We start from the raw sequence: 71,422 nt of genomic DNA on the forward strand, positions 1-71,422 counted from the left end.
AGTTTACATGTATTCACACCACCAAACAGCCCCCTCTGAAAGTATGCTTTGACAGAACACTTCCTCTGAGGATGTTACATTGTCGTAGTGCACAGTCACTTACATACTTATTGTGGTGGGCAGACCAATGGCTCCTCAAAAACATTTACCCTCTAACCTTTACAATTTGTGACTATGTGACCTTACATGGCAAAAGGACTTTGCGGAGGTGATTAAGGATCTTGAGATGGAGAGATGATTCTGGATTACCTGGGTGGGCCCCATGTGATCACAAGGGAAAAGAGAGGGAAGCAGGAGGGTGTCAGGGAAGGACATGGACAAGGGAAGCAGAGGTTGGAGAAACAGGATTGCTGGCCTGGAAGATGGAAGGGATCCATGAGCCAAGGAATACGGACAGACGCTAGAAGTTAGAACAGGCAAGAAAACAGATTTTCTTCTATAATCTCCATAAGGAACACAACTCCATTCAAACTTTGACTTTAGGCCTTCTGACCTCCAGAACTGTAAGACCATAAATTCTGTTGCTTTAAACCACTAGGTTTGTGGTGATTTGTTACTGCAGCCATAGGAAACAAACATACCTGTGGACATTTGCATTGTCTGCCCTAATATTTTACCTTTTGTGATTTGACTTTATTCTTCATAGAGTTAGGGTGGGGTCTATTTTCCTACCTTTGATTCTGGGTTGGCCATATGATTTGCTTTGGCCAAAAGAATGAGCTAGAAGTGATGATGTGCCAGTTCTGGGTGTAGGCCTGACGAAACTTTGTGTGTCTGCTCATTATTGCTCCTCTGTCATTGCCATGTTGGAGGCATGCCTAGCCTAGATGATGGTCTGAGGCCAAGGATGGGGGACAATGGAACAGAGCAACCCCAATGAGAGTATCCTAACAGACAGAGGCCCCAGATGAGCCATATCCAACTGAGCCCAACTCAGGTCAGCTGAGATCCTTACTGACCTCTGAACTGTAATAATATATTGTTGCTTTAAGCCACTGAATTTTGGGTATTTGGGGATTACACAGCAGTAGCTAAGTGATATAGTGACAGCAACTTGGAAAGCAAGGCTCCAGGTATTTTTTTATACAATCTCAGTGTAATGTTTGCTTCTGTCAAGCACATGGCCCAGGCCATAAAAATGTAGGCCATTCATTCATTTAGGCTGGTCACAATCTTGCAGTCTCACGGCAGTCTACATGGGCACAGAGTAATCAGAGGCTTCTCCACTCACCCACCTCCTCCCTCCCTCCACCCCCAGAAAGAACTCACATTGGAGCAGTCTGTAGATCTTTTTATTAGTTTATTGAAATTGTAAAATATAATAAGTTATATATACAAAATTAGACAAAACTATTGACATTTAAGACTTCACTGGCTAGGGCCCATAGCTCTTAGCTTCGGGTGCTCCCTAAATGTTTTTAAGTATAGCAAAATAATGACTGTCTCCGTACAAAATGGCAGGGTAGAAATCCCAGAGGGTCAGTGATAATCATTATGGTCTCATTGATTTGAATTCCATAATGTAGGCTAAAGTCCATCAAAATAAACTGTTCTTGGATTTGTTTCCAAATAAGTAAATGACAAAAGAATGTTTAGCTCCATAAGGACTAGCTCCCTAAAAGTTGAGAGTTGAGGGTCACTGAAACATGGTTGTGATGCTGGCTGGACCTCCGACCCCATGAAGTGAGGCAAAGCTCCGGGCCTGGGAACAGCCACCGCTGCTCCTTCACTGAAAATGTTGTTCTTGAGAAACTGCAGGCTGTCTCCCTGGAATGGCATGCTCATCAGATGTGACATTTGCAGCCAATTCAGGGGGAGACTCTCATCATCATTATCACAAAGCAGGAGAAAGGGGCACCGTAGGATTTCAAAGAGGAATTAAAAGGAGAATTAAATTTTGCCATGGAGTATTTAGCTTGCAGGATATACCAAATAGGTTCTGAAAAACAGCAGCAAACAGACACAGCAAATGATGATATTAAATATTCAGGACCTAATTATGATCCTATCACAGTATGTTCTACATTCATTGGTGGGAAATTGCTTGTTGGCTCTAAACATATGACTGATTTCCTCCCCCCAAAGCATTTGCTCAGTCATGTGACTTATAATTTTAAAAACATAGCTTTGTAAGTCAGAGACTGGTTTTAATTTAGTAATAACCCATAGTCAGATCTGTCATTAGGAAGCTCAGCAGTGAACTCTAAATTAACCCCCTGGTATGATCACTACCCTGGCTCCCACGCTCTTGGCAACTGCAGGTGTAGTAAGAGAATTTGCCAAGAACAATGCCAGTTTATTACTTTATCTCTAAACGTGTGTCAAACAACTGCAGTTACTCTGAATTTTTCTGCTTAGAAGCATGTCTCATTTAACTTGATGACTCACAGTGTTCACTTGGATGTGTACTTCAAAGGCCTGGCATTTCCTGCAGCCCTACTTTCCTATTGCCCACCTGAACTTTACTTACCCTGATTACAGAGCCACAGGCTAACCTCTCCTTTGCAGAAGAGAAACTGAAGCCTGGGAGGGAGAAGAAAATGGCCCACGTTGGCACAACTAGAACCAGGTCCCTGGATTCTAAGCCCAGGCCCTCCCTGTGCTGTGAGACCCCACGTTCCTTGACTGGTTCAGAAGCTCTCATGCCACAAGGCTCATCCACAAGTCTCGGATGCTCAAAACCTACAGTTATGCATGGCTGAACTCTTAGGAAGTCACCATTTCTCTTTATACATAGAGCGGACCACTCATTTCTGTTTGAAGCAAAAACAGACTGACCCATCATTTAAATGGATTGTGTTCTTGAGCATTGCTGCCCACAAAAGGGTCAAACCTGACTAAGGATGAGAGTGGAAAGCAATTCATGTGTAATACAAAACCACCAGGTGGCAGGCCTGGGATTCATGCAGTAGGTGAAACCGGCCGCTGACTAGACACAGGTCTACTCAACCAGACAAACACACATCTTCTATGTCAGGACAGAAGGCAGGCCATAGAGTTAACTCTTCCATTAGTGACTGAAAGGGCTGTAGGAATACAGATGGCTTCAAGAACAGGCAAAGGTATCCCAATGAAGCCACCCAGGATATCCATAGACAAGTACCGGCCCTGACACTACATGGAGTGGGACGTCTGCCTTTTGTAGCCATGTCACCAGGCTTTCAAGTTGCTTTCTTCATGGGGCTGCCTTCCTTCATCACCCATGGGGAGCCATCTCCTCCCTCAGAACTTCTATTACGTTGTCTTACCATCCCCTCACCCAGACTCTTTGATGTCCTCTAGCAAGGTGGTTTGTAAACACGTCTTCTCTCTCTCCCTAGGTTGTAAACTCCTTAAAGACAGGGACCAGATTCTTCACCTCTGTCATCCTCACGTTGTTTGGTTCATCTGAGCACCCAACAACATCCCTTGAATGAGTTCATGAATAAATATTCATCCTGCCTGATGAGGTACAGGTGGGGAGCTGGGAGTATCCCAGCTTTAATCTTTTATCTTTGATTAGATTGGAAGTTGGGCCTCATTTCCTCTTGTTCCTGGGAACAACCTAAGGCAAAGCCTGGTGACAGGAGAAAAAACCTCGATTCTTGGCAGTCTGTTGGCAGCACTCACAGCTCCAGAGCCCTTGTTAGATCCTTGGTGCCTCCCAGGGAGGACAGCCCACAGGCAGCCTCCTCAGGCTGTCATAGGTGGCTGGGAGGCAGGGGGCACAAGCCCGGCCCACTCCAGAATGTCCGCACACAAGGACTCCACGGCATCTAGCCGCTCGATCTGCACCAGTTTTGTGAGCAGCTCTGGGATGCTATAGCCTGCCGTGCTGATGCGGTCAAAGAGCTGCATGCCATCTGTCATGCCCCCAATCTCATCCCTCTTCAGTCCAAAGCTCTCGGCAAGGTGGCGCCATGTTTTCACAACGGCCTTCTCGGAGTTGTACGTGGAGCTGAGCATTCGGCTCGTCTTCTCAAGACAGTCAAATGGCAGCTCTGTGGGGCTGAGACCTGCAGAGACGAAGGGCCACGTCAGACACTGTGAATGGCAGGTAACAGAAGCTCAGCACCATTAAAAATTATTTTTAAAACCTTTTTTTTAATTGTAAAATAAAACACAGATGCAGAAAACCACACAAGATAAATGCATAGCTTGAGGTGAACTACACCCAGGACTTTGCCAGCCACGTGAGAAGCATAAGTACACTAACCCTAATAATAGCCCCTCTCCTCCTGGGAAAATAGCTGCCACACTGGCTGTTTTACCTCAAGACCACTGTCAGCAGTCACTGAAGTCTTGAGTATGGGCTACCCTTAGTTGGGTGACCGTGCTTCCCCTGGAACTGGGCTGAGGAGGGAGTCAAAGGAACAGTATCACATCCCTTTATGGGGATAGCAATCACCTTTATGAAAGGTGCTTTCAAAGACAGCCTGAAGTTGGTGCTATCTGAGCCAAGTCACTGCCACCTGATGGTTCTCAGCCTTCCCTGTACATTAGACTCACCTGGGAGCATTTGAAAAAAAAAAAATTGATGCATTTTCACTTTTGGATGATGGAGTAAATATGCTTTTCCCTATTCTTCCTGGTAAGTACAGCTAAAAACCCTGGATGCTATGTACAAAGCAAACATAAGGAGACCTGTGGAGAGAAAAGACAGACTGTAGGGATCTTGGGAGTTGAGCAATGATACGGTGCTGAGTTCCTTGGTTTCCTCCTGCCTCATTATCCCAGGCATGGAGCTGAAGAGTCCAGCAACCCAGAAACACCAATAACAAACAAAAATAGCCCCAACAGAGACCTGCTCTCTCTAGCTAAAGCACTAGGAAAAGAGAAGCTCAGCAAGAAGAAAACATTTAGACAACTGCTTTGTTACAGCCAAACACCACAGAGAAAACTCTGGCTCCGCCCCCACTAAGGCCAGCAAAGGCTGAATGGGAGCCTGATGTCCACCCTCAGTAGGCTGTAACACTGCACCAGTTGTCAGGGAAGGTCAAATTGAGAGCCTGCACTCCAGTGGTATCAGTGGAGAACAAAAAGAGAAACAGATTCCCACCCCACCCCCCTGCCAGCAACAAAAAGAAGCCCCTACTTGGGTGTCAATGAAGGGTGAATGGGAAGCTAGACATCTATCTCCACAGAGGTATCAGAGGAAACCAGCTACAACAGAAGGTTTAAATAAGATCCAGAGTCTCATAATATGACATAAACCTTCCAGTTTCAATAGAAACCCACTCAGCATACCAAGAACTAAGCAGATCTCAAATGTTCTTAATTTTATTTTTGAAAATATTTCCAAAAAGGGGAAAGAATGTGAGGCAAGTCAGCCAAATCCTCTGTTGATGGCTAGGAAGATCTCAAATGAATGAAAAAAGACAAGACCAAAGATAACAGATCTGATAAGTATTTTTATTTTTTTTTATTCTTTACTTTTATTTCTTTTTTTAAAAAGATTTTATTTATTTATTCATGAGAGACAGAGATAGAGAGAGAGAGAGGCAGAGGGAGAAGCAGGCTCCCAAGGAGCAGGGAGCCCGATGCAGGACTTGATCCCAGGACTCTGGGATCATGACCTGAGCCGAAGGCAGACACTTAACCATCTGAGCCACCCAGGTGCCCCTGATAAGTATTTTTAAAAAGCCATGATAAAAATGCTTCAACAAATAATTACACACATGCTTGAAACAAATGAAAAAATAGAAAGATTTCGCAAAAGATAGAAAATATAAAAAAGAACCAAGTGGCAATGTTAGAACTGCAGAAAGACAATAATTGAGATAAAAAGCTGAGTAGATATACTCAATGCAGAATATAGAGGAAAGAATTAGTTAACTGGATAATAGAATTGAAATTATTTATCTGAACAACAGATATAAAATAAACTGAAAAACAGAGTCCCAAGGACCTGTGAGGCTAAAACAAAAGATCTCACATTTGTGTCATGGAGGCCAGGAAAGGAGAGAGAGAGTATGGATGGAAAAGGAAATAATGGCTGAAAATTGCCCAAACTTGAAAGAGACATAAGCCTACAGATTTAAGAAGCTGAGAAAACTCCAAACAGAATACACCCAAAGAAATTCACATCAAAACACATCATAAATTCTTGAAAACTAAAGACAAGTCTTGAAAGCAGCAAGAGAAAATCAACACCTTACCTACCTCAGAAAAGCAATTAGAACAGCAGTGGATTTTTCGTCAGAAACCTGGAGACCAAAGGGACATGGCACAATATTTTCAACTACAGAAAGGAAATAATTGTCAACACAGTGTCCCACACCCAGTGAAAATACCCTTCGGGAATGAAGGGGAAATCAAGGCATTCTCAGGATGAAGGAAAACTAAGAATCTGTCACTAACAGAACTACCTTAAAAGAATGACTAAAAGAAGTCTCTAAACAGAAAGGAAAGGATAAAGAAGGAATCTTGGAACATCAGAAAAGAGCGTAGTAAGCAAAAATATTGGTAAACATCATAGCTTTCCTTCTCCTTTTAGGTTTTCTGAATTATGTTTGCTAGTTGAAGCAACTGATGTGGTTCTAAATATATGTAGAGGAAATATTTAAGACAACTATAAACAGAAAGGACATAAAGGGAAGTTTTTTATACTTCATTCAAACTAGTAAAAGGATGATCTCAGTGGACTATGATGAGCTGTATATATTTACTGAGAGAGAGGTTGAGAGATGAAGAAACTACTAAAATAGCTATGGAAAAAGCTATGTACTCAGAACACATAAAATACATCACTCAAAAAAAACATCAAAATGGATTTCTAAAATATGTTCAAGTGACCCAAAGGAAAGCAGGAAAAAGAAAACAGAGAAAATGAAAAACAGAGACAAAAAAGAATAAACAAAAAATAAAATAGCAATCTTAAATGCTAACATATCAATAGCTACATTAAATGTAAATGATTTAAGTATCAATTAAAAAACAGAGCTTGAAGGAATGGACTAAAAATGGCCCAATTATATGCTATCTACAAGAAGCTAATATCCAATATAATGATATAGGCAGGTTGAAAGTACAAGAATGGAAAAAGATATACCATGTAAACACTAATAAAAGGAAAGCAGAAGTGGCTATTACATCAGACAGAGTAGACTTCAGAATAAAGGAAATTGCCAGAGACTGAGGAACATTATATAATGATAAAAGGGTCAATCCACTGTGAAGACATAGCAATCCTAAATCTATATGCATCAAACAACAGAGCTCTAAAATATGTGAAGCAAAAACTGAAGAACTGAAAGGAGAAATAGACAAAGTCACAATTACAGTTGGAGACTTCAACAACTTTCCCTCAGTAACTGATAGAACAATTGGTAGGAAATCAGCAAGAATATAGAACTCAATATCACCATCAACCAACAAAATCCAATCAACATTTATAGAATACTCCACTCAACAATAACAGAATACACATTCTCTTCAAATGTAGGCCTTAAATCTCAACAAAAGAATGAGAAGAATTGAAACTGTATACAGAGTGTATTTGCCTACCACAATGGAATTAAACTATAAATCAAAAACAACGATAATAGGAAAATCTTCACACACTTGAAAACTAAACAACAGGGGCGCCTGGGTGGCTCAGTCGTTAAGCGTCTGCCTTTGGCTCAGGTCATGATCCCAGGGTCCTGTGATCGAGCCCCGCATCGGGCTCCCTGCTCAGTGGAAAGCCTGCTTCTCCCTCTCCCACTCCCCCTGCTTGTGTTCTCTCTCTCGCTGTGTCTCTCTCTGTCAGATAAATTTAAAAAATCTAAAAAAAACAAAAAAACAAAACAACTAAACAACACACTCTTTTTTGGCGGGGGCAGGGATTAAATTTGATTTATTACATTTATTTCTCCATGGAGTTAATGCATTTAAAGACATAGTTTACTTTTCAAATGGAGAGACATTGTTTTCAGAGACCTTTATTAGATTCCTGCCTGATCCCTTGACATTCCTTTAGAAGAAAATTGTATATGAGGGTGGAGGGAGAAAATATGTGTGGGTCCTCTTCTTTCTGGAAGGTTCCAGAACCAATGGCTGTTGGTGCTTCCCACGCAGGGAAGAGCGACCAGCAGTCACTTCCTGCTCTGTGTCCTGCCTCCTGCAATGAGGAAAGCCACTGGCACTGGGAATAACTCCATAGTGCTGGCCTTTCACTGCATTCTGGGGGCCCCACTATTCAGCAGGCCTCTGTCTTGCACCACTGTTAATGCATTTGGTATGGTATGAGGATTAAACAACACACTGCCAAATAATCCATGGGTCAAAGAAGAAATCTCAAAGGAAGTTTTAAAAATGAAGGAAAATAAAAATACAACATATCAAAGTTTGTAGGACACAGCTAAAGCAATACTGAGAGAGATATTTATATCACAAATACATACATTACAAAAGAAGGAAAATCTAAGCTCCCATCTCAAGCATCCAGGAAAAGATAGCAAAATAAAATCAAAATAACAGGAGGAAGGATAGAGTAAAGAGCAGTCATCAATAAAAGTGAAAAAGGAAAAACAATAGAGAGAAACATGAAAAGAGCTGGTTCTTTGAAAAGATCAATAAAATGGACAAATATAAGATTGATAAAGAAAAAATGAAGAAAGAAGACACAAAATACCAATATTAAGCAATGAAGAAGGGGATATCATTATAGACCCTGCAGACATTAAAAAAAAGGGGGGGGCACCTGGGTGGCTCAGTCAGTTAAGCACCTACCTTCGGCTCAGGTCATGATCCCAGAGTCCTGGGATCGAGCCCCACGTCAGGCTCCCTGCTCAGCGAGGAGCCTGCTTCTCCCTCTTCCTCTCCCTCTGCCCCTGCTCATGTACTCTCTCTCTCTCTCTCACTCACTCTCTCAAATAAATAAAGTCTTTAAAAATTTTTTTAAAAAAAGGAATCTACAAGCAACTCTACACACATAAATTTGACAGCTTAGATGAAATGGGACTAATCCTGAAAAAGCATGAATACAACTCACTCAATATGAAATAGATCTTTTGAATAGCCTTACGTGATTAAAGAAATGTAATTTGTAATTTAAAAAGCCCTCCCAAAAGAAATCTCCAGGCTACACAGTTTCATTGGGGAACTCTACCAAACATACAAAGAAGAATTAACACCAATTCTACATAATCTCTTCTGGAAAATAGAAAAGGAGGAAATACTCCCCAATTTATTCTGTGAAGCCAGTATTAGCCTGATGCCAAAACCAGACCAAGACAGTACAAAAAAGAGAAACTACACACCAATATCCCTCATTAATACAGATAAAAAAATCCTTAACAAAATATTAATAAATAGAATTCAACAATATATAAAATGAATTATATACCATGACAAATGGACTTCATTCCAAGGTTGTGAGACTGGTTCAATATTCAAAAATCAAGGTAATCTATCTACAAAACTAATGTAAATCATTTACAAAACCCCTAGAACCAACATTACACTTAATGGTGAAAAACATGCTTTCCCTTTAAGATCAGGAACAAGGCAAGGATGTCTGTTCTTACTACTCTTATTCAATATAATGCTGGAAGTTATAGCCAGTGCAATAAGGCAAGAAAAGGCATACAGATTGGGAAGGAAGAAATAAAAGTGTCCCCATCTGCAGATGTGATTATCCATGTAGAAAATTTCAAGGAATCTATAAGAAAACTCTTGAGACTTTGTGAGTTCAGCAAAGTCACAGGATACAAGATAAACATACAAAAATCAATTGTATTTCCATATACTAGCAATTAATATGTAGACACTGAAATTAAGATAAAATGTCACAATCATTCAAAAATAAATGAAGTTCTTAGATATAAATCTAGCAAAATATGTATAAGACTTATATTCTAAAACCTACATAATGCTGATGAGAAAAGTTGAAGAAAATCGAAATGAATGAAGAGACATACCATTTTCATGGATTAGAAAACTCAACATAGTAAAGATGTCAAATCTCCCCAAACTTTGGTACACAGGTTTGATGTAATTCCTACAAAAATCCCCAGCAAGATATCTTGTAGATATAGGGACAATTATTCTAAGATTTATATGGAAGGGCAAAGGAACTAACATTGGCTAGAACAATTTAGAACAAAAAGAAGAAAGTGGGAGCAAACAGTCTTTCTGATTTCAGGACTTGTTGTATGCTATGTGGTACTGGCAGAAAAGCTGACACAAAGATCAGTGCAACAGAGCAGAGAACCCAAAAAACAGACCCATACAAATATGCCCAAGCTGAGTTTTGACAAAGGTGCAAAAGCAATTCAATGGACAAAAGATAGCTTTTCCCAACAAATGGTGCTGGGACTACTGGACATCTTATAGGTAAAAAACCCAAAAAAACAAAAAACCAAAAAAACCCCCCAAAAACCACCAACAACAAAAACCCTCAACTGAAGTCTCACATCTTTTATAAAAATTAACTCCAACTGATCATGGACTCAAATGCAAAACAAAATGATAAAACTTTTTAGAAAACAGTCACAGGAGAAAATCTTTGTGTTCTAGGGCTAGGCAAAGAGATCTTAGCCTTGATACCAAAAACAAAATCTATAAAAGTAAAACGATAAATTTGACTCATCAAAATTTCACCTCTCTGTGAAAGACCCTATTAAGAGAATGGAAAGACAACCTACACAGTGGAGAAAATATTTACAAACCACATACCCATCAAAGGACTCGTATTCAAAACTCAACAGCAAAACCCCCCACAATCCAGTTGGAAAATGGGCAAAAGACAGAGAAACATTTTACTGAAGAGGACATACAGATGGCAATGAGCTCATGAAAAGAGGGCACATACTGCATGGAGCATTGGGTGTTATAGGCAAACAATGAATCATGGAACACTACATCAAAAAGTAATGATGTATGGTGATTAACATAACATAATAAAAAAAAAGATGCTACATTAGGGAAATGCGAATTAAAACCACCATGAGATATGAAAACATAACTATCAGAGTGACTAAAATAAAAAACAGCAACACTAGCAAATGCTGGCGAGGAAGTAGAGAAACAAGACCACTCACACATTGCCGGCGGGGATGGACATGGTACAGGCACTTTGGGAAACAGTTTGGCAGGTTTTTTTTTTTTTTTTTTTAAAGATTTATTTATTTCTTTTAGAGAGAGAGAGAGAGCACGAGTGGGAGAGGCAGAGGGAGAGGGAGAGAGAATCCCAAGCAGACTCTGTGCTGTGCCAAGCTCGGAGCCCAGTGCAGGGCTTGACCCCATGACCCTGAGATCACGACCTGAGCCAAAAACAAGAGTCGGACGCTCAACCAACTGGGCCACCCAGGTGCCCCGGCAGTTTTTTAAAACACTAAACATGCAACTACCATACAACCCAACAACTGTACTCCTGGGCATTTATCCCAGAGAAATTATGACTTATGTTCACATAAAACCTTTTCATGGCTCTTTATAGTGGCTTTATTCATAAATAGCCCCTGGAAACAACCAAGATGTTCTTAAATGGATGAATGCTCGGACGAGTTGTGATTCGTCCACAATGTGGGCAGGTACTCAGGGGTATGAGGAAAAATCTACAATACACACAACAACTTGCATGAATCTCTGGAGAATTATATGGAGGAAAAGGGCCTTTGGCAAAAGGTTACACGGTACATGAGTCCACTTAATGTCCACGAAATGACATTTCGTGGACATTAAGAATGATTGTAGAAATGAAGAACGATTAGTGGTTGCCAGAGACTAAGGAGAATGTAGAAATGTAGAAGATTACTCGGTCATTAGGTGGCCTTGCCCTTTCCTTGTGTCCTGGTCCCCCTCCTCAAAGATGCTTCCCGAGCAAGCAGAGTCAGGCTGTCTCACAGCTACCCGCTGGGTACGGGCAGCAGGACTAGGAATAAAAGCATTTCAACCTGTAGATCTTCTGGCATTTATCCCAGAGTGGCTCTTTATAGTGGCTTCATTTGTAGCCACTGTAGAAATGAAGAACGATTAGTGGTTGCCAGAGACTAAGGAGAGGTGGGGGTGGGGAAGTGGGTGAGGCTATAAAAGGGTATACAGAGGGATCCTTGTGGTGAAGGAAATGGGCTCTGTCTTCAGGTATTAATGTCCTGATTGTGACTTTCAGATTGATTCAGCAAGATGGTCTCATTGGGGGACACTGAGTAAAGGGTCCACAGGAACTCTCTGTATAGTGTCCTACCACTGCATGTGAATCTGCAGTGATCTCAGAATTACAAGGTTGATTAAAAACAGACAAAAGAAATTGATGCCAGAGACACCCCAGCCAAATTACATCAGGATCTTGGGGCCTTTGAGGGGGTGGCTGGGCAGAAGGGAGACAGTGGAAAACTCTGGGTGAGTATATACTATTCCCCCAGGGCTGGGCACTGCTGGTCTGAGGTTCTCCGCCTTGGAGATGTGACTGTCCCCAAGGGTTGATAAGCACACTAAGCACCCCAGGCTGTGAGAGGGTGACCAAGCACATGGGGCTCACACTCTTCACCCTCCCAGTCTCACTGGAGAAGCTCCTCTTTCCTCTGGGGTTCCTGAAATTAATTTGAAAACCACTGTCCCAGGAGTATGGGCTCTAAAAGCCAAGACATATTTTGGAACAGAGAAGAGCTTTCCAGGGTGATGGAATGCAAATCTCAGACCATCTTCCACGGGGCAGCCATGCCAGGCTTATCAGACATGGGGCATGTGTACTTATGGAGAGATGCTGCATTTCAACAGGCAGCCAGGTCGAGTTCTTGGCCCCTGGAAGTTATTTCTGGCCAAAGGAGCACTCAGCCAGCAAGCCTGCCCCGGGCTCGGTGTGCTGGGCTCCACCTCTGAGGAGAAATGAGAGGCCCCCGGGCTCCACAACTGCTGCCTGGGGCAGACCCAGAAGTCCAAGGAGGGACGCCAGTGAGACCAGGGCCGAGTGGCCCAATTAGCTGGGGAACATTCCCTAACCTCAGTGATGAGGGGTTTTGTCCCCTGGGTGGATACAAAGGTAATTTAGAGCCTAGATTTGGAAGAAATGGGGACTGTGGATTCTGGTTTCAGGTTGAAATGCTTTTATTCCTAGTCCTGCTGCCCGTACCCAGAGGGTAGTTGTGAGACAGCCTGACTCTGCTTGCTCGGGAAGCATCTTTGAGGAGGGGGACCAGGACACAAGGAAAGGGCAAGGCCACCTAATGACCGGGTAAGTGACTGAAAACGCCAGTGCGGAGACAGCATCTGGGGGACACTGGGCGACACTGGCTCCTTCCACTACTGTTCTCTACTGACTCCACGGTCCCCCAGGGAGGCCCTGCCCCGGGGCTGGCTGGGTGTCATCTCCTTGTCCTGTGAGGGAAAGGGCCTTGGGGAGTGCCAGGGAAAGGGCCTTAAATAGTTTGGCGCCAGATTCCACGTCTCTCCACACCTGAGGGGTTCGCCAGCCGCTGGGATGAGGAACATGACCAGCTGGGTGGGTGGCCTTTCTCGGCCCCCACGGGGCCTCGGGACTCCTGCCAGAGCCACCTCCTCCATGTTGACGGTTGGGGAAATCTGGGATACGTGTCCCCAAACAGCGTGTCCATGCTTACCTTCAACGACTCCACACACATTGGCATACACATCCAATATCTTTTTCCTTCGGCTTTGAATCTATGGGAAAAGTGAAGAGAATGTTAATTTTCAGAACAAGAGGAAGTGGTAGCCCACAAAAACACAAGTTCTCCATCCCAGCGTCGGCAGCTACTCTCCCCTGACTGACGCCCTCACGTGACCATCTCATCAGGAAATTCGACCCCTTCAGTGTGTACAGAGGTGGGGCTACTCTTCGGCTCCATTGGACATTCAGGCTCACAAGACACCTGGCATCGGTCCGTGTGGGAGGGTGAGTGGCAGGGATCCGAGCTGGCCAGAGGGCGCCTGGGATGCTGTGGCTGTGTCGGCAGCCATCCACAGACTCTTCTCCCAGAGCACACATGAGGCCCATGCGGGATCCTGGCTGAAAGGTACCATGCCCCACGGGAGCCAATACCCCTCAGAACAACTGCATGGGCTTCCAGGGTCCCTGCAAGTGATGGGTACCATCACAGATGTCCCTGAACTCAGGGCAGCCCAGAGCCTGTCATCCCTGTCCAGACCTAAGCCAGATCCGGCTTCCCAAGCGGGGATGTTTTCCTCATTAGCAATGTTACCTAGCAACACGCTGACCTACGCTTGGGTCAGGCTGCCAGTGAACCATGCGCTACGTGCTCAGGCAGCCTGAGCAGCGCTGTGCTCTTTTGCCCGCGCATCCTGCCCTGCCACGGCACGTTCCCAGCTGGCCTGCTTTGGGTGACAAGCCCTCTGGGCAATTTTACATGCAAAACTGGGGCATATTGTGTATGTGTGTGTGTACACTATGGGTGTGTGTATGTATGTGTGAGTGTGTACACTGTGTGTGTGTGTGTATATATATTTTTTGGTCTGCTTGGACACATGCCAATATATTTACAAAGGTTTTTTTGTCTTACGGTATTCCAAGCAATTTTAACTTTTCTCTTGGCTTACTATCTTTCATTTTCTTCTATAAAGCTAGATAATACAGAGATAAGTTTCCTATTTTTTTGCTATCTTGTGTTAAGCCTGCCCCTCTATCTAGGGTCCCGTGGTGGTCCCGCCTCCCGTCTCCGCCTCCCGGGGCTCCAACAAACGTGCGAGGAGCAGCGCCAGGGCCTCACCCCGGCTGACTTGGTGGCCGCCGACTTCTCCCGGGCCAGGTGAACCAGCGACAAGAGGCACAGCTCTGGGGAGCCCTGCTTGTCGGTGGCAGGCTCCTCGTCACTGTCCATGCTCCGGCTCAGCAGCTGCTCGTTCTCCGATGATGCGTCGTTCTCGCTGTGGGAACAGGAGGGTGTTTGTTAGCAGTGGCCCTGACACATTTTCCCAGTGGGAAGATGATTGATGGATCGATCGATGGGAATGCAGGGACTTGTTCCCCAAGCTTTTACTGAGCAGCTCCTGGGCATGAGGTGAGAGAGACATGCCGCACTTGCTACTCCTCCCAATGAGTGACCCGGATGCAGGGGGGCCTGCAGGTGTCCCGTGAGAGGACTCACAAGGTGTCTCTCGAGCCCCACGTGGCTGGGGTTCATCAGGGAGGGGGACAACATCTGCTCGTCTGTTCCCCTGACCCGGCTCAGTTAAGCTTTCTTGAATATGTCCCAGCTTCCTATTTTTTTTTTTTAAGATTCTATTTATTTATTTGACAGAGACACAGCGAGAGAGGGAACACAAGCAGGGGGAGTGGGAGAGGGAGAAGCAGGCTTCCCGCTGAGCCAAGAGCCCGATGCAGGGCTCGATCCCACCAGGACCCTGGGACCATGACCTGATCCGAAGGCGGACCTGATCCTTAACGATTGAGCCACCCAGGCGCCCCTCAGCTTCTTATTTTTAATGCAGGCCAGCTCCAAGTTCAGCCTTGTTCTAAATGCAAACAGGTTTATGTGGCCGGCACTGAATCTGTGCAAGTTCTCTGGAACAACCCCAAACAGAGCTGAATGAGCCTGCCTGGGGAGCCCCCGTCTTGACTAGGGGGTGACCTGGCTGAAATGTGTGCATTGTAGGTGGGGTCACAGCAAGCTGCAAGAGGGGCTTCAGGAGCTCCCCCTGGAAGCCAGGTGGGCCCACATTCCACCACTGCTCACCGTCCACAGCCCTAGGCACATGTGGGTTGGAGCTTAAACTCTCAATCATTCCAAATAGCTGAAAAACAACATTCTTTTTTTAGGCATCCTGTTCGCTTCCTGTGGTCTGGCTGACGACTTACAAAGAATTATTCTTTTCTAGCCACTGGGTTACAGTAATGAAGCCCACACTCAAACGCAACCCTAGAGGCCAGATGAAGGTGAGGCCCAGTAGGTTCAGGGCCTTGCTCGGAGTTGGCTGGCCTGCCGCTGTCTCCCCCCACCCCCAGCAGACTAGGAACAAAAGCACGGTTGTCCCCAGAGACCACTGATGGCCCCAGGTCCTTTTCCTAAGGCCTAGGAGCAGACAGAGGGGACAGGAGCTCTGTGCCTTGTCTTTTATAGCACGATTGTCCGGTTTTCTTTTTTTTCTTTTTTTTTTTTTAATTTTATTTATTTATTTGACAGAGAGAGACACAGCGAGAGAGGGAACACAAGCACGGGGAGTGGGAGAGGGAGAAGCAGGCTTCCCGCGGAGCAGGGAGCCCGATGCGGGGCTCGATCCCGGGACCCTGGGATCATGACCTGAGCCGAAGGCAGACGCTTAACAACTGAGCCACCCAGGCGCCCCCTGGTTTTCATTTTTATTTGATATTTGCATATGAAACAAGTATTATTTTTAAGTCATAGGACACATCCCTGCCCTTTGAGTACCCCTATCCCCTACTTTTGAGAAAGAGCAAAGCCTGGAGGAACAGAAGGCTGCCACAAGACAGGGCTGCACAGACGGGAGGGTGGAGGAGAAACTCGTCCGCAGGGAGGCACACTGCAGGGCCAGCCCCCGCAGCCCGGCCCAGCCCGGGGCTCTGACATGGGGGGTCAGCGGGAACAGAGGCACTCACAGGAAATGACCGCCACCTAAGGGACTGCCCAGGGGGACCCCCACTCTTTCTTTTCTTTCCCAGCATGTACAGATTTCATGATTTAAGTCTGCTTCCTGCCCTTGCAACAGGGGTCTTGAGAGATGCTGGAGTTTTCTAAATGAGGTAACACCTTTGGAAGTGCTTGATTAATGCCAAAGCTCTACACAAACGTCTGGAGTCATGATCATTCCTACAAATGAAAGGCTTTGCAAGAGTTCACCCACCTTGGGAAGGTTGCAGGCCAGGAGACAGTGCCCCTCTGCCCTTCCTATAATTAGTTTGGGGCCCCCCATGGCCTCTGTGTCCCACCTATGACGTGGGCACAATGGGGTCCTGGAATGGCCAACGGGGTAGAGGCCAGACAGGGGACTGACACCATGGGGTGGATTTGTGGAACCTAAGCAGGACCAGTCCAATGACCGTGTGAGGGGGCAAAGGAAAAGTTTACTTCCGTCTGCCCTAGATATTAAAGCCAGGGCTGATTCTACATCCTAATGTGTGCTAAATATGGTAAAAATCTCACATGTCAAAATTCTTCTTTAAGAAGTCTTACTTCACAAGTGTTAGTGGTTGGTCTGGAGCCTGCACAATGCGGGCTGTGGGGCCAGACGCCTGTTACTCCTGGATGTGTCACCTCAGGCACGTGACAGCTTCCAAACCTCGGCTTTCCACGATCAGGGGTAATATTAGCACCTTGTGCGTGGGGCACTCACAGACCTAGCACCGAATGTTCCTTAGCCATCATCATCACCAGCGCTGTCCAGCGTTTCGGGAAACCAGTTCTGGTTTTAGCGCTAGTGACACCAGTGTTGCTGTTGGCCATGGGTTGCTGCTGAAGAAGAAGGGGACACTCACAAGCCTCGGGTCTGCGCACAGAAGGTGCATGTTGAAGAGGAAGGCGGGGGGCGGGGGCGGGCAGCTGGCCCTGGAGCAAGGTGTTAACCACCTGCCCCTCACACTGCCTGGCCCCTGCTGCAGGTCAGAGGTGAGGCTGAGGCCTGGTACTCTCCTGCCTTGCTTGTCCCGGGGTTCTGCTCCCTCTGGAGCCTCCAGGCCAGTGGCCAGGCTTCTCGGGATGCTCCCCATCTGGCACTCCCCTTTCTGCTCAGGACCCCAAGAGGACCCCTGACCTCACCTGGGGCTGGGGGCTGCTCCACCCCACGACGAGTGGCTGCTTTGGCTTGACTTACCTCTTGGCAGTCTTTGCTGGAGCTGTGGTCAGCTTCTCGAATTCGTCCTTCTCAGAGAAAATCACCACACTGTCTGCAGGTAAATGGGAAGAATGAGGGTGAGGGGAAGGGAGCTGTAGTCAGTCCCTGGTTCTGAACTCATCCTTCCCTGCTTCCCTTCACTTCCTCTTTAGCAGGCTTGCCCGGTGACTAAGCCACACCACGCTTAGGGCGTGATGTGGGGGCCCCGACACCTCTTCCTGCAGCCCTGTTCTAGGGGGCATGAGAGCACCAGCAGTTGGGAGGCCAAGCTTCCGGGTGCTGGCGAGCGGAGCACACGACCTCCACCCTGGGATGGACACCCGTGCTGTGGGGGTTCGGTTTGCAGACCTTGGGCCTCTTTCTTCTCCTCTTCCTTGCTCACTTGGGCTTCCACGCTCTTCACTGGGTGGCTGGTACAGCAGGCTGGTTGGAGAAAGGGAAGGGTGTGAGGAGCCTGACTCACAGACTGGGTAAGCTGACAGAATGGAACTGTGGGAGAGCAAGCGTTTGTGGGGAGGGAGTGGGGGGCATTGGGGAGCAGTCACCTGGAGCAGAAGGCTTTGTCTTCATGATGTAGAACATGATGATGAGGACAATGGCTATGGCCATGATGAAGATGGTGGACATGGCAATGATCAGGGCTGTGGCCAGGTGCCCTTGGCCTGAGAGCTCTGCTGGAGGCAGGGAGAGAGGGCAGCACGGGGCTCAGGACTCCCTACAGGTGCCCCTGAGCCCCGCAGAATCCACCCTCTGAGAAGACCGCAGTGCCTGTGGCAGGGGACACTTCCAGGGGACCCTCAGAATCCCAAACTACAGGTTTGCCTTGACCATCATGGCTGGCCTTAACTGAGGCTGATCCAGACTTATCTGGAACACCATGCTTCAGGTTTGCTCAGTTGTTCCTGAGGTGCTTGCTCTTGGTATTACTACTTTGGGAACCCTGGGTGAGTTGGGATGCAGAGAGGAAGAAGCCCACAAACAAGTGTCATGAAGACAGTTCCATCCAAGCAGAAGTCACCTCGGAGGGCCAGAGATTCTGTTCTTGGTTTGGCGCCATCCTGTGTTTCATGCAATTTCAACCTAAGTGTCATAATCAGACTCCCAGGGCAAAGGTGGTGAAGGGGCTGCCACACCTCTTCCTCTGTTCTGTCACCTCACCACGGGGATCCCTTCCCCAGGGGGCTCTCGCTGTTTTCCCCAATAACGCCTGCCATCGACACGTGCAATGCCCTGCTGCTTGCTCTCATTCTCTGAACTAACAAACAGGATTCCGGTCCTCATGAGGCAGGATCCAGGTGACCCACCATTCCCACAGGAAAGGGACAAGATCTAAAGCACCGGGGACCCTCTGAAGGAGGCCAAGGCCATTTTGGAAAGAGGCACCAGAGCTCGTAGCCCCAGCGCTGCCAGTTTCCACACCCATCCTCCCGGGTGGTGTGTGTCTGCAAGAAATCATCATTTGGATGCCAGGTATGGATGATATAAGTGCTTTAATATTCACTGGTTGTGTGCTATTCCCTGCCCCCCACTCGGGGCCTGGTGGAAATGAGACTCCTATATCCTAGCAAAGTCTTCCAGCTTTGATGCTCTGTGAATGTGCAGGGTCAGGTTTGGGGGGGTGATGCCGAGGCTAGCGTGCTGAGTGCACTGTGGGACTCTGAAGGGCCCCCGAACCTCACTGAGACCTGGGCCTTAAATCTGCTTAAATAATGGATGGCACTGAAATAGCCCGATGGCAGCAGGGACCAGCATGAGGCCTTGATCTGAGAGAGACGGGGGCCTCGGGGGCCTCCACCCTCCTCAAAGCCTTTCCATCCCTAAGGGATTAACGAGCAAAATGTAGTTCTCGGAAACTAATATTAAGTGTTGGGCTCTGCAGGTTGATCTGAAAGCCAGCAACAGAATGGCTGTGGCCCAGCCACGGGTGGGAAGCTTGTTCTCTGCCGCCCAGCCGCCTGTGTCCTGAGTACCACCCTGCGGCTCCAGGATGTGCCTTTCTTGCCAGTGTGTTCTAAGGGACCCCGGGCTCCCATGGAGAGATCGCTTCCACTCCTTGCGGACATCACGACCAGCTTCCCACTACTGGGGGCACCAAGGAGCCCCTGCTGCCATTCCTCATAGCTGCTCCCAGCCTCCCTCTTCGCTTTCACCCAAGTGCCTTACTTGTAACAGCTGGCTAGCTGCAGAAGCACGGTCCTTACCTTTGTGGGCGTGCTGGAAGGGAGAGAGGGTGCTGCTGCCAGAGGTGCTGGGGAAGTTGGCAGAGACTCCGGAGCTGGCTCCTGCACCTGCAAGGGGAACCCAGTCACTTCGTGTTCCCCGGGATGACCTGGACGAGCCCCACCTTCAAGGACAGAAAGCAAGGTGCAGCTGCAGAGCCAGGGGATTTAGAATTCTAGATTACACAGGCGCTGCAGCAGGGGGCGGCGGGACGGGGGACACTTTCATTTCTTAGCGTGTTTCATAATCCCTAGAGAGCACTCTGACCTCCCAAGAGTTATTCTTCAGGAAGAAGACACATAGGTAAATCTGCTGAGACTCAACAGTGGTGCCTCACCAACTCAATTTTTCTATGAACAGAGGTAAAATATAGGCCATCCATAGAGATGAGAAAAGTCCATATATATACAGAAGGAGTGGGGGGAAATAATACTTGAGAAGTTTCTTCAATTACATAAAATAAGAATGTATTTTAATACTTTTTCTAGTTATAAAAATAATATGTGCCATTATTAAAAATCAGGAGAAAAAGGGAACACAAGAAAGAAGTAAAAGAATCACTGATAGCCTCACTACCTGAGGTTGACAATTTGGTGTGTTTTCCTTTAGGATTTTCCTGTGATTCATTTTTTTAAATACTTGTGACCAAACAGTTTAAGAGCAGACATGAACTTTGCTTTCCCTCAAAACTGTGACTCATAAAACTTCCCTTTCCTATTTAAAAAGTATCACTTTAGCAGGGGTGAAATGGAAGCTGGTTTTGTGACCAATCCCATCACTAAGGAATTGTTTGGTTAAAACAAAGCAAAAATGTTCTGCCACAGAAAACACGGCGTCCTGATGGTCAACCTTCCTTTAGGTGGGACTTGAGTTTTGCTGTTGATAAAAATGATCCTATTTCAAATACGCGTCCTTCTGTCTGGCTTTTGTCCGTATGCGTGCTGGAGTAATCTGTGAAGTGGGCCTGCACACTCCCAAGTAAGGGCGGGTGAGCTGGCCTCCCCAAAGTCACACACCTGGTCCCCATAGCCCGCCCAGCAAGGAGGAGTGACGCTGACTCAGGGACCTTGGTCAGCCAGCCTCCAGGCTTCCGTGAGAACCGTCTCTAACAGGGACGTTTTCTTTAAGAGATGCTTCTCAGGAGAAACCACACTCTGTGGATGATATTTCTAAAGCCGCCTGCGCACAGAGCATGGGGCAACTCAGAGACAGGGACCACAGCCAACCGGTGAGGCAAGTCCTGCTGAATTAGCCACACATCTGTGTCCAGTCAGGAGACAAGGACACGGGAGAGCAGGGCCAGAAACATCTGCTCCTTACACCCTTTCACAAATAGAAATCTCTGCGACTAAAATAGAGGGAAGCTTGGGAGGGCCCAGGGACAGGCTGAGGACTGGCTCCTGGGGTAACTGCACTTCTGTGAGGTGCCGTAGGTCTCAGAGCCGGCCCATCGGTCACTTGGGTTGGCCGGGAATTTAACTGTTGGCCGCTGGATGAGAAATGTCATCTGCAGGCTCTTTAAACAACGCACGTACAGTGGGGGAAGCACTGAGGGCTGTGAGGCACACACCCTCCCCAGCAACTCCAGGACCGGGGCTGGCCCGGGAACCCAGGAAGGCTTGTTGGCCAGCACGGGATCTGCTGGTGCCGCCCTGCCGCGCTTCCAGCCCGTGCTGGGAGCCGTCTTGCCAAGTCTGAGCTCTCAGCACCAGAGGTGTCTCCTCTGTGGGGATTTGCTGCTTCTGGAGCCCAGGGACCTAGCTTATCTGGAGCTCCTGGCCTTGGCCCCTTCACCTGTCTCTATCCCTGAGGGCCTGCCTCAGATGTGGACGCTGGTGGGCGCAGAGCACCGCAAGATGGACGGGGCGGTCTCTCCCTGCCACAGGGCACCATGAGTTCTGTGGTTCCTGCTTCTTTCCTTCTTTCTCAGCTGTTGGTCGCCGGGACCACTTCTTAGCTCTCCCACTATAAGAGAGAGGCGTGCTGAGGGGTGCAAGCAGGTCTGCCCATGGGGCCCGAGTGCTCACCAGCACAGGCTGCCCTTGAATGAATGCAGACTGCAGAGCTGACCTGCTCAGAACAGAGGCTGCCCACCTTACTCCCAGCCCCCCACCCCGCCCCAGCTCTCGGGCCCCGTGGTCACACCCCTTCCTCCTTCAACGACAGTTGGAAGGGGCAGTTCTTCTGCTTCCTCTGCTGGGTCTTCCGGCGCCTGCGGTTCCAGGGAGTGGCCCTGCTGGTGACCAGAGCTTAGACTTGCCTTTCTTAGCTTGCCTTTCTGGAGCACAAACAGAAGCTTTCTCGGGCTCCCTACCCCTAAACTCACGACAACTCTCTGCTTTTCCATTTAGCCTTCTCCCCTGGCCTCAGAACCAGTGGTCCCTTGGGAGGTGTTGGTGGGAAGGTGCGCCCCCCTCCCCCCGTCCCTGTGAGGGCTCGTGCGCGTGGCCGACCCTGGGGCTGGAGGCTCTGCTGTGTGCAGACCACGCGGCTCCCCTCCAGTGTGGCATAGGAGGCTTCAACGGCATCCAGTCAAGTGGGGAAAGTGACGTGGGGCAGGGCTTCAAGCAGAACCTGCTTTCCTTTTTAAAAGCAAACATGGCACTGAAAACAAAGCTAATCTATCTGTTTGGTAAGGGACTCAAGGGAGCTTAAGCTATTCCTCAGGGAAAAAAAATACCTGTGGGCTCTGTTTGTGGATTTGTCATCTTTGTCTCTTCTTGTCCCTTTCTGCCGGGGCTTGCCAGCCAAGGCTGGGGGACAGGGGCTGGGGGCACACATGCGCCCAGGCCTGTGGTCCAGGGAGGAACAATGAAAACAGCCTGGCTGCACACTGACTTCGCGAGATGCCTCTGCGCCTGGCTGGCAGGGCTGCTCCCCAGGCGCCGGCAGCAAACACTGCGTGCGGGCTGGGGCACATCGGTAACGCACGCCCCATCGCCCCCAGCAGGCGGCTCCTGTCCTCGCTCAGGTGGCAAGCAGGGCCTCTACCCTGGTGTACGACATTTCCCTCGAACTGAGCTCCAGCCAGTGTCAACTGAAGGGCCCTGGGCTGCAGGCGCTGGGCGGTCTGTGCTCGGCTGTTCCGTGATCCCTGAGCCGACCAGGGGAACGTTTTGTTCATCCCACGGTGAGAGGGAGGGTGGGCTGGAAGACCTCATGATTGGAGGTCTATCTCCGCGCACAGATGCCCCAGGACAGCATGCCACGGCCACCAGCTCCCTGCATGGCAAGTTCCCTGTTCCAGGCCCTGCTCTGCTCTCATGAGCATTTGGTGTCTGGACAGTTTCCTTCCGCTCCAGTATGTGCCCTGTGTTTTGGGTTCATTTGGCCTCCTTGGAACAGATCATTAGATGAGAATGTTCTTCAGTTGTTGTTTCTGTTGGGTGGTCAACTACTGATCCATCTTACCCTGCATGATGCTCCCACTGGAGCCTAGCTTTAAATAAGCAGAGAGGAGATCCTGCAGGATAGGAGTAAGGGAGGGTTGATGAAAACTGCAGTCCCAGAAAATCGCCATGAATTGCCACACGAAGTCTACATTAAAATGAAAGTAAGTAGGGCCTGGCTCTGCTTAGCTCACTGGTGTGTTCGGGGCAGCACTGACTTGGGACAGTAAGTACGGGAGGTGGCGGGCTCCTCACGGTGTTCGTCCACTTTCCTCAAAAGGATTTTGAGAACTGTAAGCACGTGGCTTAATGCAGTAATACTTCTATTCAGTGTGATGACAGGATTTACGGGGCCTTTGAGGTTTGTTAATCCACACAATTTATAAACATGCCATATATATTAAAGACTGCTGGGATTCTCTCTGCATGGGGCAAGCAGGTTGAATTTTCAGGAGTGATTTGTTTATTGATTCTTAGTTGTTGGCGAGGGTGCCCCCAGGCTGCTGCGTCGGCCCAGCGCCCCCCAGTGGCGGATCCTGGAACAATGGGCAGAGCCGTTCAAACCTGGCTGCTCAAAGTGAGGGTCCTCCGGAGCTTGCTGGAAATGCAGTCTGGGCATCCACCCCAGACCTGCTGCGCCAGGATCTCTTTTTTAACAGGACCCTGGTGACAGGTGTACGCATCCCAGCTTGAGAAACACTGTGTTAGAAACAGCTGGCCTTTGGGCCTTTGGGGATGCCAAAGCTTCACACTTGAGTGGCATCACTGTTGGGCATTGCACGATGGCATCTGAATGAAACTTGCCACAGCTTTCCTGAGAAGGCTTTTCCAAAAGGTGAGTCCATCCTGGGCCTGACACAGGGCTCGGTGTCTAATAAAAATGAAGAGGAGTGATGATAAACATGATGCCAATGGGACAAGTGAGTCCCCAGGCCCAGAGCTGCCTCACTGGTCCCTCCAGCGCTCTGTGAGGGAGGGCTCCTGCCAGCTGGGCCCAGGGGAGCTGACAGAGGACAGGAGGTCAGCAAGTGAGGTGCGGCCTGCGTGGGCCTGGGAGACCCGGGGTGGAGCCACGCTCACAAAACCACAACACGAATTCCGTTACGAGACAGCTCTCAGGCGTGGGTTCTCAGGACTTTATTTCTCAGGAAAGAAAGAAAACCAGACAGTGCTGGTTTACCAAGTGGATCTTGTTCTTTGCCTTCACTGAAAAATAACCAAAGGGCTTCTTCTCTCTCTTCCATCTGGTGCTGATTTCCAGGACAGACAGCGATGGGATGGAAGTGGTTTCTGTCACCACAGCGTCCGGAAGGAAGCCCTACACTTTCCTGATGGGCAAGCGGGTGGGGAGGGGAGGCCCTTCTCTCAAGGCTCTTCAGCACTCTGGGGGTGCCCGGAGCATCTGGGGGCCTCCCTGTTGCACTCTAGTGGTTTACAGAAGAGTCCTCATTTACACTTGCTTTGTGTTTTCAGTACTCAAGGTATTTGGGGCGTGGATGTGTCAGCCCTATTGACATACTGAGAGGGTATAATTTTCTCAATTGTCTAGGAGAGGAAACAGACACGGAGGGAGGTTTCGAGGCTTGCAGGGTATTTTAGGGTCCCTGAGTACCAGCCTCTGTAGTAACTTCCACTGACTTCTGTTTTCATCAGGGATGACAACTGGCCCAAAGGCAAGATGATTGTAACCAATGGTCCCATTGCCCAACACTTCACAGAGCCACGTAGAGAAGCAACTCTTCCCCTAAGATGGAAGAGCAGTTGCCGCACAGAGAGACAGGGAGTGCCCCTGAGGGTGGGGGAGAGCCGAAGCAGCTCCTGGCCGGCCCTCTCTGCTGAGGAGCTCCCAACCCGGGCACCCGGGGCTCACTCCCGCACGGGCGTCTTCCCGGGAGCTGCCCCTCGCCCCTGGCTGTCCCAGACCTAATACACACACTGCATGCTTTCCCCAGGGTCTGTGCCAAGTTCTCTGACCATGGCTTTGCACAGTCCGCTACTTATTGACTCAGGGTAGCTTCGTGCAGCAAGGACCCAGGGAAATCACATCAAAACCAGAGGAAGTGTCTCAGGTTGGAGGCAAAGGCGCTCTTGACCACTGACTGTAGGCTCAGGGAGGTGCCTGGTGGGGCTCGGGCAGCCAGCCGACATCGGGGTCATGATGCATGAGGTTTCCCTCAGTTCCTGGCTTTCCTGGGGTGACACTGTCAGGGTCAGCCTGGGGGTTTGAGTCCCAGGGTCTTCGTGGAAGCTGTGGTCATAACCAGCTTTTCTGGTTCTATCTGCTGCTCCTGAGCAGGAGTTTGGGGTCAAAAGATCTCTGGACTGAGGAGGTGCAGAGCCCATAGCTGGAGAGAGTAACACTCATGTCCACACTTGAGGCCCTGACCCAGGCTCCATGCACCATGTCACCCGACAAGGCCTAGCCAGTCGCCTCTCCCCATATCCCATACGGACACACAGAGGTCTGGTGGCTTGCACCCTGACTCTAAGTTTCACTGGTTTTGCTGGCCTCTTCTAGATCTGGCTGCTACGAACCTGCTATGAGGCCTTACTGGGAGCTGGTTTTCAGTTAAGCAATTCAGGGCTGGGGGTTAGGGCAGGGATGCACTCATTCTCGAAGTGTCCAGGGCTCAGGGGCTTTGCTTTCTCTCCTCATGCCATGGACCCCACTATCAGATGGCAAGAGGAGGGAGGTGCCCCTCCAGCCGGCCAGGTGGTTATGGAAGTCCCGCACAGGGACAAACCTCACGTGTCAGCTGTTTTCCAGGTTCCACAGGCAGAGCCTTTTCAACACGGGTGGGGAGTGTCTGACATCTCAGTGAGGGCTCCAGCCCAGAACTGTCTGGTATTGAATCGGCTGGGATCCCCCAGCAGGAGATAGTGGTACGGCAGCTGACATCACCACAGGACCTGCTGGCAGCCCGGAGCCCTTGGGCCTCCTCTAATTTGTGAATTGATGAGCATGTGGCTGGGTACAAAGCTCCGCTTTAAAGACACGCAAATCCATTACTGCGGGCGCATCTACTGAAGCAATCTAGGAAAGAGGGGGTACCCCCCTCCCCGCCGGCAGCCCTGCCACATGCTCACCTGGGTACCTCCTCTCCCTGAACCCAAAGGCGAAGGAGAGGGAGAGGTGGTCCCCCTCTCTTCCTGCTCTCCTTCCCCACTTCCCACCGCTCTTAAGGGGCAGGCCCTTGATCTATTCTCCTGGGCAGGATTATTGGGAGCACATGGGGTGGGGGCCTTCGAGAGAGCTGGGAGAGGCAGGGTCCCCTCACAGCCTTTCTTCTGCCCTGCAGTGGGAGTGGGGCTGGGGGAGAGCAAGGAAGGGCTCCTGCGGCCCAGGGACCAGCTGTCCGCCCACCCACCTCCATGGCGTCTCTCCAGACCACAGTTCCAAGTGGCTACACACTACATTCTCTGGAGCAGAGTTCCCTTCCTCACAGATACATGCAGTGAGGATCAACCAGAATGAAAACAGGAAAGAAACAGCCTATGGTGGGACTCTGAACTTGTGAGCCTCACTGCTCACATGGGCTTCGTGGATTCCGGTTCATTCACTGTGACCACTCCTCACCTTTCCCTCAGCCTTACCTGGTTTGAAAACACGTATATGAGAACTTAAAATCATCTAGCGCTTTGCAGGACTTTGCACAATACCTTGGCAACTGTGATCTCATTGGTTTTTCCATGAATTGCATGAAAGGGGGGTTCAGATTTTTGTGACCCCACATTACAGATGCGAAAACTCACGCCAGGTGGCAGGTGACTGACCTGTCTCTCACTCGCTAAGCTCGGCTGCAGCGAACCTCCCTGCAGGGGCCTGTGCCAGGCTGGCCAGCCCACGGGAGTGTTTTTGGTTTTGCCCTCACTGTCATTCATCTGTCCAGGTGCTGGGACTGGCTTCCTTCTACACCCAGGGGAAGGAGAGAGACAGTGGGGAAGCAGTACCGCTCTGACGGAAGGACAAGAGCACTCACATTCCTTGGTGTGGGGGGGTGCCAGGAGGCAGGAGTAGCAGACCATGCCGTAGATGTTCCTGGGTCTGTTTTCCAACATGTAGTAGCTGCAGGGAAGGAGAGACAAGACAGAGCAGGCGGCTGAGCCAGGTGTCACACAAGCAAGTACTGACCACTTGGCATGCCCATGATTTAGGCATGATCCAAGCATGATCTAAGCATCACCAAAGGCAGGAATGAGACATATGCTGTGGGAATCAGGAGCTCTCAGAGCCAGCTGCCCATTTTGACCACTGAGTTTCCTTGGGAGTTTTCAGCATGACTTGAAATGGAACATTCTTTTTCCAATATTGGGCCATTTGGGGCCCTTAATCTCTCCTGTTTGGTTCTTTTCACCGATGGATTTGCTCAGTGTGTGTGAGCGATCATCATCTTCATTCACATCAGTCACTGGAATATCTGCCAGTAGAACCTGATTAGCTCTTTGGGTGTCCCAGCCAGTGAGCCAGAACACCCCGGAGGAGGGGCACACCCTGACCCAGCGAGTGCCTGTCTCAGAGCCTCTAGCCTGGTGGGATTACTGGAAAATGCACCTATGAGCCCCTCGGACACTGGCACCTCCCAGACCTCCCGCACACCTGCTGAGACTGGACAGAGCTGGCCGCAGCGGACAGAGAGATAGCGTCAGCATCTGGAGAGGCCAGTGCAGAAGGCCTTCAGCGTGGCCTGACACACAGCCAGGTCGTAACTGAGATTGCTTTGCTCCCCCCCCAGTAAGCACCTGGCGCAGACGCTGCCTAAGGCAAGCGCTCACACTGGGGTTGTACACACTGAAGGAAAAGGACAAATCACTCACTGTAAGATGGTGAAGTCTTTCCCCCTATTGATGCCACATCTTTCGAGCTTCCCAATGTCAATGAGGCAGCCCCGGTGACCACGCTAGCTCTCAGAACGCCCTCCCCGCAGAGCTCTGCACCCTGGGTCAGAGCTCTCCGCAGGACCTGCCACCCTACCCACCCAGCAGTCCTCGCTTCCGGCGCTCACAGCTCAGGCTCCTTTCCACCTGCAGGTTTTGGCGCTTCTCTTGGCGTGTGCCTGCTTTCCATAAACACACATTCGGTGGTGATCATGGAGCCATTTATCACATCATGAGAGGTCGATTAAGTAACGTGAGCTGGTGCCAAAGTTTTCCCTCATTACAAGTCAAAAGATGAAAAATCCCTCTCCACTATTGGATTTTTCCATGGTTGGTTTTTAATCTCTGTTTTATTAGCCGTGCACACTCAGGCCTCCACTGATGGCAGGGTAGGTGGCAGCGTGGCAGAAGTGCTGAGGGGGGGGGTCTTTGGACTCCAGCCGCCATGAGCTGGACCATTACCAATAACATTATGATCGTAATTGCCTGCCCTTCCTCAGGGCCTTTTATCCTCAGATCCCTGTGTATCTCGTAAACATTAATTAACCAATCTCAAAACACCCCTCAGAGAAGCCACAACAGCCAGTTTTCCAGATAAGCCTTCTGGAAAAAGCCTCTCTCAAACACACATTCTGCCACCCTCCAGAAGCCATCCGTGCCTGGGACGCAGGAAGCGACAGTGCGGTGGCCTATGGTGCATCTGCTCCCACGAGGCGGCCTGTGTCTGTGTGTGGCCTCCCGGGGGTGACAGGCTCCAGCTCAGCCGCCAGATGCTTAACATCCAGACCCAGTGCTGGCACTTGGGGCTCTGAGTTACCCCTCACCTCCACCTCCAGCACAGTCCCCTGCCAGGGCAGGACTGTCTCTGTGGCTGGACTGGGAGTCCCTCGGGCCAGCCCCGTTCATATATGCATTCCTGGTACTTGTGCTGGGTACTGAGGAGGGACAGTTTCAGGCCAACATTGGTTGGAAAAATAAATGAATGAGATGAAGTTCTTCTCCGTGGAAGTTCAAAGTTCACAGACTGACAAAAGCCCTGAGGGAGTTCTGTGCCTCTTTCCTCCCTTTTTCAAAAGCAGAACCACAGCTAGGCCCACCCTGTTTAACCCTGGGTGCTGAGCTCTGTCTTAGATGAAGAGTGCAGCCACCCAGCAGGCAGAGAACCCCGGGCTCAGGACAGCTCCTCGCTGGCTCTACGGGGCAGCCACACTCCGTGCCACACTCCATGCCACACTCCGTGCACGCCGGGGGGCTGGTCTGCTTCCCCTCCTCAGCACACGGTTCCTTCTCGCTCTCATCCCGAGTGGCTCTGGCTGGCTCCCACGGGGCTCGCAACAGCGGCAGCTGGGCCTCCTGTCCTCACTGCGCATCTGGACCAAGATGTGTGACGTATTAAATAACTTAGCCAAGAAACAAAATACCGAAAGGCAATCCATCTAAAAAAATGAGTCAGCTCCGGACGGCCGTTGCGGGATCTCACTGCCGGAGTCGGCATGTTGACTACCTCACACATTTCCCGGCACGCACTGCTGCGCAGAACATTCTCAAGTGTGAGAGTTTCCTCCTCAGGACTAACCTCAGCAACTCTTGCTGTAGCTTACACCCAGATCTCTCTCTCACCCTGGCTGTGCAGGAGTGGGGAGTAATTGTTTGGGTGCCTATCTGACAGATTCCCATCAGCTTGAAGCCGGGTGTTCATTCAGGGGCCCGTGCCCCATCAAAGATTGTCGTCGGGTCCCTCCCTCTTTCTGTAGAGGCCTAATTTCCTATACTTGCATCTATGTTTAGACTTTTCTTAGTTCTTCTTTGTTTTTTTCCTCAAAGGTTGATTAAGGTAAGTAGACCAAGATAAAACTCAGGTTAAACGGGGCCTCTGGGGGCGCCTGGGTGGCTCAGTCAGTTAAGCAGTTGCCTTCCGCTCAGGTCATGATCCTGGAGTCCTGGGATCGAGCCCCATGTTGGGCTCCCTGCTCAGCGGGGAGTCTGCTTCGTTCTCTCCCTCTGCCCCTCCCCCTGCTCATGGGCACCGGCGCGTGCGCTCTCTCTCTCAAATAAATAAATAAAATCTTAAAAAAAAAAAGGGGCCTCTAGAATCTTCTATGAAGGGACCGAGTTCCTCCATGTCAATAGATACATAGATTTCCTCCAAAGATTTCCTTGCCTAAGCTTGTAATGGATGCCACTGAGCCATTGGATGCTCCATCTTCCCACACAATGTGGCATGTAGAACCGTGTCCTTCACCTGGTCCTCCAACCACCCCAGAATGCCTTATTTGAAGGGAGGAGACGTGAAGTGGAAGCCGGCCAACAGAAGGTGAGATGGGCCACAGCCAGCCATGGGTAAGATGATGCCCTGGCAGGGGGCGGAGGCAGGCTACGAAATCCAACCTAAGCTGTCTTCCTGTTCTCCTGTTTTTGTTCCTGGTCCTCCCACGCAGCCTTGCTCAACAGGAAAGCCGTGTATGCTCATTGTTCTGCCAGCATCTCGGCCACATACTGATGCACAGCAGAGAGGGCAAAGAAGGAGCGCGTGCCTGCCAAACCACAAGGGGGCCAGGGCCAAGGCAACCTGTGGCGTTAGGAAGACAACTCTGAGGCTGCCTGCATTGTGGCCTGGCAGCCACCCGGACTCAGGAATGAAAGCAGCCTTTCACCGAGCAAACAGGGCCAGCTTACCAAAACCCCTTGTAATCCTCCCCTGTGACACAGCATGAGAGCTTTATTTGTTCCCTAGACCGAGGGCGGGTAACAGGAGGTAGGAGGCCCTGGCGCCCTCCGCTGACACACACCAAGCTCCACAGAGCCCGTAGGAGGAGGCTGGGGCACCAGAGATAAAGTAGGGCCTTTTGTGGCAGTGGCCTCGGGGGTTGGGAATGACAAGGCCAAACTGGAAAGCAACTACATCTTCATATCCGTGGAGCAATGTGAGGACGCACTGAGATGCAAGTGGAGATGTGTCTCCAGCACAGTGGCCTTCACCCACTGAGCGAGTGTCCTGGGGGCTGGAGACAAGGCGTGGAAGAAGCTGGTCGCTATTCTCACGGAGCAGGAAGGGAGTTACTCAAGACTTCAGAACTGGGAAGACCCTTTTAAGAGTATAGATGTCAGCCTCCCCACTAATTCTACAGATAGTTATCCTTATCTTTTGAAGCCTTCGAGAGGCAGGGCATGCACAGCAATTCCACCGGCAATCCTCTTTCTGGGAAATGTGTGAGGGCCAAGGAAATTGTCTTCACTGCCACAGAACAGCCTTTCTCGTGACCACGCTGGCCCCTGCCTACAGGGCAGGGTTATGTACTGCACTGGTCCCAGGGCTGTGCTTTCTGGCTAGAAAGTCTCTGTGGAGCTAGGTAAGAATGAAACAGGCTGTTCAAAGTTCATAATCACTGCCCCTTTTAGACCATCTGGAATAATCTCATGGTTGAATCTCACAGACCACTGTGGGATGCATGCATGGTTTGAGCCACGGCTGCATGGCTGGGTCAGAGCCAGCAATGCTGTGGGCGAGGCTCCATTCTGCACCTACCCTTGCTTCTTCTTTATGAAGCTGCCTCACTGGAGGAGCCTGTCTGGACCATCGACTCCCACACCATTCATGTAGAGATGGCTTCCAGATCCGACCTGAGCTTCTGTCAGATACCTTGGTCTGGATGTTACAACCACCTCAAATGCACATGTGGGTCCGCCATCTTCCCTCCACCTTCCCTCCACTAATCCCAATCCTCCTGTATCCCACATCTTAGCAAATGGCATCACTGTCCACACAGCTGGCCAAGGGTGACATCTGAGATTCTTCTTCAAGATCTCCTTCCCCACACCCCACATGCCCTCGGTCTACAACTCCAGTCCATGCTATCTATCTTCCAGTGAACTCAGATTTTCCCTCTCCTTCCAACTTCCAAGGCTCCCATCTTGACCCAGTTCTCACAATGCCCCTGGGCTCCCATGTCTTCCTTAGCAGCACATTTTCCTCACTGCTGCCTCTTTCCAAGGTACTGCCCAGTTGTGTTCTCTACCAGCTTAAAGTCTGCATGGTGGCCCGCTTCAGCATCGAGCTAAAGACCAGTGTCTTCAGCATCATTTTCCAGAGCCATTTCCCCTCTGGCCCCTGCACCCCTTGCTGGTTTCTCCACACCCCCATGGGTGCGCCTTCCGTGCTGCCACAGGGACCCTCAGCTCCACATCCCATCAGGTGGCTTGCCCCTCTGAGCTTTGCCCTGAACATCTCAGAGAACTCTGTCCTAATTCTTAGCGTGACTAACTCCCACCATCCCAACGTCACCTTGAGAAGTCTTCTGAGACCCCTCCCGACCCACCTCCCTAACCATGAAGGGAAGGGTCCTTCCTGGACTTCTAGAACGCCGTGGGCACCTACCACACTATGCTGTGGTCACTGATTTCCTTGTCTCACTACCTCACAGAAAAGAGGAACCATGTCTTTCCCCTTTGCCTCACTAGTTTCTACTTGGTAGGCTCTTAATTCATGTGTTTACTAAAACAAGTGCAGGAGCAATTAGGCTAGGTTGCGAATGTCAGGTCAGCTTCTCACACCGAGAGGCTCTCAGAATGAGTTGAGATTTTGAAAAGAGGATTATTTGCTTTCCAAGGTGAACATGGCAAGGGGTGCATGCTTTTCCTTGGCACACCTATAGTTAGTCCATGAAACTCTGTTGTGTCATGCCTGCACCAATAAAAACTAGCGAAGATGAAGTTCCAGGAAGCAGACACTTTCTCAGAGCCTAATTCTACCCACCTAATAAGAAGACCATACTGAATTTCTCTCATTCAAGCACAGCATCTGTGCAGAACACTCTCTCAATGGACACTTGTACCATTCATGGGGGTGGGGGAATGCCTTGATTTTTCTTCTTCTAACATGTTCCTTTTGGTGGATCCCCCACAATGCAATAACCTCAACAAATAAATTAAAGACTGTCAGCTACAAAACTTTTATTTTTATCCTATTATTCAAGAGACAGTCTAATATCTTCCCTGGGTATAGCTATCTGCTTTTTTGCATATTGAAAAATAAGCCTCTGCAGTAAGGTTCCCCTGCTTTCTTTATTCATTTGATCATTGTGTTTGAATCACACGCTGTCTCAGGGACACTGACATGGAGTTATCAAGCAGATATTTGGAAATGCAGGTCTGTGGCTCTGGAGGTAGGTCTGAACTGAAGACAGAAAAGTGGAGAGAGTAGGGGTGGGGGATGGTCACCAGCAGAAAGATGGAAGATGAAAGCCATGGGAATCAATGCTTCTCTGTAACAAATTTGAACTAAGGTTAATTTCTGCAAGTTGTAAGATCTCCTCATTTTAAAGAATTATTCAATTCCAATCTATTCTTAGGTTGGTGGGTCTTTCTGCCTTCTTTGTATTTCCTTCTTCTTACAGACTAATGCCTCATGTTCTTATTTGAATATATCCTTCTTACTTTCTTTCTTCTCTTAATTCAGTACAATGATCCAGAGAAGATAATGTGCACAAGTGGGTTGCAAAGTATAGTGTGCTATTCAAAATGCCACTGCTACCACAACCAGCACCACTGCCTCCATCACCAGCACCTCCATCATCACCACCACCATCATCACCACCACTGCTTCCATCATCACCACTGTCTCCATCACCACCACCACCACTTCCGTCATCACCATCACCTCCTCTACCATCACCTCCATCATCATCACCACTGCCTCTACCATCACCACTGTCTCCATCATCACCACCATCATCATCACCACCATTACCTCCATCATCACCACCATCTCCTCCAGCATCACCTCTATCATCACCACTGTCTCCATCATCACCACCACTGCCTCCATCATCAGCACCTCTATCATCACCATCAGCACCTCCATCATCACCACCCCTGCCTCCATCATCACCATCATCACCACGGCTTCTGTCATCACCACTGTCTCCATCATTACCACCACTGCCTCCATCACCACCATCACCACCTCCATCACCACTACCACCACCACCACCTGTACCACCTATATCACCTCTACCACCCCGTAGCCTTTGTCACTGCTTTGTTTTTATCTGGAGCCCTTGCAAGCACTGTGCTGTGTGGCCACTAGGGGGAGGCAGCAGCAAGAGCCGTGGCTTGGTAGATCCTGGGTGTCAAGGCTGCCCTTCCCTCTCCCAGGCAGAACTTGCTAATGTGTCCTGCCTGTCAGAAGGAAGATTTTATCTTTCTTCCATGCTAACTACATTTTCACTTTGCTTTTTTGGGAAAACTTTTGATACATAACCGAATTGTGGTGGAATTATAGGTACCACATGATTCACATATTCCTATTAATAGCTTTTACCCTCAGATTTTTCCAGAATACAAAAACACTAGATTTAGACAGTGTATTATACAGTATATTAGTTTTCTTTTCTTCAAAGCATTCCACATGTGTTATCTTAAAGTATTCAACAAATTTGTTTGGTTTGGGTTGTCAGAAGATATTATTACGATTATGACTAACAGCCACTTAAGAGACATGGAAGCTGAGCCTGGGTGGGCTGCCCATCCTCTAGGTGGCAGGACTGGCCATCCTAGACCCCATGCTTCCTGACTCCAGACAGGTGCCCCCCTCCCTGTGGAGCTGCCCCTTGTAGAGCCAGCAGGAGTGACGATACATTGTAGTCTGAGGTGCTCACTTTCCCTGGGGCCTCGCCAATGAGACATTCAGGGCCTTCTGCAGAAAGCATCCTGAGGTGAGTCCTGGCAGCGGCCATGCTTACCCAGGGAGACACGGCCCGCACTCAGCATCATTCTCCATGTCCCCCGGCGTCAGCACCGTGGCCCGGAAGAAGCCCTCGCAGTCCTTGTGGCGCCTGCATATCTGGTAGCCTCCTTTGGAAAACTTCTCCGCCGGGCAGGGGACACAGCCATAGTCCTCATCTTTGGTGCCGTAGCCACAGGACTGGCCGAGGAACAGGACAGAGGAACACAGGTGAGTACACCAGCTGTACCTGCCATGAGTGGACCTGCAGTCCTTGGGGCACACTGGGTGCATTGTACACGCCAGGCACACTGGCTGTTTCCAGAAGCTTCTCTTGCTGGGCTTTGGTTCCCTGACCTGTCCTAACGGCAAGCCCCTGTGCCTCCAACTCTGAGCTCCTTTCCGCAGTGCTCCTGGGCTTCAGACGCTGCCCTGCTCCCGAGGGTCCCTGAATAAATTCAGCCAGCTAAGGGGATGACCTGCCAGTGACACAGCCCGTGGCTTCTGACGTGCTTGACTCTCTACAAGAGCCCTGAATGCTGATGCTGGGGGCGTCTCTCTTAGCCCTTAACAACATGCTGAGCCTTTCCTGCAGGAGAGGGCGACGCCACGCTCAGGAGTCAGCATGCCGTTACTGCAGGACATTAGTCATGCCTCCGGTTCAGATGCCCTGAAACCCATCTGATCAAGGTCGAGTAGGAAAATGGTTGTCCTCTAAAAAAAATGTTACAAATGCCCGGCCATCTCTCACACCAGGGAAGCACTGTTCCTGTGCTCACTGCTGCTTAAACCCTTTAACGTGGCGCCTGAGGCCCACGGGCGACCGGCCTGATTTAGCTTGGGGACACACGCAGAGCGATATACACGCGATGGTGACACCACCCGTGTGACGGAGGAGAGCTCCCCGGGGCCCAGGGGCAGCTGGCAGGGGCCTTACCAGGTAGGGCTCCTCCCCCGGGCCACACTGCGGACACTCGTGGCACAGCCCCGTGGTCTGGTTGTAGTACTCATTCTCACCGCAGTTGGAATACTCTGCTCTGGCCGAGCACAGCAGCGACACCTGCCAGGAGAAAGGGTGTCCTCTTGGCCTCCGTGCCTCCCTGGAGACACGCACGCTTACTCGGGTGGGTACCCTGAGCAGGCGCTGCAGGGGAAGGAGCCTGGGTGGGGCACCGGCTAGTCACTTGGCGTTCATGTGGTGCCAGATCCCAGTAACTGCAGCTAATAAACTGGGCAGGCCATCCCATTTCCTGCCACTTGGCCTCACTGCTGGTCCCCCGACCCCTCCCTCAAAACTCCATCTCATCTTCCAGGCCTGTTCCAAACGCCCTTCACCCACGAAATTTTGCTCCCACCCTCCCCCAAGTCACAGAGGAGGCGGCCCTCTTCCCAGAGCCTCCAGAACAGTGGATTTCTGTCACATGTGGCCTCTTCTCCGCCAGAAGCCTGGATCTTTCTCAGCGGGGGGACCCACAGGCATGGTGCTCACCAACAGCCGCTGGGTTGTGTATATTGCAACACAAAGAAGCATTTAAGGACCTTTCTATCCATGGAACCCTAGAAAGGGAGCCACCAAGAAGTCCAATCTGACCTGGGTGCTGCTCAGTGCTCTGCACCCTCGGAAGAGCCGGTGAGGGGCTGCTGGCAGCATCAATCCCATTGCACGGCTGCGTAGACCGACGCGGAAGAGGCCAAGGGACCGGCCGCCTCTGGCAGCATGGCAGGTAGAGGCGCTCCTGCCGGAGCCTCCTCCGGGGCCACTGCAGGTGCTCACAGGGGGAGGCTGCACTTACCACCAGCACGGGGAGCCAGGACATCCGCTTGCCGTCTCCTGCGTGGGCCATCTGCTCCCGCCGCTTTGCCTGAAAGACACACTTCATGGCACCCTGGCGCCTGCACGGCCGGAGCCGCTCCAGGACGGACTGGCCACCGCCCAGCCCCGACCCGCAGTCCGGCCGCCTCCACCACGTCCCACCGAGGGCGAGGGGCCTCCCTGAAAGCGGGGCACGAAGCGAATACACCCTAAAAGAAAAGGCGGGTTTTAAGCTGAGGCCCAGGCCCCTTGGGCTGACTCTGTCCATGGCCTTTCCAGTGTCACACCCCTCCCAGGGAGAAAGGACTAGAGTGCATGGAGGGCCTACTGTGGAAGACAGGATGATGACCAAATGTTCACCTGCTCACAGCAACTGAAGAAGCCTGGCTTTACACAGAGTGTAAAGGGGTGCTCCAAGCAGGTCCAAATCCTCAGGCTCCAGGGCACCCCTGGAGATACTACCAGGACTCAGAGCCTGGCCCGGCCCCTCCCCATCCCACTGCCCATCCTCCCAGCCCCGCTGGTAGGTTCTTCCTCTCCCTGTTGAGAATAGGCTGTGATCAAAGCGTTGAGGGTACACAAGGCCAACCACTTAATTTTATAGCCAAGACAACTGAAGCCCAGAGGGTGTAGTGACTTGTCCAGGGCCACACAGCCACTTAATGGACAGAGGGTGGCTGTGGCCCAGGCATTCAGGTGCTTTCTCCAGCTGCTAAATCAATGCACTGCTTTGAAGGAGGAGGTATTGTGTGTCACCTTTCCATCGTCAGGATGGGAGGCCTGTGTTTCTAACTGAAAGCAGTTTTACCTGGGAGCCTGACTGTACAAAGACAAGTGGCGGTCCCGCGGGAGCACCCACATCCCTCACTTGTCACTGCTGGGTCACTGCTGTCTTGCTTTGACACTGGGGGTGAATTCCAGACAAAACAGCAGGCCCTCTTCTGATGGCTGGGTTGTGTGAGGAAATTTCCAGAATAAACCATGGGCTCAGGAGTCAGACTGGGCCTTGGGAAGCACCCCCCAAGAACATTAACCCTCTGAACCCTCTTGATCTCGTTGAGCCGTCTCTGCTCACGGAAACCCCTAACTCCTAATACCACACAAAAAAGACTGTGCAGGGTAGTTGGAAGCAGGAGACCCGACGAATGGGAAAACCATTCTTGTTTCTGGAGAAAAGCCCTGAACTTTGTACTTCAATACAGTATCTTTTTTTTTTTTTTTAAAGCATTTTATTTTCTGTTTTTATGTATTTACGAGAGAGAGAGAAGGAGAGAATATCCAAGTAGATTCCCGTGGAGTGTGGAGACTCAGGGCTCGATCCCACAAACCATGAGACCATGACCTGAGCCGAACCCTAGAGTCAGACGCTTAACCGACTGAGCCACCCAGGTGCCCCTGTTCAATACAATATCTTAAAGGCATTACGGAGCAAAGCAGTCGGAAGATCATTTATTGGAAATGAAGTGGAGTTGGAAGAAGAGAGAGGGCTGAGAAGTCAGGAGTCAGGGAAGGACCCAGAATGGGGAAAGCAGGCCCAGTGAGCTGGAGGCCCGGGGGCCTGTGGGGAAGGAAGCTCTGTGAATGTACAGACAAATCTTCTTTTCCAAATCGCCCAGGACTCAGCATCCTGCTCAGTGAGATTTGGAGGGAGAATGCACGTTTAGGAGAAGCATCCTATACCTAAATATGTAGGAGAGGCCAGTGAAGGACAGACCCAAAGAGCTTTGTCCACCTTCCAGCTTCCGGTGTCCTCCTGAGAACGGCGGCTGTGGCTTCCTCTGGGAGGACACCAGTGACCCCCATCCCATCCCCTGATGTGGAGCAGCCAGCGCTCACCCTTCCCAAAAGGAGAGGTTGGATAAAATCCAAGATATTGTGCTTGTTTATCATCACAAGGAGCAAAAATTCCAATGGAACATCAGTTCTGTGTAACACCGTGAGGGGCTCTACAAGAAATCACATGGCACAGCTCTGGGTTTGTATTTGTAAAGGCTGCTGTATACACAGAAGCAGGTCTGGAGTGATATCCACAAACTTTTCAACAAAGATTTTTTTTGGCAGGGGTGAAATAGGGTTGAGGTGACTACGGACCGAGGGGGTTATGGGGAAGGCTCCCTTTCCATACAGTTCTTAGTGTCAGAATGATGTACCAGTGTAGGTGTAAACTCTGTGATCAGACAAAAAGTCAGTAAAGACATTTCGCTTTGGGAAGAAGCATCTGATTGCTCTGAGAACAGGCTGAGAAGGATGTCCCAAGGGTGATTCCAGAGACAGAGGCCCCATTGGAGACACCTGGGAATGGGGTAAGGCCCCGGGGGCCTAGATCTTTCCGGGATCTTTTCCTTGCTTACCTTGGAGGTGTTCTCACCTGTGAGTAACATCAGGGGGCCTTTGGGGAAGGGTTAGGTTTCCAGAAACTCTTGAAGAGATACAAAAGCTACTTTTTCTCGCTTTCTAGCATGATTGCTGTCTATAATTCAGTGCCACATTTACGTTTGAAACACACTAAATGGACTGAGGCAAGATTAAAGCACCCAGCCACCCCAGCAGTGAACTTCTGGGTGTTTTCCTTCTAGCAACGGAGCAAGCTGGGGCAGGCATGGAAGGAGGCAGAGGGAGGCCTGACCCGCAGTCCCGCCAGGTGGGGAGGGTACGGTACAAACAAAGGAACCCGCTCCCTGCCCGACCGACAGCCCTGCCCTGGCTTCGGGATGGTGGGTAGCAGGGATGAGTGCAGCGCAGCGCGGCCAGAGGCTCTCCCCAGGAGAGCTGCAGCCCTGGAGGCCTTCCAAGAACAATACTAAGGGTTTCTAATTTAATTGACTTCTAATTATAGCTGAGTCTGGGAGGGCTTCCCTATAAACACAGAGAAGGGTTGGGCTGGGTGCACCTTAGTGTCAACCTAGAGCTTTTATTGAGAGGCTCATTAAAGATGTTTCCAGGCGAACCCAAGAAGACAGAAAAGCAAAACAAATACACAAGGGAAACAAAGTCTGTGGGGTCGGGTGCATGTCCATCAGGACTACCAGTTCTCAAAGAAGGGAACTGGGGTGGCAGAGGGGGGTGAGGGCGGCCTCTGGTTAGGGTTCTGTTGCCAAAGCCTGACTTCCCTGGAGACGCAGCTCTGCACTCAGGAGCCAGCCTGGCCTGGGAGCACGGGGGCCCAAGCTGCTCCCAGAAGTGACCTCCTGCTTGTCTTTACTTGGGGGATCCCCAGTGCCCTGAGCAGGGCAGCGCCCTGGCCCGCGGCTGTCAGAGGTACGAGTGGAAGGAGTTGAGCCCCTACAACTCGGACAGTGATGGAGACATGAAGGCCGCAGCAAGACGTCTCTTCCCGTGCCCTGTCCGCTGATAGGCAAGGCTCTGCTTCACCGCACACCGGACTGGCTGCCAGGTGGTCTGTTTGTGGGGGGACAGGGCGCGGCCACAGGTGAATCCACCACCGCCTGCCCAGCATGGGAAGCACACTTCCCTCGTCTCACGGCCACGTCTTGGTGGCCTAGTGCCTGTGGCCACTTTCGTGACAGCACAGAGACCTGGGACCAGGTAAGCCCTTTGCAGGAAAGTGCTGCCCACTTGGCCCTTGCTCACTGCTTCCTCTGCCTCCCACAGACTCTACCATTCCTTCCTCAGCACTATTTCCTCCTAGAACAACACCACCACCATGAAAACGACAGCTGACGACTGTGGACCTCTGACCCCCGCCCAGGTACCCCTCTGGCTTAACCCTCACCACCCCTGCGTGAGCTCGCAATCAAGGGTCAGGGGAGAACAGGTGGGAGAACAGGCTGGAACTGTGGGCCCACGTGGAGAGATGAGTGCTCCTGGGATTACTGGCATGTTTCATTTCCTTTCCATCCGTGACCTCAGCCTGTAGTCCCAGACGGGCCGTTAACCAAATAGGAAAAAAAAAAAAGGTGATGATTAAGAGCAAGGGCTGAATCACATCTTGGCAAGTTGTGTAGCCACTCAGTGCCTCAGTTATATATAAGCCTCAGTGCCTTATCCGTGAAATGGGCATAAGAGGAATGCCTACCTCATGTGGGGGAGGAAGGGAGGCCTGACTATTCCTGAACTTGAACTTGGCCTCTCCTGCTGTGACCACCACCTCAGCTCCAGTCTGTGCATTTCCAGCACAGAACTTCCCTATAACATCCTCACTCTGTGGCAAGACTTTGGCTGACACCAAGCAGGCTGACCTCTGGAGACTGGGGCTGGGAGACGCTCGGGGAATAGTGCGGTTGGGCCCCTGGTTCAAAGAGCTCCAGAGAGAGGTTGGGGCTCGGCATAAAACCAGAAGGTTCAGGGTAGCTGGCAGAGGTGTGGGCCTCAGGAAGCTTGTGGTTTGTTAACTTGGAGGGTTGGATGGAGCTGAGATACATCACCACTGAGGTGTCGTTCTCACATCCATTCAAAACTACGAAGCCTCTCCAATCGGGGCCAATTCTGGGCTAGAGGTGGAGGGCTCACAGAATGAGGCCCATCTCCAGGTGACTGGAGAGTGAGGGGGCCAGAGGGTCACCCACAGTTTGGGGGCTAGAGGTCCAAGATGCTCGGGGGTCACCCCGTGGTGTGTGGGGCAGGAAGGGCCTGATTTGTCGTGTTTGGCTATTTCAGCAATATACTCTCACCATGGCCACTTCAGCCACTGACTGAAGCTTCCCACGGAGACCACTGACTAGGAGGAAGCTATGGGGGGCAGGTGGCCTGCACCTTTGGAGGCACCTGACCCATTCTTGGGGAGATCAGGGCAGGCAAAGCCTCACCCAGGTCCTGAAGGGCAGGTAAGAGCTTGCATGGAAAGAGGTGGGAACAATTCTCCCAGGAAGTAGGAACAGAGGCCCTAAAGGCTGGAGGCGAAGCCACGGCCGGACCAGAGGGCTAAGCACGAGGTCAGATGGAGTCTGGAGGTTGCCATGGGCCTCGTGCAAAGGCTGGGCCATGCAGTGACAGAGTGGCAGGACCAACTTCCCACTGCGGTGACAAAAGGAGCCACTCTGGCAGGAAGTGTATGTCACAATGCCACCCGACACACACACATATCACTAAGTCACGTGAAACAACATTTATACTTACTGCACACAACAGACTGCGATCTACTCCATCCCATTTTCTTTATTCCATTGGAAGAGTGGCGTAGTTGCAGCCCATGAAAATGACCCGGGTACACCACCACGTGGACATGATCAGTAATTGGAAAGCCACTGGCTTAGACGAAGACAAGGCAGGAGGGAGGAGGCCTGCGAGGAGCTGATGGTGGCCTGACCTCAGGGGGGGCAGGGGGTGGAGAGGGGGGCCTGGAGGGTCCAGGACTAAGGAGACAGGTGGTCAGAGGTGACAGAGCACTGAGGCTGGCCCACATGTCCGTGTGGCTGCTGGGTGCGCAGGAGGCGTGTGGGGCTCCTACTGAGCAGGAAGTCGCAAATGTGAACACATTGAAAAGCCTGGAGGGCCTCCAAGAGGAGGCAGCCTCTGGCAGCTGCACACACATGAGTTGAGCAGGAGAAAGATCTGAGCAAGGGAGAGTTTATGTGGTCCTCACAGTGTTGGCAGCCTGGGTTCTAATAGGCTGTCCCTGGCTGTCACACGGACGAGGACCTGCTCATGAGAAAAGGCCCTGGTCTGGGCCATGGGGTTGGGGGAGGGTGAAACAGAGGGGCCCCTGTCCTCAGGTGCCTTCCTTTGTCTGCATAGAAAAATTCCAGGTTGGAGACCACTGGATCACTTCCTCTGCTCCGGGAGCCCTTCTGGAACTCCGGAGAAAGCCAGGGTTCCCACAGATGAGGAGGCATCACCCTCTGTGCCTATAGGGAGGGAACCAGGGGCCAACAGACACCATATCTGGCAAAACGGTAATGAATGCTTGCAACTTTTCTGTTAGCTGGAAATGATTTCAAGACAAAAAGTGAAGAAAGGACACCACATTCCAACACATAGCTTCACCTCTACTGGTTAACGGAGAGGTGAAGAAAATTCTTGATTGTTTGGAGATAAAATGCTCCACGACAGGTCTTCCAGAGAAGCCAAGAAATGAGGCTGGGCTTTTAGTTGCACGTGCAGCAGGACGGCGTGAAGAGAGAGGCCATGGGGACTCGCGGAGCTGCAGGCTCCCTGGGAGGTCCTCACTGGCCTGTGCAGCCCAAGACCCCTGGCACTGGGTCCCCATCTGGGCAGAGGGTGCAGGGTTTCTACATGCCGGGCGCTGCTGACCTGCTGCCTAGGGCCTCTCCAGCGGCACACCCTGTGCTCACTCGCTTCCTGAGGCCAGGGGCACCCGGCTCCTCAAACGCATTTGCTGGTGGTGTCAGCACACAGTATCCACCATCCTCTCCACTAGCACTTCCTGAGTGCTGAGTACCTCCCAGACACTAGGCAGGCACTTTAGCCTGTATTAAGCATCTAATCCCCACCACTGCTGGGCCAGTGGGGACTTCTATAACTCCATTTACTCAGGCAGAAGCCAAGGCGCAGAAAGGCTGCGTAACTTGCCCAAGGTCGCCCAGCAGTGGGGCAGAGACAGGATTTGAACCCACACAGTCTGTCCCCACAGCCTGCCCCCATTGCTCACTACTACCGCCCTGTATGTAAGTAAACACAGTCCAGTCTACCCACGATGTAGACAGATATCTTTTTATTCTAATGGAACGCCAAGGTGTGCAGGACTGTGGGCTCCCGTGGGGGCTGGTCTCAGGAGGTTTTGCCTTCTTGCCCTCTTGGTAGTCCTATGACCCTGAGGGGCAGCACACATTCTCCTCTATGAAAATGGAGGAATTTGGCTCCCTTTCCAACTGAGCGATTGCTATGAGGAATGCAGGAGCCCCCAAGTGTGGCAGGGCTTAGTGGCTTGGAAATGCCACAAAGGGAAAAGACAATGTTCCTAGCAAACAGGGGTGGCGGTGACCACTATGTGGCTGCATCTCAGCCTGCAGGAGGGGGTTTGACCTTCTTAGCTCTGAGTTACTACGGGCGAGGCTGGGAGTTACTGCCACCAGCAATGAGTGGCTTAGAGAGAACAGTAATGCCTCCTTCTTTCACAGCATTTGGCAGTTTCACACGCTCTACCCCACACTGGCTCCTAGAAGGGTCCCGAGATAGTCAGGCCCCCGTGTTCCAAGAGCAGCGGCTCAGGAAGGTCATGCGGCTTGCTCGTGCTCAGGGCTTGGCAGCTCCAGGTGGGGACCCAGCTGGAGAACCCAGTCTGCTGCTCCTTTGGCAGCAGGGGCGGTCTTCCCAGGAGATGACATCTTGCCTCACTTTCTCAGAAGCTCCCTGTGGCATTCCCGCCCATTGATAAGACCGCATGGATAGCAGAAGGATTCTGTGTGCTTGTGTGGAAGGATTACGGGCACCTGTCTTGCCTTGGGGGCTGGATAACTGGCAGTACATGTGAGGTATGGGGAAACACAGTCTTCAAAAGCCCTCAGCATCAGGGGTGGAAGAGGCTGCCCATGGCCCTCAGGCCGTGGTCATCTCGCCCTTGGACATGAGCAGGGTGGGAGCGGCTTTCCCTTCATACAGCCATGTGCAGACTGACCTTTCCTCTGAGTCTCAAGCTGGCCTGGATATTCAGGTAAGGCTGAAATAAGGTAAACTCAGAGGACAATAAGCCATGAAGGGTCGTATCCATCCAGCCTTGCTGCCCCGGGTGGTGGGGGGGTCTCTGGAGCCGCAGGAGAAGCACCACCTGGGAGCTGGGTGGAAAGGCCAAGTCTCAGGTCCTTGGCAGACCTGCTGCTTCAGAATCTGCTTTGCCAGCCAGATCCCCGGGGCGGGGCGGGGGGGGGGGGGGTGTCTGGTGCACCTGAAAGCTTGAGAAGCGCTGGTCTAACGACCTCCACTAACTTTTTACTCAGACCTTGTTTGATTCCTCCTTGCAGACCCAGGCGAGGGCTTCTTCTTGGTCTCTGCTTCAATTCTGATCCTCTCCCAAGGAACAAATGCTGTCTTTGGCCTCACCCCACCCAGTACTGTGCACTAGACACGGGGATTCGTGTGCTTTGTTAGTCATCATTCATTCATCGTTTATTCAGCAGTGACTATGAGCTGCTCCTGTGTTAGACACCCCAGGGACGGTGACAGACAGACAAGGTCCCTGCCCCATGGCATCTTTATCTGCCCGGGAGACACACACAGAACACACAATTACACAGAACTGCAGGCCACGTCTTACACTTCTAAGGGCCACTCCCCCAGGTCTAGTTTCTTTTTTTTTTTTTTTTTAAGTTTTTATTTATTTGACACAGAGAGAGAGAAAGAGAGCGAGAAAGGGAACATGAGCAGGGGGAGTGGCAGAGGGAGAACAGGCTTCCCGCCGAGCAGGGAGCCCGATGCGGGGCTCGATCCCAGGACCCTGGGATCATGACCTGAGCCGAAGGCAGATGCTTAACGACTGAGCCACCCAGGCGCCCTCCCGGGTCTAGTTTCATGCTGGGCTATAATGGGGCTCAGGGCGGGCCACCCCCAAATATGCCACTTTGGCATAGTATTTTGAATTTAAGTTAAGAAACAGCTGGTGCAAAAAAAAAAAAAAAAAAAAGAAACAGCTGGTGCATGAAGGACACTTTGACCCTCCTTTGTGCCCCTGAAAGCAGGAGATAAAGCTCCCCAGTGAAACGTGCCCTCCCTGCACCAGGAGGTAGAGACATCCTTATTCCCAGAGGTGGGAATTCAGGGCTGAGAAGGCTGAATAAACAAACCCTTTACTTGTTTACTACCCCAAGTCCAAACTTCCTTGTCTTGTCCATGACTCTCTAATTTACTGTTTCTCTGTCTAAAAGGTACAAAGCTGCCTGCTTTGGTAACTTGAATCTCCTATTTTTATTGGCTCCTACGGGTACAAAATTAAATTTGTTTTTCCCCTGTTCATCTGTCTTCTGTCAATTTAATGATTAGACCAGCCAAAGAACCAAGAAAAGAAGAAAGTAAAAGCTCTCCTCCTCTACAGCAGTTTGCCCTTGGGATGACCTTCACCCTCAGAGGGCTGGCTCTGCCTCAGTGGAGACTTGTCATCACAGCTGTCTCCAGGTCGCCGGCATGCACCACGGCAGGAAGGAGGCCATGCTCCGTATTAGCTACCACCTTTGGAATACAGAGTCACCGCCGGGGCCAGCAGACAGTTGAGTCTCCGTGGCTTCACCTTCTTGATCCAGTAAGGCCAGCCCCGGAACGCGACCACCCTGGAATGTGAAGACGCTGCCTCTTCCCAACAGGCTGCTTCTCGCTGGGAAGGTGGTGTGAACCACAGAGCCACACCTTAGGAACTGCCGCCCTGAATCTGTGGGGAGGGGCTGAGGCCGTGGGGCCTGGAAGCCTTTGCAGGAACGAGGGCTTCCAAGTTACCTTTTTAAGCATGTGGGTTGTGGGTCTCTCTGTTTTTGGCCCCTTCCACCTTTCCAGTGGGCTCACCTGCCAGAGAATTCTCAGAAGGTGGTGCTGGCCGATTATGCCCCTCATCCTCATCCAGCTGCAGTGACTGGGGACAGAAGTCCCACCAGGCTCCTGGGGCACAGTGCTGTCCTTCCGGCCCACATCACGGGCTGGGGGATGGGAGACAGACGGCAAGGTCTGTGGCAGGCGCACCCTGGTCCTCAGCACAAGTGGTTTGTGGAGAGGACAGGTGCTGGCAGCCGCCTGCATTCTGGGGAGGCGGTTCCCTGTTCCCTGCCCACCCAACACTACCCTCTCCTCCCTGGCCTCCCACACTCTCCCCTCCCACAGAAGGCTGCCCTGGGGGGAAGGCTGCTGGTGGCCTCCTCCCCACACATCCACAGGATTCCTTTGCTCCCCAGACTCCCCAGAAGGCCTCCACTTCCCACCAACAGAGACAGACCTTCACTCACCCTCCAGGAGCCTGTGGAGGTCATTATCAGAGCGGCTGAAAACATTTCCAGTTGATGTGATTTATGGCTCTCAGGAAGCTCCCCACTCCCATCCCAGTTGGATAGCGCTAATTAGTGCTGGATTGTGAAGAGCTTAACTCATTGTCTTTCACTTCTGCTTGAGTCAAGTCTGTCTCACTGGAAGGGCCTGGAAGATGTCCTGGGACAGGCCAACCCATTGCAGCGGGGGACTGGGACCTCACAGTCACACCGGCCCATAGAAAGGACCCTGAGCTTGCCGTCTTGAACTTCTTAGTGATTTTTAAAGGAGGGGCACCCAATTTCCATTTTGCATGGCCCTGCAAATTCAATGGCCTGTCCTGTTCTTAGCCTCTCCGGCGGGGCAGGCAAGGCTGCCACACAGGGCCTGCTGCTGGACCACCCTGCCTGGGAAAGTGCAGCCAGGGGTCAGGAAGAACACAAGGAAAGGGGCAGAGGCACTAAAGCCTTGCCAAGGCTGACAGTCTGCCTCCCTAGACTCAGGAGTGCAATCTCAGAGGGGCAGAGAAGGAAGGCTGAGAGAAATTCCTGCAATGCAGTGCATCAGGGTATCTTAGAGCTTTACATCAGACCACATGAGGATTTTAAAGGGCAGTCTCCATTCTTTTTTTTTTTTTTTTAATTTTATTTACTTGAGAGACAGAGCATGAGAAGGGGGAGGGTCGGAGGGAGAGGTAGAAGCAGGCTCCCCTGTTGAGCAGGGCGCCTGACACAGGGCTCAATCCCAGGACCCTGGGATCATGACCTGAGCCGAAGGCAGACGCTAATCCAACTGAGCCACCCAGGTGCCCCAAGGCCAGTCTCCATTCTTGACCACCGCACTGAGAAACTTCTATTCAGAGCTCCTTGGTGAAGGTTTCAGGGCCATGACAGTTTAACTGACCTTCACCAACATCTCTGGGGTGGGGACAGTGTCCATACATTCTCTCAAGGATATAATTCTGATTGAAAACATATACACATCATACATGTGTATATACACATGTATATGTACATATGTATCATGCGTGTGTGTATATACATAACAATTTTTTTCTAAGTTCAAGGACCTTTTCTTGTCTGTTGGAAGCACTGGGCTCAGGTACCAGCTGGATGCACCCACTAGAATTTACTCTTGGGATAATTCCAGGGCACCAGCTTCTGCCTCTCGTGTCTGCCTGTGGTGTCCTAGACTGGGCGAGAGGCCGTTTGGGGCTTTTGTCATAAGATGTTCATTTGATGACTGTTGTACTCTAAAAGGGTTAACGGGGCACAGGGTTGATGGGTTCTCAAGGAGGAGCAGGAGGAGTTACCTTGGCTATCCCAGAGTTTTAAGGCAGGTGGGGTGATGCACGAGGAGGGTGGGAGGAAAGGGGAGAGGGGCAGGGTGCAGGCTGAGGAGCCGCTGGGTAGGAAGGCCTGAGGAATTCTACCTGCTCTGCTGACAAGCCACAGACAGGCCCCACAGAAGACCCGGCCTGCAGAGGTGCTGATGGGCGAACCCGCTGGGCAAACCTCTGGGCAAACCTGCTGGGCTGAACCCTTGGGTGGCGCTTTCCCACAAGGTGTTGGCAAAAGCTCTGGTGATTTGAGTTGAAGGTTGAAAATGAGAGTCCCCAAGTTTTACTTTTAAGTTTTAATTGAAATAATATTCAGAAAATAGACATTCTTGCACAAATGGGATAAATGTAATACACAAAACATTTATTTTTGACTACTTTTAGCTTTTCCCTTTGAAGGATCACTACTACTACAAATAAGCATGTCAAATTATTTCAGATTCTATGGGGATCATTAGCTCTTCAGCAGCAGAATCCAGAAAGGAAGCAAAGAGCAAGGAAAACCAGCATTTTGGACATTTCTGTTCACATCACATCTTTCTATTTGACTCACCCGTTCCTGTCAGTTTTCATTTTCCTACAGAAAAACCAGCGCTGATGGTAATTGTTTATGAAGTGCTGCAGACAGCCATGGCCTGAGAACGCTCCCTAAACACCAAAATTATTATTGTTGTTTGTCAGACTAGGCCCCGGCTTCTCTGAATACTAATTACGTTATTAAGCAGGTGCTTCTGCATTTGTGCAGCGAGAGCTGGGGCTGTAGCCCAAAGAGGAGGGAAGCACTCTCCTGCATTTGGAACAGGATGTGGCGCTTGGATGCTATGGCAATCTTGATGGCTTGCTCATGAAAATAATGTGGCCAGTAAATATCCATCTGGAAAGTTCAGAGGGAGAGCAATCATCCTTATCCAGAGCTCCTGCTGTAAAGTTATGTGCTCACAGTTTCATTTCTCTTTCATTTAGTGCCTCAGAGCTGAATGGATCTTGTAGAAGTGATAAAGCCAGGTGAAGCTTTAAAAAGAGTTCCTATTTTATTGCCTTATCAAAATCGACAGAAGGCATTTTTAGAGTGAAATCAGGAAGGTTATTGTAACTCCAATCCATTGCTTTAAATTACGTAACCAACTTTTTCTAGGGCTCTTATATAAACATATAAACATAAAATTTTGTTGAGACGTAATAGCTGCCACTCTCCAGCACTTCAATAGGCATGCCATCCATGCTTCCATCTACCCATCTGTCCTTCCATCGATCCATCCATCCATCTGTCCACCCGTCCTTCCATCTTCCATCTATCCATCCATCTGTCCGCCCGTCCTTCCATCTTCCATCCATCCATCCGTCTGCCCGTCCTTCCATCTTCCATCCATCTATCCATCTGTCCGCCCATCCTTCCATCTTCCATCCATCCATCCATCCATCTGTCCATCCGTCCTTCCTTCTTCCATCCATCCATCCATCTGTCCGCCCATCCTTCCACCTTCCCAGCCATCCATCCATGCATGCAGTAGTTATTGGACACCCACTGCAGACCAGGCTGAGCAAACAAATGGGCACAGTCCCTGCGCCTGTGGTGCCTCACAATATGGTGGGGGCCACATGAACACGGGTGGGCACAGGTGGGGGTGCGGGATGGGGCAGTGGGAGCAGGGGACCAGTTGGGGAGTCAGGAAGCCTGCACAGACCCAGGGAAGGGCCGACAGCCAGGGCTAGCCTGGAATCACAATGGCCGGGGAGAGGGAGAGGAGGGAGGACGGGTGTGGGCTGAGGCCTGGGCAGGCTGTGCCCCACTGGAGCCACTGAGAGTTGCAGGGTGCTCCCTCCAGGTCACTGCTCTATCCTCTTCTCTAAGCAACAGACCAATGAGTTACTTCCTAACCTGCATTCTGGTGCAATCAAGAACTTTCTGTGCTGGGTTGTCTCTCAGCTCACTGGCCTTGTTTCTTTGCTCTCAGCAGCTCAGCGATATTTGGAAAGCAATACTTTCAGGCCACCCTGTCACTCCTGAATCCAGCCATTCTTCTTGGGTCTGGGTCCACTGGAGAACAGGGCACTGGCACCTTAAAATAGTTGCTGTGTTAGGGAGGTGAGGCTTGATGCATGGATGTATCTGAAGCACACCGATTTCACCCAACAGCACAAGCAAAACAAGAACATAAAAAACAATTACCGGAAGACACACTACGAGAATCCCAAGCCATGTCAGCCAAGTAAGAGACATTAATTTGACAGTGAAGATATCCTTTAAGTAAAGGAAGTTGAAGGAGATAAACCACTTATTGGCACTGGGATCAATAGATCCTAAATTAGCTACAAAGCTGTGGCAAGCAATGAGGCAAGAAGGATCCAAAAATTGTTGCTATTATTATTTACCCCTGAGGGGCCCTCAGAGAGCCTGCTGCTCTCTGAGGATGGTTATTGTGGGTAATTGAGACGGCTCCCACTTGGGTGGCGGAGGCCGGGGCAGGGGGAGCCTCCCAGACGCTGTCTGAGAGGAAAGGTAAGCTGAGGGTGTGCAGAAGGCAGGCAAAGGGCATGCAGCTCCTCAGTGCCTGCACCCCCGCTGCACCCCCAATCTGCTCCACCCTTCACGCTTCTCTTTGAAGTCTGAGCCCAGAGAGACAAGACGGCCCCTCGGCGCAGAGGCCTTTGCACACCGGGCTCTCGGGAGGCCCTGAGCCTCAGACAGACCCTGGAAATGAGGGTGGTCAGGTCTTCTAGTCTATTCATCTTCTGTAGCCAAAACTGAACAGCACCGTCACAGGCTCAGAGCAAGAGAAGAGCTGCTTCTGAGGCAGTGAGCTCCATTACTGCACACGTGTAGTGTGCTCCACACTCATGGGCCACGTGTGGACGGCGCATCCAAGGGGGATAGTTCAACGTGATTGAAGTCATGTCTCAGAGTCCGCATGTCTCCTAAGGGCCGATGGCTTACTGTTCTGGTTAATGGCACACATTTCTATGTTCTTATTGCTAAGACTATACTTTTAAAAAACAATCAGCTTTCGGGGCAACTGGGTGGCTCAGTCGGTTGAGTGTCTGCCTTCGGCTCAGGTCATGATCTCAGGGTCCTAGGATCGAGCCCCATGTCAGGCTCTCTGCTCAGTGGGGAGTCTGCCTCTCCCTCTGTCCCTCCTCCTGCTTGTTCTCTCTCTGTCTCAAATAAATAGATAAAATCTTAAAAAACAAAACCCCCCAAAAACAAAAAAAAAACCAAAACAATCAGCTTTCTTGAGGTATGATTAACTCACAATAAAATCCACACACTTGCAGTGCGCAGGTCTGTGACCCTGATGCTGTACACGCCGTTAACCCCCACCCAGTCGTGATAACTGACTGTCCCGTCGCTTCCAGAAGGTCTTTTTGCAGCCCTTTGTCATCCACCTGCTCCGCTGGGCCAGTTGTGAAAGTACGGATTAGCTCTGCTTGTTCTAGCTCTCACAGGAGTGGAACCATGCCACACGTGTTCTTTGCATCTGGCTTCTCTCACTGAACATAATTACTGTGCTTCCTCTGGGTTGTGAGACTTAACTAGTTTTGTTCCTTTGTAATGCTGAGTAATAGTCCAAGTACTGACACACCACCATGTTTATTCATTCACCCTTTTGATTTCTTTTTGCTAAGATTACATTTTAAAAGTGGTTTCTGGTTGTTTCCTGGACCTGGGCAGTCCTGACCGCACATCTGCTGTAGGCAGGTTCCCAGCAGGGCTGCTGCCTGGCTTGGTCTAAGTCTGTTCTAGACGCTCCCAGAAGAGAACTTATGGTTGCTTCTAGTCACTGAGCGGTCTGGAAGGAACCACCTGGCAGCTTCCAAACTGCTTCTACTGACCTGCTCCCATCCCCTCCGCCCTGGCCACCCCCCAGCCCCGCTGATGGCTGCCACAGAGATGCTGCTAGCCACAGATAAGACCTGCAGCCCCCTCCCGCACCAGCTTGAGCATGGCCAAAAGGGGAAGGTCAAAGGAGAAAACGATAGCATTTGCCCAGAGCTAATCCAGCGATGATTTTCAGTCACTTCAGAAGGATTGCTAGTGTACTGAAGACAATGGCCTGTTCACCACTATAAATACTCCTCCTCAACAACATTCTTCTGTCCTAAGACGCTTTTATGCTCCCACACAGAACTGGCTCAGAGAAGAAGCACACACGGTGCGTGCGTGTGGCCCTCACTTCTGAGGATGCTGTGCTCCTGGGGACCGGAAAGGCTGGGAACATGGGTGCCCAGGGAGATGGAAGCAGGGCTAGATGGTGGGTGTGGGGTTATCAGCGGGCAAAACTCAAACTCATGCAGGGCAAGGTCCCCCACTCAAAGATTCCTTTCCAGTCAGAGAAAGCAGTGGCCTTTTCTGTGACCCTTATCTAATGGAAACCTGGGGAGTGCCTAAGAGAAAGGTTTCTTCAGGCATCGTGTTTTGGGAGTGGAGCCCTCCGGTGTGTTTGCTGTGGGCAGATGTCCGCACAGCTTACTGGGAGTATTTATGGAGGGCGTACCCAGCGCAGGCCCTGTTCATATACACATTCTTGTTGAATCCTCTGAACATTGCAAGGTAGGCCCTCACTATTCCCCATTTAACTCATGAGCCAATGGAGTCTCAAAGAGGTTGAGTGACTTGTCTGAGGCCCCACAGACAGAGGCTGGAGAGCTGGGCCCAAACCCAGAGTTGCTCCACTTTCCACCATTCTGCTCAGCCTGGGAACAGGGGAGCTGCAGAGAGAGCCACAGAGAGAGCAGGGAGGGGACAGGCTGAGAGGGGCTCATCAGGACAGGAGCCCAGGATCAGTGCAACGTGGACTCGGCTTCGCCGAAGTGCTGCGGACCCGTGAGAGCTGGACAGTTCTTCGGGGGGCACTGCCACCGGCAGCCTTGCTGAGTGGGTCTGTCGTTGGGAATGGGGCTCTGTCCCCCCTCCCACAGGGGGGCCTGTGCAGACTCCTGGAGCCACTGGCTTCCAGCTGATGGCGTCCTGTTATCTCCTCTCCCCTTTCGACATCGCGCCAGTCCATGGCTGCTTCACTCCCGGGCACGCACGCGGCAGTTTGGACTCCCGTGAAGAGTCCGCACCCCGAGAACCTGGGGAGGCGGGCTCTAAGACAACCTATGGGCAGCAACACAGACATCTCACGTGCCCAGGCTTTGAAGTTGGGGCTTGTTTATTCCCAGCCGGTGGATCTTCTCCCCGCTCTTTATCCTGGGATCAGCCACCCCTCCCGCCTTCGTCCCCTGACATGGTAATGGCCCAACACAGGTGGCATTTCCGCGGGCTGCTGACCTGGGTGCAGGGCCAGAAATGTGCACTCGGTGCCCCTTGGAGAGGCCCTTTCCCCTGCACTGGAGTCCCTGCATGAAGCAAGCAACTTGGATCCTTCCTTCACACTCAAGGTCTTGTTCTACCGGTTTGAAAGAGGATTCGTTTTTTATGTTCTCTCTTCAATCACAGTAACGGGCAAGCCTTGGGGAGCGTGAGCTAAGGAAGGCGCCTGTAGGCTCGTCAAAGGCCTCCCCCCGAGACAGATCTGCTCTGACGGGTCTTCGGGGAGACGGAGGGGTCCTGGGGTGGAGACTGAAACCTGTCCTCGACAGCTTCACTCACTCTTCATGCGGTTAAGTTACATATGAGTGTGATACTGACTGTATTGTCGTCATCCCACATTCATGCTCCTACCCTGCGCCTCTCTTGAAAGAGGGGGAGCTGGATCACTGTGGAAGTGCTGAGTATCCTTTTTAAAAAGCAATTGAAAAGAGTGCGTTGCCCTAGCCGAGGCAGGTAGCGACTAGTCTGGGTGATCCAGAATCAACGTGAAGAGAGCCACCACCAGCTTGGGAGTGCTTGCTTTCTGAACAAGATTTCCCGAGCCAAGTCTATGGTGTATTTTCCTTGGCTGGTGTGTGGAAGAAGAGTGGCGGGAGTCTGCCCTTGCTCTGAGCGTCCGGGGTGCTGCTGTCTGCTCTCCAGGCCTAGGAGATGGGCTGGCGGGCTCCCTTCTGAGCGGGACTACAGAGTGTGCCCTGCAGTGTGCCACAGGCCCGGCGGGACAGGGCTGGCCGCCACCCAGCCAGGGCCATCCCATCCCGCCACAGGGGGCGCTATTTTCCATGAGCGACAGCCCTGAGGAGGTCTCGACGGATGGCCTTGTGTGAGCTCACCGTGCCTCAGTCAACTTACGTCTAAAATGGGGACACAGGGTTCCCTGCCTGCCCGCCTCTCTGACGATAGGATGAGATGCTTTTATGCAGAAGCGTTTTGAACGTGAAGGCGCCATGCTGGTAGTTACTCAGGAGTGTGCACAAGCAAGTACCACCCAGCCATATAGGAGCAAACACTCCTCTGTTCGGCGGGAATGGTATTCTCTTTGAGAAAAGTAAAACAGACTGACCAAGCCTGCAAGATGTTGGCCATGGAGCCCACACTGTTGCCTCTAACCTAAAACAGCTATTACTCTCACAGTGGGTGAAGCAGGGTCTCCTGGGTTGACGACAGGCTGGGAAGGATCTGAGCATTCATGCACTCAATAGACCTCAATAAAGACACGCTGAGCTCAGTGCTAGGTTAGGATGGTCACAGACGCCCACACCCCTGGGGCACTGCCAGGAGCAGGCACTGGTCCAGTTGCCACATCAGCCCACGAGGCGGTCCCGCCAGGGTTCCCACTGTGTAGATGAGGCAACTGTGGCACCCTGCAGGGATCGGACCCTCCTGAGGTCACAGGGTCAGCATGAGTGGCTGAGCCCGGACACCTGGCTGCTGAGGCCACATCTTAACCCACAGGCCAAAGACAAGGTCCCCACCCTTGAGGAGCTGACATCTGGGGAAGCCCAGGGCCCATGGTGTCTCTGCTTATTGGCAGTTCTGACACTTCCCCTGGTAGAAAGAAGACAGGGTTTCCAGGATCACCAATGGTATACCAATTTGGTGATTTCAGGAAATTGTACCTTGCCTTCTAAACCAGAAAGTGCACAAGTCCAGTCTTGTAGCTCTCCAACCCTGGGAGCGGCCTAGGGAGCTGTGACTGTATCCACCGTGCCGCCTCCCTGTCTGCGCCCAGGGGACAGGAGTCCTCACGGAGGACGAATGGCTGTGTGGCCATCAGCCAAAGCAAGGCAGTGTGTGTGGCTGAGCCCCTCCTGAGCCCACTCCCTGTTCTTGCTCTAGTGGAGCTCTCCATTTATTCCAGGGGCCAATACGGAATGCTATGCCAATGAATCCAAGTACACAACGGTTAAAGACACCTTTTATTAGGTGTTTCATTACATATTTCACTACTTTGGCAGTCCGAGTGCCATTTATTCCCATGCCAACAGCCCCAAGATGATGCCAAAGGATTTGGATCTAGAGTATGCTGGTATTAAAATTTTAAAAAATACGTTTAAAGCCTGGAAACCTGGTAATTAGAAAGAATATTAAATTCTTAAATAGAGAAAATGTCTCTTGAGTTTTTAGGGGAGCTAATTAGAGGTCGGGGTAGAAAGAATACAACTTGGTTTATTTGGACCACCAGTGTTTTAAATGCCAACCACCAAGAATGCCAGGAAAAAGAATCTGAAGTGATTTAAAAATAAAAATACAGCTAATAAAAATGATCTATATTTATTTTAAAATGCCATGGATCCCAAAGGGAGAAACAAAATATGGTATACACATGCAATGGGATACTAATTTTCGTTAAAGAGGGAGGAAATTCTGATGCGTGCTACAACAGGGGTGACCCTTAAAGATACACTGGGCAAGCCACCAAAGGACAAACACCGTGTGACTCCACTGACATGAGGTCCCTCAAGTCGTCAGATGGAGACAGACAGTAGGGTGGTGGGTGCCAGGTGCTGGACGAGCAGGGATGGGGAGCTGGTGTGTCAAGGGGACAGAGTTTCAGGTGGGGAAGATGGAAGAGTTCTGGAGATGGGTGATGGTGATGGCTGCACAATGGTCTTTGTAAAGCTTTTGCAATCCTTGGGAGCTTCCCAAACAGAGTTCTGGAGATGTTGGCTTAGTCCAGTGTGTGGGCCTGTGAGTCTGTCTACTTGTGAAGGTTTGTGAGGGGCAGCAGGTCATGACCACATGTAAGTACAGCTGTATAGATAAGCCCCCTGCAAAGGGTGAGCCGGGGGAAAGGGAAGAGGAGTGCCGTCTGGAAGGCCTTGCTTGACCAGCTTCATGGGGCAGGTAGGAAGTGTATGATGTGAGAAGGTTTTGAAGTGGAGAAAGGTGGGAATTGTGAATAAAAGCTTAAAAGGCCAGGGCAAGGAAGACTTTCCAGTAGGAGCAGAGAGCATGAGTTTGAATATAAGCTCCTATCAGACAGATTCTGGGCTTACCGAGCCTCAGGTCCAGGGGGGAGGAAGTGAGGAGCCGGAAGCTCAGCGGGAGCTGAAGTGCATCAAAGTGGGGGCCATGGGAGGGGACAGTCAGATTGCAAGAGCTACCGGCTTAACAGAACTTTCTCATAACAGGGATGTTGACCCCCCACCCTGTGCTCCCATCTGACCTCTCCTCTATGTAATACACAATCAATCAGACTGATGATTACCAGCCGTGTGTGAATTTCTTCCATTTCTCTGCATTATTATCGGAAACACCCACCCTTCAGGCATGAATGAGTCAGCCATTTGGGATGACCTCCAAATGCTATGTCTTTGAGGACATGCCAGCCTCCTCCTCCAGGCAGTCCTCCTCAGGACTTGGAAAATGTTCTTGGAGAGCATTCCAGATGTGACAGGCAGTCAGGGTACAAGATTAACCTGGGTGCAGGTTCATTATTCTGATATTCTGAGGCCTTGGAATCCCCCTTGCCCCACTGTTTCTCCCTGTACTTTATGGAGGCTCTTCAGATAATCATTTCAGTACCTACTGGGCAGGGCAACTCCATGTGGTGTGATAGGAGGCAGATCCTGGGACCTACACTCAGCATCCACCTGAGCGGGGGGGGGGGGGGGGGGGAGGCGGGGGGGCGGGGGGGCGGCTTGGGGAAACTTGTTGAACTGGATTGTGTATAAAGGTAACCCCCTGGGGACTGATGTCAGGATTATCCTGAGCACTAAGCAGTTCTTACAAAGTTCATTCTCTGTCCAGAGCCTGTATACTAAAAACTCTTCTATACACTTAAAAAGTTTTTATGTATTAAAAAGTAAAACTGGTGGGAATGTATATTGATGCAGCTGCCATGGAAAACAGTATGGAGATTCCTCAAAAAATTAAAGATAGAATTACCGTATTACCATATGATGCAGCAATTCTACTTCTGGGTATTTACCCAAAGCAAAGAAAGACACTAAGTCAAAAAGATATCTGCACCCCATGGTTACTGCAGCATTCTTTACAATAGCCAAGATAGGGAAAAACCTAAATGTCCATCAACAGATGAATGGATAAAGAAAATGTGATACACACACACACACACACACACACACACACACACACACACACGCAACGAAATACTATTCAGCCACAGAAAAGAACAAAGTCTTGCCATTTGTGACAACATGGATGGACCTCGAGGGCATTATGCTAAGTGAACTAAGTCAGAGAAGACAGAGAAAGATAGATACCATATCATTTCACTTCTAAGCAGAATCTAAAAACAAACAAAACCCCACCTCAAACTCATAGATACAGAAAAGGGCTGGGTAGTTGCCAGAGATGGAGGCGGGGGGCTCTGAGGGAGATGCATGAAGGGGGTTATAATTCTGTCAAATAAATAAATAAAATCTTAAAAAAAAAAAAAAGGTACAAACTTCCAGTTATAAAATAAGTCATTCCTGGGGATGTAATTATAGCATGGTGACTACAGTAATAATACTGTTATTGTATATTTGAAAGTTGTTAAGACAGTAGATCTTAAAAGTTCTTATCACAAGAAAATAATTGAACTATGTGATGATGGATGTTAACTAAATGTACTGTGGAGATAGACCACTTTGCAGTACACACATATATGTATTGAAACATTGTGCTGTATACTTGAAACTAATATAAGGATATGTGTCAATTACATGTCAATTAAAAAAACTTTAAAAAAAGTAAAATGGTCTTGGAGTGAATTATTCTCAAGAGAGAATTTTTAAAATAGAGGTCTTCACATTTCTTTCATGTACTATGGATTACTTTATTTTCACCAGTGTAAGAAGCAAAAGTATTAAAGATATTCCAAGGACTTCACAGCCACACACACCTACAAACACACACACACATGCATACACTTGGAATGTCCACTTAATGTTAGTAATGGTTATTTCTAGATGGGAGAATTAGGAATATTTTTCTTGCTTTCTTCTTTACACTCTTCTATATTGCTTGAATTTTTTTCTATGAGCATACACTATTTTGAATAAAAACAATAAATAATTATTCTAAGGGAAAAAGCAAAAGCACAAGAAATATCTGGCGATTTTGCTTTCTACTTACCGGGAGAACATGGCTGCCCTGAGCCTGACTGTCCTGTCCTTACAAATAGTTGTATTTGGGGCCTGGACCCATCACTTCAGAATGACACTGCCTGGTGCATCCACTTACTCTAAGTGAATATCATCTTCCTGCTGCCATAGCTCCTCAGAAACCAGGGCACAACTTGTGATTAACTTTATCATAAAAACATATTTCTCCTAACAATTGTGATGAGATTCCTACTCTTTCCCTGTCATAAACAAGAATCATCTGACGGTCAAGGACTGATTTGGGGCTGCGGGACACGATCACCCCAGCCAGAGAGCCCACTTGGGTGATGGCCTCCCCACCCCCTCCAGCCCTGTATGCCATATGGAAAACGGATGTTCTCATTTCTTCCCAAACACCAAAGAGTGACTCACTTGAAATAATGACGTATGCAGCTTATGATTTATCATGGGCTAGGTCTTCATGCCGCCTTAGAAGCAGATGTGACTGGAAAATGACCTCAGAATAATATGTCCCTTCCAAATTAAAGATTCTATGAGCTCACTGAGGCTAATGCCCTCATTTCCTTCAGTTTTTGAAGAAGCTAGTGTGTCTGGGAGTAGGTGGAATGCATCCCTCTAGAGCTGAGGAGATTGGTTGCAGCAAAATGGACAAGTCAATGACCAAATGGCCGTATTCACTGAGCTCTGCCTGGGCCATGGTGCTGTGGGGAGGCAGCCCCGAGGGCGTGATTCTGATCGCAGGAAGGAGCTTCCCAGCTGGGGAACTGAATGTTACAGGCATAGTGAAATACTCAAACCTACAAGGCAAAGCAGACAATACCCTCCAAGACGTGTATTTCTTTCATGAGGGCTGAAGCCATTAAGACGTGAGCCCAGCCAGGGCCAGATTAATCAGGGAAGTGCAAGTGACTGCTTATTCCTTCATGTTGCAGCGTAAAGTGACTCCCTATGGCATGTCATCAGGGCTCTGAGTGGTGCTTCTGAAGTGCCACATGGCCTTTAGGCCTTACCTCTGCTCTTCTGGAACTTTCCCTTGCCTTCGCTCCCTTCTCAGGTCATGTTCGCCAAGTTCCCTGAACTGGAGACTGAAGTACATAACATTTATCAGGGAGAACCTCGGGGATCAACACTTGTGAAGGTGAGAAGTTGGGCTGCAAAAGCAGTCCCAAGAAAGACCTCAAAGAAGCCAGGCAGGGGGCGCCTGGGTGGCTCAGTAGTTAAGCGTCTGCCTTTGGCTCAGGTCATGGTCCCAGGATCCTGGGATTGAGCCCCGCATCGGGCTCCCTGCTTGGCGGGAAGCCTGCTTCTCCCTCTCCCACTCCCTCTGCTGTGTTCCCTCTCTCGCTCTGTCTCTCTCTGTCAAATAAATAAATAAAATCTTAAAAAAAAAAAAAAAAAAAGAAGCCAGGCAGGACCTACAGAGTTGTCTTGAATTGGAGCAACGGGACCAGGCCTTTACACTCCCACATCAGTCAAGCACTGGATATGGGATGCCCCCGGGAGCAAGGGGTAACCTTGGTGAGACAGCCTTCTTTCCCCAAGGATAGTGCCAGCTTAGGGGACTCAACTGTGAGCCATCTGCCACGCATCGTGGGGCATGGGGGGCATCCATTTCTTGTGCTTGCTTATCAGACTGATAACCACGTACCTGGGGGTGGGGGTTTCTCAGGATCCTGAAGGGATTCTATGTACTTGGTGCTCTTCCTCAGTGGACTCTTATCATGCGGGAGGCCCCTCTTTCCCATTCTCCAGTCACCCCACAGGATCTGTGTGTTCAGAATCATCTCAACATCCATCTTGCAAATATGTCCAGGCTAGTGGACCCTAATTCCAGTGCCCACACTACAGTACCATACTAGAGAAACCCTAAACTTAGCAGGTGATCACAAAGAGCTGAGCTATCAGTTATTTCCGTTATCTGGGCAGCACTGTGTCTGGGGTCAGACAAAAACTCAACCAGAAAGGCTATTATGATTACTTTGCTAACAGGTAGTGAATGTTAGAATCAAAAGGAATTCCCATATAAAGTGCATCTTGATGGGAGGGGTTAGTCTTATCAGAATTTAAATATGGGCTTGAAATTCTTTGTTTCAAATCCTAGATATAATCCTGTTTATAGATACTGGCACACAAATAGAGGTAACATGGTTTAGAGGAAAGAGCACTGGACTAGGGTGGTGCTTCCTTTCCAGAGCCTTCAATTTTTTTAACTATAAAGTGAGCATATTATATTAGATCACTTCTAAATGTTCATCCAACTCTACTAATCCATGAGGTTCTCTTAGATCTATGATATGCAGTGAAAGCTTTTGCCAACACTATTACCAGAACAAATACCCATGTTATGGACTGTCTTATTATATCCTGATTAATTCAACAAACATTATCATCCTTCCAGGGGCTGCTAGGGAACCAAAAGGAACATAAGGATGAGTAAGACACAGACTGGCTCTTGAGGTTCTTCCAGTCTAATAAGAGGGTTTAAACAACAGGCGAATGACCTTGAAAGTAGAACCAAGGATATTTCCATAAGGAAGCACAAACACCGTTTTTTTTTCCTTGTTATTGTTTGCTTTACTTTTTTGTTTGCTTTTTGGGAGGAGATCAAAAGAGAGAAATTACATTGCTGGTTGGGCACACTGAAGAAAATTTCATGGATGAAGTGGTGTTTGATATTGTCTTAAGAACCTGAGGCAGGGAAAAGAATTTTAGGTGTGGGCATGTTGCATGGAAGGGGCTAGGGTGGGGAGGTAGAAGGTGGTACTGGGGCAGTTTGTTTACTGCTTTGGTTGAAGTGGTGTGTTCACAGGAAAGGTACTAGCAGATCAGGTTGGAAGGTAGTTTGGAGATTGATTGCAAAGGGCCTTAAATAATAGGATTTGGTTTTCTTCAACTAGACAAAGGTTTTCTGAACAACAGGAAAACATGATGTGTTTTTTTTTTAAATCTCTCTTCTTCAGATTCCATTATTTCAGTTGATCTGAATTCAATTCACTGCCTCTTTCTTCTACAGTCTCCAACATGTTGTTAAGCCCTCTGGTGAGTATTTCATTTCAGATATTGTACTTTCCAGTTCTAGAGTTCCATCTTTAAAAAATAATTTCACTTTCTCTGCTGAGAATTGCCATCTGTTCATTCATTACATCCAACTTTTCCCTTAAATCACTGAACATGTTGATATTAAATGTCCTAAAGTCTTTGTTAATTCCAACACTTTTGTTGTCTTGGGGTCTGTTTCTATTGACTACTTTTTCCTGAATTATGAGTCACATTTTCCTTCTTCTTATGTCTGGTAGTGGTTTTGCTGAATGCTAGACATTATAATGATATGTTTTAGAGAATCTACTTCAGAAGAGTGCTGGGTTTCACTACAGCAGGTGTAAATTACTGGCATGTTCTCTTGAAACTGTCAGGCTTGACTTCATTCTTTATTAGGGCAGGTCTATTTAGCTTTTTCTCTTTAGTCCTAACGCATGATCCTTATACCTAAGCATGGACTTTTGGGGGTGTCATTTGATGGCCTAATGTTCTCAAAGAGCCTTCTCCACCCCGGTTGTGCCAGCACTCCAAAATTTCCCAGCTCTGTGAGATTTCTGAACTCTGTTCAGCTCATAACCCTGTGGGAGCTGCTCTCTGCTGGGTTGTGCTGAGTCTTGGCCAAGGACCCCTCATGCCAGTTTACGGGGCTCTCTTCAGTGTAGCTCTTTCCTATATGGTATCTTGTCTTACAAATTCTAGATACATTATCAGCCCCAACTTCCAGTATCTGCCTTTTCATCTCAGTGAGATGGCCTCTCTGCTTGGCCTCACTGTGGTCTAGAAAGTGCCTCCCAGCAGAAAGCTGGGCGATGAATGTGTTTCTCTTCTCTTAAAGATCACAGCCCTGTGTTGCTTTTTGCCCAATGCCTGAAAAGAGTTGAAGTTTCATCCTGTATTTGTCCAGTTCTGAAGTTGTTTTTGGTTTACCAAAGCAGTAAACAAACTGCCCCAGTACCACCTTCTACCTCCCCACCCTAGCCCCTTCCATGCAACATGCCCACACCTAAAATTCTTTTCCCTGCCTCAGGTTCTTAAGACAATATCAAACACCACTTCATCCATGAAATTTTCTTCAGTGTGCCCAACCAGCAAGTAAGTAAAAGGATTCTTTACGAAAATTAGTTTGATGGTGTCCTTGCAGGACAGCTGTGAGTGATGAGACACTGGAGGCGGGTATATGAAAATAAGGTCCTAAAGTAGGGTGGTAGCAATGGAAACAAAAAAGAAGCATCTAGAAAACTGGACAGAGGGGGCAAGCTGGACAGAAGAAAATGGTTCAGAGTTTCCGAATCTTTTCTCTGCTCTTTTACCATCATCTGTTTGTCCAAGAATCAACTGAAGTTGAACCAGACTGGTTCGTACAAGGGACAGAGAACATGGATAGTCTTTGAAATAATGCTTTCCTACAAACTACGAATGGGACACAGAAGATTGCCAAGATCCTTGCACTTCTCAGCTCTCTCCTGAAAAGCATGATAAAAATTCTAGGGCCCGAAAAACAGAATTCAAGGAGCCTCTCTGTGTAAGAGACTGTCCCGTCCAAGACTTCTTACTATTGTCACTCAGGAAAGTTGATGAAGAGAACTAACACTTGTGACCCACCAATTCCTTCACCACCTCCTTCTAAGATCCTTCAGTTACAGCAGCCCAGAGAGCACAGGAAACATTCTTATGGCATGAATTCTGTGTCTCGGACCATTTTCTCTTCGGAACAAGAATCCCAATCCAGAACCAGCAGGACGATGGTAGTGTGCTGGGCAGATGGTTATGGACCGAGACATAGGTTATATGGCTTGAAATTTCTGTTTATCATTTGAATGGTTCATGATTTAATTGAATTTCACAGATGTTCTGAAACCAACCTGCCCTCTCTCTTCCAAGTTTGGAGACCCTGCTAACTTTGGGTAAGTGTGGCCTCTACTCCATCCATGTGGCCATCTGCCCAGAAACTATACTTGGAAATAGATTCCCTACCAACTCCTCTTGGCAAACTTGTGAAACATATGCTTTGTCTTTCCATTCCAGTCAGTGCCTTTCTCACTTAGACCTGTGCCTTGTATGGTGTTTTGCCAGCTCCCCGAATTCTGTTTTTACCTGCTTTCCTCTACCCATTCCCTCTGTGATTCTGATTCAGCCAGCTGTCACTAAGAAAATAATTTTATAGAGAAATTCATACAGGGTTGCAAGTGACTGGTGCATCTTTCCTAGGGAGGCACTCACAAACTGATTTGAATAATAGCATTAGAGGGTGATGATTATACATATAGGACCCTTAAGTCAGATTTCTTGGGTTCAAAATCTGGCTTGATCATTTACTAGCTATGTGACTGTGGGCAAATAATTTAATTATCTCTGTGTCTAAGTTGTTTCATTAGTAAAATTATGCTACTAATAGGTCCTATCTCAGAATGCAAGAATTAAGTGAGATGATATGTATAAAGTGCTAACAGTGGTTGGTGCATAGTAAGTGTTAATGAATACAAACTATTTTCCAATTTTAGAAATTTTTTTGCAATGGAAAAATTGGAAAATAAAAGAAAAATAGAAGAAATAAAAATCATAAACCATCCATTTTGATGCATTTTCTTTCAGTCTTCTATTTGCACATAGATATCTTTAAGAATGAAATTAGGATAGCAGTATACATGCTCCTCAGCGTTTGCTTTTTTTTCCTTACAGCTTTAATTATTCATAAACTATGTTATTTTTAATGGGTCCAAACTATTCCACTATATGGACGGACCATAATTCAATCAACAAATCCCCTAATATCTGATCTTCCGGTCATTTCCCAATGTTTACTATCACAAATACTGAGCAATAAGCATCTTTAAGGCTGTCTGATGATATTCGATGACGATACTGATGCATAAAAGTACAATTATGAAGTTAAAGGCATGATGTGTGAGAACGGCCCCTGTACAGGCATCCTTAACGACCCAGACATGACTTCTGGTTTAGTTCCGGGTAAGAACACAGTTTGCTTTTGAATACTGGGTGTTCCTGATGCCATTGAAATCACTTCATGTCCTCCACCTACTGCCCACCAGCTGTGCACTAAGTCCTTCAGATAGGAAGCTTCTGACATTTATCAGTCCCTCCAGGTAGACGCTGCACATGGCATTGTGCAAAGAGGTCCCACGGGGGACTTTTCTGGTTAGATGGTTATGACCTGGCTGATGGACTGAAGTTTCCCTTGTAGATACCCGATTATGGGCAGCTCCTTCGACCTGCTCAGCCACCATCCTGCATCACCAGAATTTGCGGAAAATCTTTGGTTTATGATTTGTTTTGCATTTTTTTCTTTGTTCTGGACTTCTGCAATTAGGATCTCAGGTTCGTAAAGCCCAGCAGAGAAGGTGATGACTCCAACTGGCAGAGTTTGCACTACTTTCTACAATCCCCCACTCCTGTTTCCTGAGCTGCGAGTGAGGGAACCAGCGTGGCTGCCACTGACAGCTAGTTCCAGCCACTCCAGGTCTCCACGAAGTATCCCAGTGGACTCCCAGGCAGCTCTTTGCCACTGGCATCTTGAGGCAGACGAAAGCTCACATTGTTTGGTTTAGAGGCGGAGGCGATCCCTCTTACACTCACTTGGAGACCACAGGTCTTAGTCACCAGGTCAGGAAGTCATGGGCGGGGCTGCTGATGTTGCCGTTGGGAGTACACCTCATCGGTTCTGTTTGGGTTTTCCTAATAACGGTCCCTCAAACAGAGGCTCTAAGTGAAGTGGCCTGGTTGTGTTTAGTGTCTCCAGTGGGCTAGATGGTTCTGCCAGGTTCTACCTGCTGTCCCAGTTTCCTCATGGCCTTCTCTGTGAGGAGGCTCTCAGACCAGAGCCACACACCTGGATGCATTTCAGCTAAGTGAGGAGAGACGTGTGGTGCCCCCAACTGCATTTAAAGCATAATTGATGGGGCATTACACACCATTTGATGTCCAAACCCCATCTTTCACCAGGCCTCCCGGAGAAGGCTGGTGGAGGGAGGACACCTCGAGATCCTTGCTTTTTAATGTATCTGAGGTATTCCAAAGGAAAGGATATTTGTTTTCCCTTTTGCTCCTCTAATTGATGCAGCTGTTGCCCGGCCTCATCTGCATTAAGCTAAATATTATGTCTTTGTAACGTTTTTGATCTTCATTAATTATAGCTCAGGAAAGCTGACAAAGGCAACCTGTCTCTTTAATATAAACAAGATTAATTGCATGGTTCCTGCAGAAAATGAACTACCAGCAGTTTAACAAAAAATGTTTGTCTTTAAGCAGCCTTTGGATAAAAAAAAAATTAAAACTGTTACAGGAAGTGCCAAAGCTGCCAAATTACCATGCCCGTGAGCCTCGCCCTCATTATCAGACTAAACGAACGAACGCACACACCCCTGCACTTTCATCCTCCTCCAGGCCCAAGGAAAAGAAAGGCGGGAGGAAAAAAGCACCTTTATACCAAGAAGTGTCTCTGAAGTCTGGAATGCACCCTGACTGTTTGAAGACAAGATTTATACCTGACACCTTTCCTTAAGCTCATTGTTGAGACTCGTCTGTTTTCAAATCAACCGCAGACTGACTGCTTGAGGTACTTCAGCTTATAACGACCACATAATCTAAGATAAATACACAAGGGATTGCTATCACTTTCATTAATAACCATGAAATATTCCTTCCTTCAGCAGGTAAAAAAAGAAAATAAAAACAGGCAAATGCACTCAGTGGGCTGAGGTTGAAGGCTTGTGGGGAAGGGCTTACTTAGGGAAGGGGCCAGAGGGCAGAGGGTGAGGGCAGGGGACAGAGGGCAGAGGGTGGGGGTAGAGGGTGGGGGCAGAGGTCAGAGGGTGAAGGCAGAGGTCAGAGGGTAAGGGCAGGGGGCAGAGGGTGGGGGCAGGGGGCAGAGGGTAAGGGCAGGGGGCAGAGGGTGGAGGCAGGGGTCAGAGGGTGAGGGCAGGGGCAGAGGGTGAGGGCAGGGGGCAGAGGGTGGGGGCAGGGGTCAGAGGGTGAGGGCAGAGGTCAGAGGGTGAAGGCAGAGGTCAGAGGGTGAGGGCAGGGGGCAGAGGATGGGAGCAGGGGGCAGAGGAGAAGAGGCAAGGAGCAGAGGACAGAGCAAAGTGTTCAGAAAGACTCGGACACAGAGTGCACAGCACACAGAGGGCAGGAAGGGCAGCTGGGGGCACTTCACACTCACTCCAATGCTTCAGGACCCTCCCTTAGAAATGGCAACACCAGGAGTCGGGCACTTGTTTCTCTTGCCACTCGCCCCTGGAGTCAGAGGCTGAAGTGTGGTTCTTGAGCCTCTGCAGCTGGCCTCTGCTCAAATGGCCTGAGATATCAGGTGCTTCAGGAAACCTAAAAGCCCAAGAGGGAGGCGTATTTGGGATGCTGTGACCTTAAGGTCAATCCGAAAGACCAAGGCAGGGTGTGGGCTCTCCAGGCTCCCGGCTGGCTGAGAAAAGGCACCAGGCTTGGAGCGGGATGACAACAGAGTCGTGGAAGAATCTGGGAGCGACAGCCCCCTAATGACATACTACCCTCCTCTGGCCAGTGGGCACAGAGCGACCTCCGGCTGGGGGCTGAGGCAATTAGAATTGGCACGAATGGAGAATGGATGTGGTGCTCTCCAGGTCACGCTTGGAAAATGGGCAAGAGCCAGAAAATAATTTGTGTCAACATCTAGCTCTCTGTGGCTTCCCTGGAATTCCTGATTCTGAGAACATGTTGGAATCATGCCTAATATAGTGTGCATATATGGGGGTGGGGGTGACTCAGGTGAAGCCAAGGTTTCTGTGAAGCCAAAGGAAGTCATCGCAAGGCCAAGTGTGGGCAGCGGGCTGACAAAGCTCCATGGATGCCTGTGGCCAGGGACCGGGGGACTCACATAGCCTAGTGGGCAGAAGAGAAGGAGACTTGAAGTTGGCAATCAGCTTCCTCAGCAAGCAAGCGGATGGAAAGGAAACATGAGTTTCCTGGTGTCTGTGATACAGAGGATGTAGTGAGCCAGACGCCCGGAGGTGAGTCTAAAAAATGGAAACTAAACTGCCGTTTAGCTGGTGTTGAGAAAGTCCCAGGAAGGTGGGGCGTGGAGGGAAGAAGCGAGCCAACCTTGGTGTGCAGAAGCTCAAGTGTCATGTTCCCAGGCAAGAGGAGCCTGTCTCATGGAGTTCCCCCTGCTCTGGTCCAATCTGGGGTCCTCCTGGTTTTTCATGACCAGAATACTGCATCTTTGAATGCTTGCTTTTCTGTGACATTCAAACCTGTGGTGAAATGACTCAGGTGTCAGGTTTCCCAGGAACCCAGCTGCTGCCGTTGTCACCGGCTGAAGGGGAGCTGGGGCCTCGCACTCTGGGGTGTCCAGCCAGGCCAGCACCTAGGTGTGGGGTGTCCAGCCAGGCCAGCACCTCAGGTCTGGGTGCCCAGTGAATGGCTGCGGTCCTGTGGGGCAGTCACGGTGGGCCACTGGCCTCACAGAGGTGACCGAGGCTGGGGCTTTCCTCAGAGTATGTCTGCATGTTATTCCACAGCCTGGCATAAAACACTGTATGAAAATGCGGAATGTGTATCTTCTGAGACACTGACTTTTCCAAGGGTCTGTCCCCATGAACCCGAGTCTTTTGAACACATGTACACATAGGCACATACACATATAACTGGAATAAAAGATTTACAAACCATCCTTTCTACCTAATATTTCCCACTATGTGATTCAATGTTGTACTATGTATTCCATTCCATTAAAAAGAATAAACACTAGTCTTGACCCACAGTATCAACTTCATGATGCCCTAAGGGGAGGCAACTGGCAGTTTGACAAAATGCTGCCCTCCAGGGAGCAGGTTGCTAGCTCTCGACTAGCAACCAGGATTGAAGGCAGCTCATAGGAGGGACTTACTGAGGTGACACAGTGCTAAGTAGACGGGAGTTGGGAGGGTGGGCCCTAGTCCTGGTTCAGCCTGGCTACCTTAGGCAACCGCCAGTCTCTCTGGGCTCATTTCTCCATTGGTGGAGATCATTGCAGTGGATTCCCCAAAATTCTAACCCTGTGTTGGGACCTGACTTGGTGCTTTCCTGGGAGACTGAACAAAGAACAGGTGATCGGTACCTTAGAATTTTTAGTGGAGGATGGGTTGAGCTCACAACAAGGTGATGTTGGTGGTGAGTGCCTTTACAGATCACCGTTATGCTCCTCCAAAATACTTGGTATCTGACTTTCTTACAGCCAGATCATCAAGTGTGTCTCCTAGAACTTTTTTAAGGAGCTTGAGGAAGCAGGTGGGCTACACACTTCTGTCTCCACTGCCCTCCCAGCAAACAGAACAATGGACCATGACCTCATTCATCACTCAGCCTCATTGACATTTTTCATAATTCTCTGACTATAATAACAATACATACTAATCGTAGGAAGTTTTCAAATATGTAAAGTTATAAAGAAGAAACCTAGAAAGCACTTGTAGTCCTACCATCCAGAAATATTGAGATTTTGATGTTTCCTTCTATCTTATCTTATCTATCCATCTATATATCTAATCGAGAATCATTTTGCACATAGAGTTTTGTATCCTTTTTGCTTAATGATTTAATGAACATCTCCCTTTGTCATGAAATATTCTCTAGGAGCAGAGCTGCATAGTATTCCACCACATGGATGTCCCATGAGTAGTTAACCCATTCCCCAAGCTCTTTCACTGTTATAATCAATGTTACACTATACATAACTCACACAGTGCAAGGAAATCTAATCCTTTCCTTAGGATAAATTCCTGGGGACAGAATTGTTGGGTCAAAGATCCACAGATGTAGGAGAGCTCAGCCACCTTATGGTCCCTCCCTCAATGCCTCTCCCAGCAGGTGGGGAGCAGATTCTGCAGAATGGCCACCACCAAGGACTTCTGGTGGTCCCTGACTAGATTTTGCAGTTGTAGAGGGAAGAAGAAAAACGAGCATGATTTGTAATGACAGAAACAAAGAATCAGAGTGAAGCAAGGGAGCACCGTCCAGCTCTCTCCCTTCTAGACAAGCAGAAGGGAAGTCCTCATGGAAGGAGACTAGAGACTAAGGTCACACCTCTGCCCGCAGGAGCCACCAGCCCTGGGCTTTCCTGGCTGTGGTCACTCAGATGGGGGCTCCAGCGTCCCTGGAGGCCAGCCACTCCCATCACAGCCTGGCCTCTCCCAGTGGATCTGCTGTAGCTGCTTCTCTTCCCACGGGCTCAGCTGCTCTGAGACTCACCCAGGAGAGCTGGTGCCAGGCCCTCATCTGGAATCCTCCCAAGAACGCTTTCTGTGGTGGACTTGTGCAATGGGGATGCCTGGAGCAGAGGGGACCCAAGAGAGACAAGCCAAGTTCTTGAGGAACAAACATTAGATTTATATGTCATAGGTGGGGCTGCCTTTTTTGTTATGGTGATTCTAAGAAGAACAGATATTTATATTAAATGAGCATCCACTGGCCGGTGTTAACAACTGTTTTCTTTTCTGAACTCTGGGGGTCAAAATGAACTTATTCTCATGCAAGGGGTCCTGGGCCCAGCTCTGCAGCCTGAGTGTGCTGGGCTCACTGCCTCATGAGTGGTCACCAGGCTGGGAAAGGACAGAGGCAGTGTGTCCGTGTTACGTGTGGCCAGGCCAACTCTCATTTTTCCAAGCTTATATTTGTACGAAAACCCCAGCTGTGTTCAGGGAAACTAAGGAAGGGAAATGCAGCTGTAGGATGAGTCATGAGCTATTTCTCCCAACACCCTGTCTCAGAATATAACAGTTTGGATGAAATCTCGGAGAGATTTTCTCCCCGTTGGACTTTGCCTGTAAAGCACAGAAAGGAAATCTACAAAGACATCCAAGTGGGAATATGAACTCCGTCCGGGGCCAGCACATGGGACGCTTTCAAGGCACCCCCACCCTGGCCTTTCCTTGTGGTTCTGAGAATCCACAAAAGCACACTGCCCACTGCAGAGAGTCGCATTCATTCCTTTAAGTGCTTCACACATACAAACCCAAGTTACGTCTCATGACAATCCTATGAAACAGGTTGGTTTTATTGTGCCTGTCTGAGAAAGTGAGGATTAAAGAGGTTAGGTGAATTGTCTATGTTCACACAACCAATACTAAGTGATGAAAAAGGAAGTCCAACCAAGACTTCCCACCCAAGGCCCACGTTCTCGCCAGCGACCAGGACGCCACTTTTCTGCTTTTCTGCTTCCCAGCATGACAACCGTGCACACACCTCTCAATGCCACATATACCACCCTTCTGTCCAAGACCCTGAGCACAAATTCAAAGATCCTCACTTTTCTGTGGTTGCATTAAAAGTCCACAAATAATCCCAGTATTTTCTAGGAGAACTGAAGGCAGCAGAGATGCCAAGGAAAGGGGTTTGCCGACTATGGTTGCCATCTCCTATCTCCTGCCAGTCCTTTCGGCAGCAACGGTCAATTGAACTGAACAAAATCCCGTGGCTCTGCATGCCAGTCAAAATCAGTCCCTGCCGCGTGCAGTTCCCAACTCCTTGTGACTTCCCTAGCTTCCATCACTGGTGCTGTGTGCCTGAGCCCCACAAGAGAGATGCTTTAGTTTTAGAAAACTGCATTGTGAAGCTTTGTGCTATGTATTCTTATTTGAGATTCCGTGGCAATGCAAAATGGTTGCTGTAAGTAAAATACCATCATGAACTCTAAATTTAGTAAAACCGGGGTTCTTAGGAGCTGGGAGGAGAAAATTCACTTTGCATTGAAAAGCTGTCCACAATCCGTTTCTAGGGTGTTAAAGAATGCAGACATTCTTGAATTGAAAAAGATGTGAATTGTAAGAGCTGCAAAAGGACCTTTTAAGAAATTAACCTATTTGTTTTGAGATAACTATAGCTTCACATGCAGTCATGAGAAATAATGCAGAGACCTGGTGTCTTCTTTATCCCAATGGTTTGATCTTGCAAAATTATAGTGTAATATCGCCCTCACATCGGCTGTTGACATTCATGCAGTCAGGATACAGATCAGTTATGAGAGGACTTTTTAGAGACTGTTTTGTAAAACTATCATCTGCAGCAGTAGGTTGTGGTTTCAGCAGAAG

General features: G+C 49.6%; 1 protein-coding gene across 1 annotated transcript; it reads right to left on the minus strand.

The window, feature by feature from the left end:
* Nucleotides 1–1,377: 1,377 nt before the first annotated feature.
* Nucleotides 1,378–36,779, minus strand: EDAR (ectodysplasin A receptor). Its single transcript, XM_032420107.1, has 11 exons — nucleotides 36,723–36,779; nucleotides 35,867–35,989; nucleotides 34,949–35,130; nucleotides 27,314–27,399; nucleotides 19,926–20,012; nucleotides 18,270–18,395; nucleotides 18,073–18,147; nucleotides 17,704–17,776; nucleotides 14,646–14,802; nucleotides 13,521–13,581; nucleotides 1,378–3,995 (listed from the first exon to the last, which is right to left on the minus strand). The coding sequence occupies exons 1-11, from the start codon at nucleotides 36,771–36,773 to the stop codon at nucleotides 3,673–3,675; spliced, it is 1,344 nt and encodes a 447-aa protein (XP_032275998.1). The 5' UTR covers nucleotides 36,774–36,779; the 3' UTR covers nucleotides 1,378–3,672.
* Between the last annotated feature and the right edge of the window lie 34,643 nt (nucleotides 36,780–71,422).

This window comes from Phoca vitulina, unplaced genomic scaffold (assembly GCF_004348235.1).
Source record: "Phoca vitulina isolate PV1807 unplaced genomic scaffold, GSC_HSeal_1.0 scaffold22, whole genome shotgun sequence".
NCBI lineage: Eukaryota > Metazoa > Chordata > Mammalia > Carnivora > Phocidae > Phoca > Phoca vitulina.

Bases quoted from the DNA above. Each gene is read 5' to 3' on its own strand.
- EDAR (XM_032420107.1), bottom strand. From the start codon at position 36,773: ATGGCCCACGCAGGAGACGGCAAGCGGATGTCCTGGCTCCCCGTGCTG. The intron at 27,400-34,948 runs GTAAGCATGGCC...CCTTCCCTGCAG, and splicing joins TGCGGGCCGTGTCTCCCTGG to CTACTACATGTTGGAAAACA. The intron at 20,013-27,313 runs GTGAGTGCTCTT...TTCCCCTTGCAG, and splicing joins ACCCCCCCACACCAAGGAAT to GTGCAGGAGCCAGCTCCGGA.